This window comes from Talpa europaea (genome assembly GCF_964194135.1).
Source record: "Talpa europaea genome assembly, chromosome: 10".
Lineage (NCBI taxonomy): Eukaryota > Metazoa > Chordata > Mammalia > Eulipotyphla > Talpidae > Talpa > Talpa europaea.
Genome location: NC_140077.1, coordinates 6,454,283 through 6,526,371, shown reverse-complemented (window position 1 = coordinate 6,526,371; position 72,089 = coordinate 6,454,283). Strand labels below are relative to the sequence as shown.

Sequence of the window (72,089 nt, the reverse complement as noted above, 5' to 3'; positions counted from 1 at the left end):
CCCCAGGACCTTTAACTTAAAACTAATGGTATGTCAAGGAAAAGCATCGGAAGCAAAATAAAAGAAAACCATTAAATGTCTTATTAAATGTTATTTAAGTTCATTAATTATGTATTATTAATTATCATTTATTAATTATTTATCATTACTAAAGGACATTATTCATTGTTAAGAACTAGGACATATTATACCCAAGTGGTTCCAAGGCCAACTTGGCAGGGAAGCACCTCAGCTTTCTTGCCATCAATTGGTGCTAGAAATGTTTGCGAGCTCCCGGAGGGCCAAAAGGCTCTCGCAACAGAAAGGGATTTGAATTGTGCCCACAGGTGACCTTGGTGGCAGTTGTCTTAGAAGTTCAAGGGGGATTCTCCAGGCCATTAGGAGGCTCTTTGTCCTGGTTCACACAGATGCAAAGCTTCATCCACTTCCTTGGCTTCTATTTGTCTTGCAGATCAGTGGCCCCCAGGAAAATCCTGTAAGGAAAGGGCTCCATAGCTTTGAAAGGAATTGAAAATCACTAGCTCATGCCCAGCTCCAGCCTGCTACAGAGCCTTGCTGACGAAGTACTCTCTCGGCAACCGAAAGAGTTTGAAATAGCAAACATTTTGATGAATGACTAGGTAAGATCTGGACTGAGGTCCATGCTATCATGCTGGTTTCTTTTGTTCTGGTGTCTGGCACCCCTTCTGAGCCCCGGAGAGCTGAACAGGGTGAAGGCTCCAGCTCAAGGACAAGGGTGTGCTCTCCTTGCCTGAGGTTCTTCATCCTCTCCCACTCAGCCTCACAGGGGGGAACCCAGGCCAGCATCATAGCCCCAAGGTACTATCAGATTCTCAAGTCCACATTCCATGCAGGTCTGCACAATGTAAGCTAAGCCTAGCTAACTTAAAAATAGACACGCTGCTTTTATGGCCACCATAAACTAGGATTCAGTGGATGGAGACCTTAACCATTACTCTGCTTGCTCCATCTTTTTCTCAATCCATGAAACAGTGAAGGATGGTTTCAGAGAAATGTTAATAAGCATATGCATCTGATGTATATTGCAAAATGTTTGCTTTATGGTGATGGAAGAAAATTACTTTGGACCAGATCCTATAAAACAAGGAATTTTGGGTGTCTATCAGGATGGATTGATGCATAAAGGTGAAACCTCCAACCTTTCAGAAGCAAGCACCTATGCAGAAATCAGAAAAAAATCTACCCATTACTGAACATGTAGCATGAGCCAGAGCTTCTGTAAATAGCATCTGTAATTCTCAAAACAACTCTCTTTTAATTATTCTCAGTTTACAGATAGGAAACTGAGACTCAGTGAGCTTAGTGTCTAAACCACTGAGCTTCTAAATACAGATCTGCCTGACCTGTTCTCGTCCTGCTTCCTGCACTACAATTCTGTTTACACACCTCCAGGGACAGGGAACTCACTGCCTCTGTGGCAACACAGCTGTGCACTGGACAGCACTGCCAAATCAGAAGCGCTTTGTATAGAAATGAAATTTGCTTCCTGTCGCTTCCACGCCGAGAGCCTGCATCTGCCCTTTGCAGGCACACAGAGTCGACTTGTAACAGGGTGGTCCCCAGGAAAGGCTCCCTGTCCTATAACAGACTGAGCTCTGCTTCCATGTGCCAACACTTTGAGGTACCTGTGGAAGAACCTGGAGCCGGTCTCCTCTCTTCCAGATGATGGATGCACCCTGGGCAGATGAGGTAGGGTTTGGACGTCACACTCCTAGGGTTCAAATCCCTGCTCTGCCACATACTGCTGTGTGCATTGGGATGAATTTCTCAAATGTTCTTATCCTCAGGATCACTCATAAAATGGGTGTTTCTGAGAGTCCATGGGACAATCTCTGGAAACACCTGGGACTGTGTCTTGTACACACCAGACATTTAATAAATGGCAGTCCTAATCACTACTCACAGCATTCAGCTGATTAGCTCTCTGACTGTTTCTCCTCCTGGTTCTTTCTTGTGGATGTAGGTGCCTCTGGAAGTTAGAGGTTGGAAAAGAATGAAAACTCCAGGTCAAGCCCGAATGGCTCATGGGAGAATAATCATTGCCTTTATTTTGAAGGTGATGCCTTTATGAATGTAGCTTAGGCAGTATTGGTTTGGGAAGTAGCCACATTATCTGGGAGATCATGATGAGCTTGGAGTTAATGCAGACCCCTAGGTCTCGTTCAGCTTGCCCTCATGACCTCCTATGGGTCCCAGGAGTTGAAATCTGAAAGAGGTTTGCAGGAATTGATCAATGTTACAGCTGAGTGGTGAGTAAACAGGGGTTGGTTAAAATACACTGACTTCTCTTGTATATATTCAAAATGATTTAATAATTTAAATTCTCTATGATTTAAAAACGTATAAAGGTTTTCAAGATTTCTAGGCCTTAATCTGACACACAGGGGAAAATCAAGTACAGTTTATTGAATGGATGAAGAGGTAGATGGATTTAGTGTTAACAGATGCAAAAATGAAGATTCCAGAATATTCAGGAATGTTCCTAGGTCTCATAGCCTCTCAGGATTAGGACATAAGTCTTCAAACTTGGGGAAGTAATCTGGCATTTTTTCCTTTTTTGACTCAACCCCATGCTAGAGGCACTGCCTGCCTCTTCTCATTTAATCTTCACAACCAGTTTAGATTGATCAAAGCAAGGCCAGATGTCACACAACAATTAATGCTGGGGCTCAGTGCTAAGCCTGCTGGGCCAGACTCCATATTTGACCACTCTCTGTGTCAAAGGGTAGTTTTAAATGTAAAACTATCTACATTGTCCTAATTATAATAGTTAACACTTAACAAGTACTTAACATGTTTGGATACTCTCCTAAATGCTTCACAAGTATCAGCTCACCTATTTCTCTCAGCCACATTGTAAAACAAAAAAACCAAGGCAGAGAAAATCAAATGCTTTGTCAAGATCACATGGTTAAATAAGGACTGAGATAAGAACTGATCCAGCACCAGAGCCCTTGTACTTAGCACCCTGTCCTCATTCTTGTTTATGGACCTAGAATCTACAAATATCCATTTCATCTGGCATCTTCCAAAACTGCTTTGTCTTCCCCTTCCCTTGTATGCCTCTTTCCCTAGGGGCTTGCCCCCTGTTTTCTATCATAAATGATTGTTTGTTTCATTTTAAATGATGTCAAGGAAAATTGGTTGGATGATCAAATTTTCAGAGGAATCAGGTTGCTGGGTGTCAAACACATTTATTATGCAACAAAGATACCAACTCTGGTTTGTTTTCTTAATTCTTAGTTCTCAGACCTCGAAAATGAATCCACGAGAAGAAAATGTGTTGCATTTAAGGTGGATAAAATTGTTGTTTGTATTGATTCTAATAAGATAGCCAGCTGAGAACATCTTTAAATACCTGGTCCCAGAGATCAAGTTTCAATTAACTAGATTTTGGTTCCTTTCTTTCCTGGAAGATTTTCTCAACTGATTTCTATTGATGATATGAGGATCAATAGATAAATGCGCTTCTAAGTAAGGAATGATGCCTCTTTAGGCTGGAAGATTCAATTATTTAAGAGAATAAAATATTTTCATTGCCTCTATCATCAATAGCAGTGGTTCTCAACAAGGATGACTTTGCCCTGGTGGGGGGCATTGGACAATACCTGGAAACATATTTTGGTTGTGACAATTAGGAAGGAGTGTTCTACTGGCATCTAGTGGAGAGAGACCAGGACTGTTGTGAAACTTCCTGCCGTTTTTAGGACAGCCTGCCAGAGAAAGCTCTGCCTCAAACTGTCAGGTCCTGAGATCAAGCAACTCCAATCTGCAAAACCAAAGGGACACAAGAAGTAACTGGGAAAAGGACTATTGATCTTGCCATTCAGAAACTGGTGTATAATAATTGTTCAATCTTGGTGCCCACCATCCTATCACGAATGAGTTTAGGTAAATTACAATGGACTGTAATTTAAAGACTAGACCTTCAACAGAATTATCAATAGCCAATGGGAACCTTCCGAGCCCCACTTCTTATTGAAATTGTTGACCCACACACAACCATACCATGTTTCTAAGATGCAGATAGCTTGATTCCTTGATTTCTTAAAGACAAATGGAAAACATTTTTTTAAAGGATAACATGGAAATGTGGTCTTGTCATTAATATCACAATGATGGGAAGAGACTTGACTGTTAATCCTGAGAACAAGGAGCTCCCCCCTCCACAGCCTCCCAGTACTAATGAGCTATGGGACAGGCATTGAAGTCTCCTGCTTCAGTTTCCCCAATCTTTTTTTTTTTTTAAATCTTTTTTTTTAAAGATTTATTTATTTATTTGTACAAGCACTGGATACAGTCAGAAGTGCGGGAGGGTGAGAGAATTCACCAGAGCCAGAGCGGGGAGCAGAGCAGGCAGAAGGACCGAAGTACACTGCTGAGGGGAGCAGCGGGCGGCAGGAGAGGTCTGCGCGCCATGTGGGACCCTCCTCTGGTGGCCGGGGAGCAGCCGGGGATCGAACCAGGGCTGCAGAGGCTGCCGGGCAGCTACAGGCAGCTTCGCAACCCAGCGCTCAACTGCTGCGCCACTGGGGAGGCCCAGTTTCCCCAATTTTAATGAAAATAATGGGAAAATGTCTAAGATATTTAGGAAAATGTCTAAGATATATAGCAAATAGAACATACTGGGCCCCATCGAGTATAAAATGCTTTCCTATGGAAGGTTTTACAAGGAGATCCATTATTTTTTTTTAATTTTTAAAAAAGATTTATGCATACAAGAGCTGGGGTGCAGGCCAGAGGTGTGGGGAGTGAGAGGATTCACCAGAGACAGAGTGGGGAACAAAACGGGCAGATTGACCAAAGCACACCACTGAGGGGAGCAGCGGGTGAGTCAGGAGAGGTCTGCTGCGCCATGTGGGTTGCTCCCTGGTAGGCCAGGAATCGAACTCATGTTGCAGTGGCTGCAGATTGCCTCATAGGTTGTGTCTTAACCCTTGTGCCACCAGAGAGGCCCCGAGATCCATTATTATTATTGAAATTAGACACCTCAAACTACCATGAGAAATTGCCCAATAATACTGAAATTCTTAATAACAACTCCGAAAATAGTTATGCCCCAGTCAATTCAATCCAAGATTTAGTCATTTTTTTCCTAATCAAACACAATTATGTGAATTAAATGCTCCTAATAACATCCTGAAATTAGATTACGGCATTGCACCTGGAGCTTTCTCTATTACCAACAGAACAGCATCTTCTGGAGAAGCAGAAATGGTTGGGTGAGTTCTGAAATGAGGCTGGAAAGAATGAAAATCAATATGAGAAAAAGAAAAATGTATGTAACATCTCCCAATTAAGTAAAACCAAAGAGAAGAAAAAAGACATAGGTCAAGATCTGGGGTACACTTCCCTAATGGTTTTCCTGACATTAGACACACTTTTCATGTTTCAAAAGGAGAGCAATGTGAGTTTGCTAGAATGAAGGCTGAACTGAATAATTAGAGTGAACACAGTGTTTTAAAGTATAAGGCAAGTACAGTGTCTCAAAGAACATTTTTGATTAAATAATTTGATTTTTTCTCTGACTTCCATGGAAGCAAGATTAGCTAGAACTTCATCCCTCTGTGAAAGTAAACAATTAGTTAATTAAAATTAATAAATTAATAAATTAGTTAATTAAAGTTAATAAAAGATAGTTTAGGTTTGTCTAGAGGCAGATTGATGATAGACAATAGAAGATAAATGATAGGTGGGTGGGTGGGTGGGTGGGTGGGTGGATGGATGGATGGGTGGATGGATGGATGGATGGGTGGGTGGGTGTTTCAGAAGCAAAGGACCTATGAATTTGTAAGGAGATGCACTTTAATAACTGAATACAATAGTGTCCAAAACTGATTTTTTGTACTGAGTAAAATGAAATTTAGGAGGAAATTGCTGTAATGCAAATTAATTTTCTCAAAGTACACATCTGATTTACTCCCTGCATCATAACAAAATTCAAAAGCCAGCATAGGCTCCTTGGAAAGCAGAGATTGAGAGACCCCACCCCCCCGCAACCCCTTTCCCCACCAGTCACCTACCACTCAATAGCTGCTTTCCTATGGAATGCCCACATTTGAGCTAGTGGCTGCGCTGGGTCCTGCATCTCCTCTCTCTCATGACCGCAGTGTCTTTGCGTTGGATGTCTTTACCCGCCCTAGACAGAGGACCCTAGACTCTGACGCCCTTGGGTTTCTGTCCTAATGGTGCTCCCTCCAGGCTGGGTGACTTTGGACATGTGGCTTAACCTCTCTGTGCTTCAATTTCCTCATCGGTACCACACCTCCTTCATATCATGAGGGTTCAATAAATCATTTGTCAAATAAGCACAGTAACCTGTCATCTTATTAAGCACTTGAGAATATGAGCTAACTTGGAGGGAGCCTAAAAGATCACTGTGTAGAGGCTGAGAACCTGAGGATGAGCTTTTCCCAGGTTACATCATTGGGCATCAAATGACCGGGCTTTACTCATCTCCTTTGTTGTCCCTCTCCATGTGTCCACAGCCCCCTCCGTGCTCAGGTTCCCCATCAATCTTTGGTGGATGGCTGACTCCATCTTGCCTGACACTTTTGGTGCTAATACTAAATGAAGCTTTAGTGTTAGTATGAGCCAGAAAGGCTGGATGTTTTAAGCATCCCTGAGTGCCACAGGGGCCAGTGGATGAGTCTGAGGTTGGACAGCAGCCCTGGCTTCCACTCCAGCCCTGCCTGAGTCCTCTCAGAAGTGTGCTTGCTCTCAGGAAGCCAGGTCCCCAGCCATCCCCATTCAGCCACCTAGCATCTTCCCCCCAAACTAAACAGATGTGTTTGGCCTCTTAACTCTCATAGAAATAAAATATTACAAATCCATTTCTCTCATTTCTTTCCTGCCTTCCTTCCTTAAAGATACTGAAATATCTCCTTAAACATCCTGAGCCTGATGGCAGCTGCCCCATGAATGCGTCCTGCCATTCCCACCGTGGTAGGTGCACTACTGTTCTGTGTTTTTAAAATTTAGATAATTTTGCTCTTTGCTTTTTTCATTCAACATCATGCCTTAGAAATGTACCCATTTTGGTGCTTCTGCTTAATTCCGAGACCTCAGATTATTTATCATCCCTCCGTTGCTGGGCAGTTTCACGAAGCCTATTGCTATGATGTAATAGGGCTGCAGCGAACACCTGAGTTTTTCTGGAAGAGAATGTACCCAAAATGCCAAGTTGCTCTCAGGGCTGGTCACTTCTACCAGTAGGCACTGATACAGGGCACCCACCCATGTCTCTATCTCCACCAACATGTGGCTCAAACAACTTATTAATTGCCCTGAACTTATTAATGGCCCTGAACTGAGAATTGCCCTGAACTGATGGGCGTCATGGTGACTCATTCTATTTCATCTTGGTCTGCTTATTGAGAGGAGAGGTTAAGAATATTTGCCTATATTTGTTGACCATGAAGATGTCCTTCTCTGGGGAATTACCTAATCATCTGCCCTCAACCCTCAACTGTCTATGGGATTTGCCTTTTTGAATAGGGTTTCTTTAAATTTCTTTAGATAGGGGTTCTTTATATATTTTGGTTACAGAAATTTTGTCCATTACATAACTTGCAAAATCTGTTCTTTTCTTATTCTCATGACAATTGGTCTTAACATTTCTTCCCTCTTGTCAAAATCTGTGCAAACTTTTTTAGGAATTTTATAAGACTTTTATAACATGAGATAATAAAGGTGATATAACTTCTTTACAGTAACAAATCTTTCCAACTTTATAGCTTTCAATACTTTTTTTGTTCAAGTTTGTTTTATCTGCAAAGATGAAATTTAGATTTCAAAATATGTTTTCTAGTGAATAGTAGTGGGGACATAATAATGGCATTAGTTTTTTAAGTTGACCTGTCAAGCAACATTATAGAACTATCTTGTTTATTCTAGTAGCTTCTCTGTTGGTCCACTTGGAATTTTTGTGTCAACACAACTTTTGTCTGCATTATGGCCATTTGGTTTCTGCCTTTATGCCTCTTAAATATTTCTTTTTTCCTTTCTTTTCTGTACTGCCTTGAAACCTTTTATGAAATGTTAATGAGAAGCCACATGGGATTTATTCCTGACTTCAAACAAATATATGTAACATGCCACTCATCAGGGCTGGTATTTCTGGATGTAGGCAGACTCTACCAGGTAAATAGTCTTCTTCTTCCTAGATTTCTGCCTTTATTTTTTATTTTTTTTAAAGTTTGTTTGTTTGTTTGTTTGTTTGTTTATTTATTAAAACAAGCACTAGGTATAGTCAGAATCGTGAGAGGGTGAGAGAATTCACCAGAGCCAGAGCGGGGAGCAGAGCAGGCAGAAGGGCTGAAGTACACTGCTGAGGGGAGCAGCGGGCGGCAGGAGAGGTCTGCGCGCCCTGTGGGACCCTCCTCCGGTGGCTGGGGAGCAGCCGGGGATCGAACCGGCGCTGCAGAGGCTGCGGGCAGCTTCGCAACCCAGCGCTCAACCGCTGCGCCACCGTAGATTTCTGCCTTTAAAAATATATAAATAAATGTTGAATTTTGGAAAAAAGATTTTTTTACATTTGGGAAGCAGGTGGTGACATACTGAGAGACCAGACTCTGGACTCAGCACCTGGACAACAAATTTTACTCTATATACTTGTCTAGAGGCTGACTGCAAGTTTTGATTTCTGAAGTAACTGTTCATTTATTTGGCCACACGTGCATTAGTTGTGATTGCCGTATCATGCAAGAATTTGCATGAGAATGACGTGCTAAATCTTGATGGTTTCGTTGTGGTTTCTCTAGCTGGACCAGGCACAGTCTTCATGTTTTGGGTATTCTGAACTCAGTGACTGTGAGGGAAGCAGAAAAGAAGGCCTTATAGGTGGGCTTTGTTTAGTTATTTTCTTAGTGCTTTTCTGGGCTGCCTCCCAAACGCAGTGAGACGGGGGACTGGACTTGCCCTGTTATGTCCCTGGACCACAGACACAGAATTCCTTGGGCCCAGCTCTGCACCGCGAGTAATTACCCCGCGCTATCTCCTTGCCCCATGTCCAAGCTGGCTGAAGCCACAAGAAGTTGAGAGGAGAGCCACAGCAGCCGAGAGAAGCACTCACGTGCCCTGCCTCTACCTCCCCTACCTCTTCCCCACCCCCCATCAAAACTGGGGACTCCACCTAACAACCTGCTTTCCCCAGAGTGTTCTTTCATCAGTCATCAGAAAAATCCATGGATCAGAGATTCCGGGAGGGAATCACAACTTTTTCTTCATCTTTCCTCTTTTCCTCTCCTCCCTTCCCCTTTACACCCCCCGTCATGCCACCAATGCCCATGTCCTAATTCCTAGAACCTGTTGCTTTCCATGGTAAAGGCGATGTTGCACATGTGATTAAAGGGGCGCAGGAAGTATCAGAGTTGGAGAAGATGATGTGACACCGTGAGCCACAGGGTACAAGCATGCAGCTCGATAAACAGGGAAAGCCGAGGAAACAGATTCTCAGGTGCCTCTGGAAAGAGCACAACCCCATGGGTACCTTGGCTTCTGTGCAATGATGCCATTTCGAATCACCAACTTGCAGAACTTGAAGAGAATTTCTGTTTTAACCACTGAATCTGTGGTCACTTGCAGCAGCCAGAGGGATCTGAGCACCACACACCACAGCTGGTGAGACCCAAGCTCAGAATGAGGACTTGGGCGTGGGGGACATTAGCACAGCCAGTGCCACGAGGGACGGTCGAAGCCGCGGGAGTGGACAGCGGGCCCAGCCCCAGGTGCCTGCACGGCCTCGGTGACGGCTGGAGGGAGCCACAGCACGTGAGCAGGGGCCTCAAAAGCAAGACGGGGCGAGAGCTAGCGGGAGCGTTGAGTCCCTGCCATGGTCCACAAAGCACTGACAAGTGTCAAGAAACGGGTTTCCCTCCCCAACTCTGGGCTTTCGTTTCTCCTTTTCTTGGATGTTCAGGGACAAGCGACAATGGCCGCTGTCAGCAGAACTTTAACAGCAAAATGCCCAAATCCATGGAGACAGAAAGTAGATTCACATTGCCAGGCTGTGAAGGGGGGACGTGGGGGACGAGAGAAGGGGCTGCTGATGGGCGCAGGGTGTCCTGGGGGAGGTGGAAACGCGCGGGAGTGAGTGGCGAAGGCTGCACAACCCTGAATACAGTAAAACGCACTGAATTGTATACTGTAAAGCAGTGGGTTTTATGGCAAGAGAATTAGATCTCATAAAAATAGATAGAGCCATCAATCCTTCAGAGCCTGGGAGGCTTTTCCTCGATTCAGCAGAGCCACAGGGCAGACGGCCGCGGCCTCTAAGTCCACTTGGAAGATGTGGGCGCCCTTGGCCATCCCTGCCCCTGGCCCTCCTCAGGGTTCCCTCTGCGACTCTTAAGATCGCGCTTGAAGAAGAACCAAGGGAAGGTGCTGGGCAGGAGGGGGCACACCCCTGGAGCGCCTTGCAGTCAGGGGAGTGCTTCTGTGGGTCACCCCAACACCGGCCAGGCCCTTAGGTCACCTTCCAACTGCAGGTGGCGGTGGCTAATTATAAAGGGAGCTGCTGGGTTTCCAGACAGAAAAGGTGCAGCGCCACCTTCACACTGCTGAGCGCTCACGGAGGAGGAGCAGCTGGTCCGGGATGAACCCCTCTGAAGACCCACTCCGCAGCCTGGCCTCCAGGACCCACAGAAAAGGACAAGTGGGTACCTCTTCAAGCTTCTCTAGTCATAATGTCATGTTACTGCAGTAAAACAATCAAAAAGCTAAAAGTAAAATAAGATATTGAGACCATATGGCTGGTGTTCCTCGAACCCTGAGGCTGAGTTCTCACACTTCTACCAGGCTCTAAGTGCCTCCGGTTTTCCTTCCATGAAATAGGTTTCTTAGTAGCCAAAGAGAAATTTGGATGATGTTTTAATGAAAACCAGAGAGACTATCTTTTAGGACTGGGTCACTGGCCATGTGGAAAGTGGCTTGTGTTTCTGGAAGTGGAGGGAAAACCTATTCTGGACAAAGTATTTGGACTTCCTGAAAATCTGGTACTCTACCCAATAGTTTCTTGAAAATAGCATGATCAGCAGACTGTACACAAGAAAATATGCTTTTTCAACCACCGTACCTTACCTGAGCTGCAAGTCCTCTGTGACCTCGAGAAGGGAGAATGCTTACTTAGCCAGAGCAGTTGCTGTCATTTGTCCAGATCATACCTTTTTCTGAAATTATTTCTCAGCGCTTGACATTTTTACCTACCTGTGGTAGTGGCTTTTATGAACGAGAGTCTATTTCGATTTCTCTATTAGCTGGATCAGTAATCGAAAGACTTGCTTGAAGGGGATTAAGTCAAGATCATGTCAAATAACCCAGAGGTCCCTTGGGAGGCGTTTGCTTCAACTTCTAAGCCTCACTGGTAAACAGCAGCACCACTGATAGCGCGGCAGGGGAATCCTGCCGACCACGCCACTTCTGCTCCTCGTGGTGGATTTCCCACTCCAAGTTCAGATTTTCAGGAAGTGCAAATACTTTGTCCAGAATAGGTTTTCCCTCCACTTCCACGGAGATACATCCCAGGTGGAGCCTGGCATCCAGCTGTACTGCAAAGCAGACATGCTTCGAACATCATTTAGACATAACCCCCCAAACACAGCCGCTCGTTGTCTTCAGTTCATGGGAAAATTGAGGGGTCATCCCAGCACCTTGGAAGTAGCAGCAGAAGCTTTGGGGACTCCAGGCCATGGTGGCTCACTTCAACAATCAGACACTGAGGTTCTCCCATCCACGAAGAAGGGGGTATCAGTTAGGGGTGCCCCCAGATACTCCCCGTTGCACTTCAGCATCTGATAGCTTCCTCCTCTTACCACTCTCTCAGACTCCTCATTTTCCAGAGAAACCCCTCCTCCACAGTCCAGCCCATCCTGCCTTTGTCCGCCTACATTTGACCCACACCCCACTCTTCTCTTCTCTGTACCTCTCCTGTCCATCCCCATCAATTAGTGTCTGCGACACGTCAAGAGTCAAAGAAATGACATTCATCAAAGAACCTGGGAATTCCAGATGCATCTGTCACCAGCCAGCCTTTGAAGTTCCTGAGAAGTGTATACAGCAGAAAATGACCAAGTATTTGACACTTTCTGTTACTGTTTTGGTATTGTCCCCAGTGAAGGTGACCAAGTGTTTTGGACTAAGAAGACTGAGGAATTTTCAGGAACATGGAACTTTCAGGACAGTCTTAGATAAATGGAGCAAATTATTCACTGTTACAGATTTAATTACGTCATCCCCAAATTTATATCTTGATGCCCTAACTCCCGACATATCAGAATGTGACCTTATTTGCAAATAGGGCCATTGTAATTAGTTAATTAGGAACTAGATGGTGACATCCTGGACTAGGAGGGGTTCCTAGTCCAGCATGACTGGTGTCCTTATAAAAAAAGGAATTTTGGAGATAGGACTGCAGGGACAGTAGGACACCTGAAGAGGAAAGTTGAGACTAGGCTGATGCTGCGGAAGCCAAGGAGAGATGAGACTGGCTGCAAACCACCAGAAGCTGAGAGGAGCCTGGGCCAGATGCTCCCCTGTGGCCTCATAAGAAACCAACCCTGCTGACGTCTTGGTCTTTGACAGAAGTCTGTGCTCACAGAACAGTCATGCAAGGGAAGGGGTGGGGTGCAATTTGAGGATAGTGAAGCCACAGACTTGGATCAAGTTCACTCAGAGCTTCCCCAGGCTCTGAGAGTTGGAGGTGTTTGAGGACTGCAGGGATAGTAGACATCCACACCCTGTGCCTGTGCCATGTGCCAAGATTGGATTGTGGGTGGGGCTTTGGCAAAGATCTCTGTGCAAAACCTACCCAGGAAACCCTGAAGCCTCCTGCCTGCAAGGGCATTTCAATGTATTCATTGAATAAGGAATGTGAGCCAAAGACCAGAGGAACTTTGACAAATGTTCTAGACTCTTGTACCTTCAAGGCCTGGGCACATCTCAGAGGAGGGGCAGGAAGACCCCATAAGACTGGTGGGTGGGAGTTCAGAGCAGATTAAATTTGATTTAGAAAAATAAAAACCCTGTGACATTTCTTAAGTGTGCAGAGTGGAGGAACAGTCATGCCCACTACACATTCCCTGATTCAAACAAGAGATACTCCTGCAGGCTGAGGTCCACCAGGCTGATGCCCCCAGCCCAGCCCTTCTCTCAGCAGCGCTGCCTTGTCTCAGGTGCCCTGCAGGTCCTAAGAAGAAACACTGCCCGTGACCCACCACAAAAGTCAATTTAGGAGCTTCTTGCAGTGCTGTGCTCTGAATCAGATGGCCAGGGTGACCTGGGGCAGGGGCTGAGGGAGATGAAAAGGAGGAAGAGGAACCGTGAAGAATGGGAGACAAGAAGAAAGTGGATTTGCAGACCAGCTTCTGGGGCCTCGCTAGCACTCCGGGAGGGCCCTCGACTCCATGGTTTGTGTTCTAGCTCTGCCACCTCCCGCCTCCACTCACCAACCAGGACATCTGCAAGTCTGGATGGCAGCCCCTCACACTGCCCTGTCACATGGGCCACTGCAGCCGGAAGGGAGTGTGTTTCAGCTGGGGAGAGGGGACTCAGCATCTGTGGCAAGGAAAAATGGAATGCAGTGACGGAGAAAACTCCATTACAGCTCTCTGCAGAGCCGGGCTCCTCCGTCTTCCTCTTCTGGGTGTCAGTGGGTGAGCCAGCGCCTCTGCCCTCACGCCAAAGGAGAAACCGCATGCATTTCCCTCTTTTAATTGCGGGAGTAAAGGGTGGGTGCAAAGCCTACCTCCCCTAACGTTCTACTCTGTCAGTATCACACCCTCCGGATGAGGTGGGGGGGCGGCGGGGGGGGGGAGGGGCTCACTTCTTTACACCAGGCTTCAGCCCTCATCACGTCTTTGCTTTCCTGAGGGTGTCCCTCTCCCTGCCACCAGGCACTCAGACCTTCCCACAGCCGAATTCTCTCCCGGCATCTCCCCCAACTCTTGAGCCTTCACTGGAGGCTTTGAGTTCAAAAGAGAAATCAAGGGGAACGTTTCTAAGAGTGACAGTGTTCTACTTTATTGCTGGCTCTGTGTCCATGTGCCCAGAGACAGAGCAGCGTGGTGGGGGTGCCCCCCCTCCCTGCTCTCATGCACGATGTGGGATACCCTGGTGAGTTGTAGTAGAGTGTGAGGTAGGTCACGGGCAATTGCTACTTCTAATTAAAATCTGTGAATAAATCTCTTTTCTAATAAAATAGAGTGCATCCGAGGTTATCCTGATAATAAGATGACTCTCCCTCACATTCTTTTTTGCTCTCTTGAGTGCAAGATAAAGGGGGTGAAGTGCAGACTGCTTACACACAACCCTCTCGCCCCATCAGTTCTTCTTGATTGGGGACCCACTTTCACTGATACCCCACTCAGAGATATGGGAGTTAGAGATGGCTATTGTGGTAAGACATTTTCTAGGTTTTTCTTGGAATCTAGTTATACTTGTGGGAGTTTTGAAGGGAACACCATCTGCCCTACCCACAACAGTCACTGGGCTTGGATCACCTAGGGTTGCAGATTCCTGCTGTATGAACCTGGTTTACTACCCGATATCACCCCTTCCCTCATGGGGCTGCCAAAATAATGTAAACAATGTAAGACCCCCTGCTTGCCAGTGCCCGTAGAACAAAGTTTCAAAAGCAGCAAGGACACTGCCAAGGCTTTTCAGCTGATTTTGACACCAGCAGGTGGACTAGATGCCAGTCCTGTGGAGGCCAGAGTGACCAGGAACAGCCTTTGGGATCTAACAGTTCTGGAGTTCCTGGAGGAAAAGGTACCCTCGAGTTGGTAGCATTTGCAGACATTACTCAGGCCTGGGCCCAGGGGCTGCAGGGCCCTTCACTGCTGCAGTGGCCTCTACCACGGGCACTGAACTTGGCAGTGGGTGCCGTTCATCCAGGGCTACTTGTCCAGGAATAATGGCTTCATCGCAGTGTTGTGATGTGCAGGACAGAATACCTTGTTGGCCACCTCCGCCCCCACCAGGGGACCATTGACAAGCCATTCATTCAGAGTCCCATGATACTTTTAAGGGCCCATGAACAAGTTCTAAATTCTCTTAAAATCCTAATTTAAATAATAAAAATAATGCACCTGGAATTACATTCTCTCATACCAGTGCAGTCATAATCTTTTACCTGCTTTTGTGAAGGCAAAGTACTGAGTGCTCACTGAAGCCAGCAGATGGCCCTGCCTTCTATCAGAGCGTGGACTTGGTCCTCGGAAGGGAAGAGTTTATTTCAGACAAAACAGTGATATGCAGCTCAGGAACTCTGAGGACCCTGGAGTTCAGGTGCCTAAGTGCCTATAGGACTGAGGGTTCCAGAGGGGGCAGAGGAGACAAGACTAGATAGAATAAAGTGAGTGATAGTAATACCTGCCTTCCTAGGTGATTGTAAGGGATTAAATGAGCTAAATGATATAAGCCAGTTAGAACACAGCAAACACCATGCAGTGTTAACTACCTTTACTATTATTTGCAACATCATCAGTTCTCAGATTTCTATAATTAGCTTCAGTTACTCACTTCCTCACCAGAGTGAGTCTTTAATTGACAGCAATTTTTGAATGTGCTTTAGCAATAGTCAGCTCCTTTTTCTGCATAAGATGACAATAAAGCAGTTCACAGATTTCTACAAATGACTGAAGTGATGATAGTAACAGCCCCATAATTGCTATAAATTTACTAGGAGAGAACTATAATCCCAGCCAGTCTTTCTCTCAACTCTAAGTTCCAGACATTCTCAGTTTTAAAGGGTTCCTACAACCAGAATCCAGGACCAAACAGAAGGGAATGTTCTAGATCAGGAATCTAAGTGACTCGATAAGGAGAACACAATCTGGCCCCGCATTTCTGCAGCTTCCTAGATATTCATGCCACCTCCACAAGAAAAGTGGCATTTTGTGATCCTCATTGACCCAGATTTTTTTTCCCTCACTCTGGTTCTCAGGCAAGAGAAAAAGGGCAGAACTGGGGTCTATACCCATCCTATGACATTAGCACTTACTTCTAGGACACACAGCTCCAGTATTTGCTAAGTTTTATAAAAACTTAAATGTTACTGTTGATGAAAAAAGAGAAAAAAATGACCAAATAAAGCATATTTTAGGGTGTTTGGAATAAAACACCTAGAAGAGGAATAAACCCCCCAACTTATGGTATTTTTTTTTTACAGAAGCACAAAGGGACTAAAATAATGTCCCTCGCCCCATAATAAGCAGTGGGCACCCTCACCAGGATTCTAAGAGTGAGACTGGGAGAACTTTTTTTTTCTTTTTAACCAGAATAGTTTCTTGCTTGCAATTCACATTATTGGGTTGTTGCAAAAATCATGACACATATTTGCTTGAAAAATAGAAAAAATACAGCATGACTTTTGTGACAACCCAGTAAATATAAATGTACTTAGCTATAGATTTTATAGTGGTTTTTAGATAATGGTAGCCTCAGTTTTTGACAGTAAAAGAATTTACCTACAAAATAGTCCAGGTTGCCAGTGTGCAGTAGGTAGACGAGTGTGGGTTTAGTATTTGGTTTTATTCCTCATGTGTCTTTTCAGATTAAAAAAAGTTGATACTAATTTTTATTTATCATAAATATTATCCATTTCATTTAGTCTGCCAAATTTATAAAATGTAAGTGTGTATGGTAATTATATTTTTAAAAAATACTTCCATTCCCATATTCATCTGTATTTATAATGTCATTTGTACTTTTTCTCTATTTTTTTAAAGATTTGCCAGAAGGTACCTATCCCTTGTTCTCAAGAAAAGAGTAGTTTGATTTAGTAATCACATTCTACTTTTCTATTTCTCTTCTAGGTAGGAGGAATACATATTTATTTCCAAACCCTAAAAAATGCTTAATATGGTCATTTTTTCTTTTTTCATCAACAATAACATTTAAGTGAAATAATCTGATTAAGATTAAAAACATGTTTTGACAGGCATAGAGATTAGTAGATAAGGATACAAGATGATCACGACTTGAATATATGCCCCAAGAGGTCTAGAGAAGGGAACAGGCGTAATTAAAAGATACTTTTAAATAGTGGGTCGCACAAAACCCAGCCAGCCCAGACCAGACCTATAGAAGACTTGTGATTGCCCATGAGATCCCGATCAGAGAAAGGTGGGCCCCAAACAGACAAGTGAGACCCCAGACCTGTATCAGAGAGTGAGCCAGAGTGGCCAGAGGCCTCACGTAGGGTTTGCCCAGATAGGTGAGGACCCTGACAAGTGAGTTGGGAGGAGACATGCACAAAGGGAGCCCCACCAAGAGCAGATGGTTCCAAAGCTAATACGGCCAGAAGGAAAAACCCAACAAATGACATCCTGAGTGTTCAAGTGAATACTGCAACACAGAAAGCAAACCTCCAGGATCCCGATTCACAGACATGGAAGCTACAATCTTCCTATTACATACAGAATTTAGAAAACCAATACTTATAACTTAAATATTACATGAACCCATGGCCAATTGCTGGTAGAAAGCAGCAGCCTCCAATCACAACCTCTGGCAAGGCTGCTGATTGACACCAGCAGCCTCCAGGATGAACCCAGGATGTATATTCAGGTCAAGCCCAGCAGCCTCTAGGCTGAGCCCAGAGACTGAGACAACCTCCAGGCTGAAGCCAGGGCATAGTGCTGGTAAACCTGGCAGACTCCAAGCTAAGGATGGGCCTGAGTGCTGTTAGACCCCTATAGCCTCCAGGCAGAACTCCTGGCAGGACTAACCATTGACCTTGGCAGCCTCTAGGCTGAGGCCTGTGGACAGAGTGATGGTTGAGCCCTGCCAGAAGCATCCAGGTTGAGGCTTGGGCTAGAGAGCTGGTCTACCTCTTTAGGCTCCAGGCAGAACCCCAGACCTGACTGCTGTGAATCCTGGCAGCCTCCAGGCTGAGTCTGTGCCAAGAGTGCTGCTTCAGCTCAGCAGCCTGCAGGCTTAGTCTGGGGCCAGATTGCTGGTCGACCCTGGCAGCCTCCAGGTTGAGGCAGGGCCAGAGTCCTAGTCGACCCCTGTAGTTCCCTGAAAAACTGTTGGCAGGATGGCAGTTTGACCCTGACAGCTTCCGGGCTGAGCCCATGGCTAAAATGCTGGTCAAACCTGGCAGCTTCCAGGCTGAGGCAGGGGCCAGAGGGCTGGTGGACCCCTATACCCTCCAGGAACAACCCCTGGCAGGGCTGCTGTCGACCATGGTAGCCTAAAAGGGTCAGAGTGCTGCTAGACCCCTATAGCCTCCAGGCAGAATACCAGGCAGGACTGCTGTCAATCCTGGTAGCCTCCAGGCTGAGGCAGGGGCCAGAATGCTGGATAACTTGGGCAGCCACAAGGCTGAGGCAGATCCTGAGTGATGGTCGACCCAGGCAGCCTCCAGGCTGAGGCAGGATGGAGTGCTTGCCCATCCTGGCAGTGTTCAGGCTGAGGAAGGGACAGAGTGCTGATCGACACAGGTAGTCTCCAGGCTGAGGCAGAATGGAGTGCGGGTCATCCCTGCCAGCATCCAGGCTGAGGCAGGGCCGGAGTGCCGGTCGACCACAGCAGCCTGCAGACTGAGGCTGGGTGTTGTGCTGGTTGCCCACAGCAGACTCCAGGATGAGGCATGGATGGAGTGCTGGTCAACCCCAGTAGCCTCCAGGCTGAGGCCATGAAGGAATGCTGGTTGATACCCTGGCAGTCTAAGGGTTAGGCATGGGACAGATTGTTCATTGACCCAGGCAGCCTTAAGCCTGAGCCAGGGTACTTACTGCAGGTCTACCCAGGAAGCCTCCAGGCTGAGACAGGAGAGAGTACTGATCACCCTGGCAATCAAGGGCCAGAGTGCTGGTAGACCCAGGCAACCTCTAGGCTGAGCCACGGGAGTAAGTGCTGATCAACTCAGGCAGCCTAATGCTGAGGAATGGGGCAGAGTGCTGGTCTACCCAGGCAACTCCAGGCTGTGGTGGGGAGGGAATGCTGTTCAACCTTGGTAGCCTCCAGGCCGAGGCTGGGGCCAGGGTGCTGGTTGATTGGCAGCTACCAGGCTGAGGCAGATCCGGAGTGCTGGTCGACCCAGGCAGCCTCCAGGCTGAGGTAGGGATGGAGTACTCTGACTAGAAGCCTCCAGGCTGAGGCAGGGCTCGAGTGCTGCTAGGTGAACCCCAGGAAGAAATGCAGTCAACCCAGGCAGCCTCCAGGATGGGGCAGGGCCAGAGTGCTTGTTTTTTTTTTTTTTAAGATTTATTTATTTATTTATACAAGCACTGGGTATAGTCAGAAGCATGGGAGGGTGAGAGAATTCACCAGAGTCAGAGTGGGGAGCAGAACAGGCAGACTGATGAAGTACACTGCTGAGGGGAGCAGCGGGCGGCAGGAGAAGTCTGCACGCCATGTGGGACCCTCACCCAGCAGCCGGGGATTGAAACGGCGTTGCAGAGGCTGCGGGCAGCTTCACAACCCAGTGCTCAACTGCTGCGCCACCAGGGAGGCCCCCAGAGTGTTTGTTGATCCTGGCAGCATCCAGGCTGATGGGGGCCAGATTGTAGGTTGACCCCCGCAGCCTCCAGGCTGAGCCAGGGGCCGGAGTGCCAGTTGACCCAGGTAATCTCCAGGCTGAGCCAGGGGAATGAGTGCTGATTGAATCAGGCAGCCTCAGGCTGAGGCATGGGCCAGAGTGCTGGTTTACCCAGGCAATCTCCAAGCTATGACTGGGGATGGAGTGCTGTTTGACCCTGGCAGCATCCAGGCTGAGGAGTGAGAGTACTGGTCAACCCCAACAACTTCCAAGCTGAGGCAGGGATTGGAGTGCTGGTCTACCAGGCTGAGGAAGGGATGGAGTGCTGGTTGACCCCAGCAGCCTCCAGGTTGAGGCGGGACAGAGTGCTGATCGACCCAGGCAGCCTCTAGGCTTAGGCAGGGACAGAGTGTGGTTGGCACAGGTAGCCTCCAGGTTGAGGTGGGGATGGAGTGCTAGTAGACCCGGGAAGCTGCAAGATGAGGCAGTATGGAGTGCTGGCCTACCCAGGCAGCCTCCATGCTGAGGGTGGGGCCTGTGTGCTGGTGGACCCTGGTAGTCTCAGGCTTAGGCACAGGACAGAGTACAGGTCGATCTAGGCAGCCTCCAGGCTGACGCAGGACAGATTGCTGGTCAACCCCGGCAGTGTCCAGGCTGAGGCATGGGTGGATTGACGTTTGACACTTGAAGCCTCCAGGCTGAGGCTGGGGCCAGAATGCTGGTTGACACTGGCAGCCACCAGGCTCAGTCAGGTCAGGAGTGCTGTTCCACCCAGGCGATCTCCAGGCTGAGGCAGGGACGGAGAGCTGGTTGAACCAGGCAGCCTCTACACTGAGGCAATCGGAGTTCTGGTCAACTCCAGCAGTGTCCAGGCTGAGACACGGTCTACTGTGTTGGTCATCCCCAGCAGCCTCCAGGGTGAGGCTGTGGCCAGAGTGCTGATGGATTCTGGCAGCCTCCAGTCCTAATCAGTGTCAGTCCTGCTTGTCGAATGGTCACCTTCCAACTGAGAGTGAAATTAGCTTATAGAATCACAATTAACTTCAAATTTAAGAGTATTTTGGAGAAAGCTGTTTTATAAGAGTGACAAGGTGGACACAAGGACTCTTGATGACAGAATTATCAGTATTTTGTTCCTTTTATTGACTAAGGAATTAACAATTGGGGGAGAAATGAACATTTGCAAAAATCATTCCAGGAAAGAAATCTTTGAATCAAGTGCTATAGTAAAGGCTATAAACAGGGTGCTTTGCACAGAGGGGTGGGGGTGCTATGGGGGTGGCTGAGATTGCCTTGACAGAGATCAGCAGAGGGGAAACTGTAAGATGAAGGCTGCCCTGACAAACAGGCAATCCGACAGGGGGCCTCAGAGCCAGTGCCGTTTTGTCATCAAGTATTTCCAAGACCAGTGAGAGAGAGTGTTATGCATATTTGGAAATTGTTTCTATTCCGGCCGTTCATCTCATTCACTCCTCAATTTCATCCAATTAATTCCATTAATCCCACGAGAGCAACTTGTGTCCCAGGCCTACAACTGTGCCTGGTAGTTGTCCTAGGTTAACTCACCAATGGCAAAAGCCTAGTGGGACTTTTATGGGGCAGCCCCGATATTGAACGGGTTGCCTGGCTGTGGGTCCTCACCCGCGCGCTTAAAAGGGACTTATTAATACAACACTGCAGGCACACACAAAAGGTTAATAAAAGGTTTATTTACAAGGGAAAAGGAAATAAGGAAAATGTACACCTCAGGGAGAAAATAGGGAAATAAAGTCTTTAATGCGTCCTACCCGATCCGCCGACCTGGAAACCCAAAGGCCCTCTCAGAGCTGGCCGGACGCTGCGAGCTGGCGGAGAGCCAAAATGGGGGACCCCCCCCCAAAGCCCACGTGTCTGGCTTTATACCCACCTGGCTGCTGAACCCCACCCTCAGGCCCCAGCCACCTTCCCTTGGGTGGGGATGGGATTTGGAGTTCCCAGTGTCTTTGGCTTTGGCCTGGGTGGGGGTGGAGTCCACAAAGCCTGCATGGGATTAGCTTTAGGACAGCCTTTTCCCCCTAACAGGACTTTCAGTTCTTGCTTTTCACCCTTCGCTGCAAGGGCGCAGAGGTCTACCCAGGGCCCATGTGGAGAAACTAGGACCGCAGCGACTCCCTCCAGGGCTGAGCTCCAGCCTGAGCGCAGAGGCGGAACCTTAAGGCGATGGAGCGCGCGAGTGGCGGAACCTGAAGGAGGCGGCATCCGGAGTGGTGGAACCTGGGATCCGGCGGAACCAGAGAGCGGCGCCCCCGGGGCTGCCCGGACTCAGTTAGCAGCGGAAGCGCAGTCGCCGCCTTCCTGGTTCCGGGTCGGTCCCGAGGGCCGGGGTGGGCCGCCGCGATGCTGCCCTACACCGTGAACTTCAAGGTGTCGGCGCGCACCCTCACCGGGGCGCTCAACGCCCACAACAAGGCGGCGGTGGACTGGTGAGGGCGCGGGCTCGCGGCCCCGGGAGTGTGTCCGGGGACGGGCAGAGAACGGGCTTTGCCCCCCGGTGTGGCCTCGCCGAGGCCGCCCCGCGCCGTGGAGTCTGTTTGGCGGCTTCGTGGCTGCTGTGAAATGAGGAAAAGCCCAAGTGGGGAGCCCCCCGCGCAAACATAGTCGCCCCCCGTCTCTGCTCCCTTCCCCACGTCTCCTCTTTCCCGGCCTCCTCGCCAGTTCTCGCCCCGGCCTTCCCGCCCGCGGCCTCCTCCCCAGCTGCTCTGTCCCCTCCGTCTCGTCCCTGGTTTATCTTTATTGATCCAGCAATTGCCAAACCCTGTGGCGGGCGCCTGTTTTCTCACCTGTGCCGCCTGTCACCTGTGTCTTCTCACTGTGAAACGACACTGCCGCTTTGCAGGTGAACCGCTGGTCACATAATAAGGCCAAGTTGCATGGCCGTGGCTGGGCAGGTGTGGAGAGTTCGAAACCCCCCGCCCGGCCTTTGCCGGGTGACCTGCTTGGAAGGACGGGGCGGCTGTGCCGAGCGGGAACACAGGCCCTTTGTGGACGCTCCGGATTCCAAGTGGAATAAGCACAGGTGTCAGTCCTGGAGTGGCTTTATAGATCCGCACTGCTGGGTGCTTATCTCTTAGAACTCTTTTTAATCCTAAGGGAAAATGAATTTCAACAAGCTAGACCTTAGACCTTTTATTTTAGTGGGACAGTGTATGATGCTGCCGTTGCACTTAAATAATTCTGTTAATGCTGATGTATATTATTTAGATTTATCAACTATTTAGGATGCCTCTTGGCAATAGAGAAGTTAAGTCTTGTTTTATTTTTTACTTAAATTTCAACATTCCTTTTTTGCTAGGGGCTGGCAAGGTTTAATTGCTTATGGATGTCATTCGCTGGTGGTAGTGATTGATTCCAATACCGCCCAAACGCTTCAAGTTTTAGAAAAACATAAAGCTGATGTTGTCAAGGTAAGTCAGATCCACGGACCTATAGCATATTGTTTATTCTCAAGTACTATCACTAGCTGTTCTCAAGTATTAATTATCACTAATTAAGTCCTGTATATAAATGTTGACTAGCTTTCACATACCTCTTTGGGATAGCCTAGCACTTCCATTTAAATGACTTAATATCAATCCAGGATGTGCTATTAAAATGCAAGTTCTTAGGTCATTTTAAAGCTGATGGAAAGCAGTAATCCTACCATTTACCTAATCTTACCACTCATTCATTCAGTAGTTTTGAGCACTTAGCGTTTGCTAAGGATGTAGTGGTGAAAGCCTTCCAGCAATTGATTGTCTAATGAAGAAGAATGAAAAGAAAACACATACTCAGAGTGTGATAGTGAGACGTCATGCTCTGCCGTAGGAAGACAAAGAAGCTACCTATCACCTAGCGGGGGCATCAGGGGAGGGTCACAGAAGTCTTTCCAATGTGGAGGTTGGTAAACTGTAGTTAGCCAAGTAGAAATTGGGGGAGGAGCACTGCAGGAAGAAGGAAGCATGTACTCAGAGGTAAGTAGTGTGCCCTGGAGTGGCCAAGGGGACTGGGGGGACACCCATGGAGAGTGAGGAGATTAACCTGTCCCAGAAGCTTTACGATTACACAGCAATTTAGATTTTTAAGTAGGAGATTAATGTGATCGTACTTGCATTTTAGAGAAACTCACGCCAGCAGCGGGGCTGGATCTATTGGAGAAAGGCAAAATGAGGCAGAGGGACTATATAGGAGACTTAGGCAGTAGTTCTGGTAGGACTTTCTAAGGGCCTAAGATAAAGTTGAGGCCTGAAGAAGTCATTCAGGTATTTAGGAACTGCTGAAGAGGTAAACTTAATAGCCTTTACAGTTGTCGATTTCAGGGTGAATCAGAAAATAGAATGACCCCATGGTGGTTTCTGTTTGAGTAACTGCGTGAGTGTTGGTGGGATAAGGTGAGTGTTGAAGTCAGTGAGCATAAATTTTCAATATGCTGAGTCTGAGATGCCTGGAACAGTTGAATAATAGTGATCTGAAATTTTAGGAGAGGGGTTAGGATTGGAGAAGGAGATTTTGCTTTTTGTTTTCTTTTTTTTGATAACAGTTTCATTGAAATAGACCAAAACATTCACCTATTTAAAAGATACAGTTTCATGGCTTTGAGAATATTCAGTTATAGCCATCACCACAGTCTTTATCACCCTCAAAGCCAAAGGAAACCCTGTACCCATTAGCACCTGTTCCCCATTCTCTTCATCTCTGGGGAACCACTAATCTGCTTTCTGTCTTTGTGGATTTGCCTGTTCTGTACATTTTAATGTCAGTGAAATCATATACTAGGTTCCCTTTTGGGCTTGCCTTTTGCGTGGCATAGTGTTTCCCAATCCTTCCATGTTGAGGCATATTCCTTTCCATGGCTGAATAATTTTCTACTATATGAATGTTCCATATTTATATATTTATGAACATTTGGTATTTCCAACTTTTTAGGTACCATGAATAATAGTGCTGTGCATATTCATGCACAAGCTTGTATGTGAACCTTTGTTTTCATTTCTCTTGGGTATATGCAGGAATAGAATTGCTAACTTACGTGGAAACTCTGTGTTTAACTTTTTGAGGAACTGCCAGACTTGAAGCTGCATTATTTACACTCACATTAGCAGTGCGTGAGAATTCCAGTTTCACCACACCCTCTCCCATGCTTGTTATTGTCTGTCCTTTTGATGGTAGCATTTCGGTGGCTATGAAGTGGTTCTCGTTGTGGCTAAGGATGTTGAGCATCTTTTCATGTGCTTATTGGCCACCATTTGTGTATCTTCGAGAAATATCTGTTTAGTCTTTCACTCATTTAAAATGATTTGTCTTCTCATTATTGAGTTGTAAGGAGTTCTTTACACAGGTCTCTTTGCAGATATATGGTTGGCAGTTTTCTCTCCATGTGTGGATTGTGTTTTACTCTCTTGATAGTGTCTTAATGAAGCAGAAACATTTTAGTTTTGACGTAGTCCAATTTTGGTTGCTGTATCCAGGAAGCCATTGTTTTTTTTCAAAGTCAATATTTACACCTGTTTTCTCCTAAAATTTTTATTGTTTTCCAATTAGATTCTTAATCTATTTTGTGTTAGTTTTCCCCTACTTTTATTGAGAAATAATTGACATGGTGTTAACTTTCAAAAAAGAGAAAGATTTATTTATACGTATAAGAACTGGGGTACAGACCAGAGGTGTGTGTGTGGGGTGGGGAAGGGGTGAGAGGATTCACCAGAGGCAGAGTGGGGAGCAGAATAGGCGATTTGACTGAAATACACTGCTGAGGGGAGCAGCGGGTGAGAGAGGAGAGGTCTGCTGCACCATGTGGGTTGCTTTCTGGCTGGCCGGGGATCTAATTTGTGCTACAGTGGCTGGGGATAGCTTGATAGCGCTGTCTTTAACTCCTGTGCCACCAGGGAGGCCCTATTTTGGAGTTTTTAATCTGAATTTCTCAAAATATTAGGACTCTGTGTTTCTCATTTTAAATGTAGGAACATTGTGATGTTTAAAAAAATACTTCAACTGCAATTTTAAAAAAAGTGTTTGACTTTCAAGATGGAAACCAGTTTCCTGTTTATTCTCATATATACTTTTGTAACATAACTGTAGAATGTAGTATGGGTTGTGGCAGATGTTTTGTGAAAATTATGTTTGGTTTCATCCAGTGCAAATATTTACTTGATTTCTTCTTGATACCAGGTTAAATGGGCCAGGGAAAATTATCACCATAACATTGGCTCACCATATTCCTTGCGCTTAGCTTCCGCTGATGTCAATGGAAAGATCATCGTATGGGATGTAGCAGCAGGAGTAGCTCAGTGTGAGATCCAAGAGCATGCCAGACCTATTCAGGGTGAGAAAGTCTGCTGAGTATTTGTGTTGATACACTTACGCATGAAGTGGGGTTTTTCCATTCATTTAATTTCAACCCTTTCCTGCTAACTATTAAATGTTTAGCCTGTCCTACTGATCTGAATCTAGCTTTCTTTTCCTTGTCAGTACACTTGTGGGTTTATTTCCTCAAATCTCAGTTGATTTCTTCTTGGGTTAAATGTGTTAATTTTCAACCTCAGCCTAAGTCAAGCATGATGGGGAAAATAAAGCTGCTACCAACAGTCTTGTTATGGGCGCAACTGCTGTTCTGAATTAACTTTCAGTGCTTACTTTCTCTTCATGGCGATGATCAAAACCTTATTCTTATTTGCATTTAGAACATTTGTTTGTTTGTTTATGTTACTGACCTAAACCAATACAGCATTCTTTAGACTCAAGGCTTTGACTGAATGGCTTTCTGTGCTGAATGAATTGTTTAAATCACTATTTAAAAAATACTTGTTTAATACTTACTATGTGCTGGATAACAAACTAGATTGTTCTGTTGATCGTTGTCAAAAAATCAAGAGACTCAGCAAACTCCTAGATGACTTTGTTGATCACATAGATGGTCTTTAACAGCAAGTGTGAAGTAATGATTGGCGCAAATTGCCTTGTGTTTTCTTTGAAGTAATATTTCAGATTACTTGAAAATTTTGACCTTGAGATCTTCATGTTCAGACAGCTCATTTTTATAAAATATCAGCCTTTTTATCTGCAATCTTGACACATATACGCACAACATTGAAGTGAGGGGCAGAATTACTATTTGAAGGATTATGTAAAAAAGATAAACTGGACATTAAGGGTACATTAGCCACGTGTTTTGAAGTGAATGATTTCTGAATTTTGCCTTTATTTCTCTGGTCTTTACAGATGTGCAGTGGTTGTGGAATCAAGATGCTTCACGAGATCTGCTGCTCGCCATCCACCCACCAAATTATATCGTGCTCTGGAATGCAGATACTGGCACCAAGCTGTGGAAGAAGAGCTATGCAGATAACATTCTTTCTTTTTCTTTTGACCCTTTTGATCCCTCACATTTAACCTGTGAGTGATAGTTTCTTGTGGAAAATTCGTTATAATGTTGGAATTCTGTATACTCTACTAAATTCTACATACACCAATTATTTTAAATCCTATATACATAAATTGTACTGTCTTCTGTATATGTAAGATAGACATAACACATCATACTAGAACACATCTGTAATCTTAAAACGACTAGGCAAAGTCGAGATGCACATCAAGTCCATGCTATCTGCAGATGCTAAGTCATAGCCCCATGTCATGTCCAAGTACTTCAACAGTTAGCATTTAAATCTGTTGGCTGCCCCTTCACTGTGTTGAATTTGTGAGTAGAATTTTATTAGCCCGGGAGGGAGACAGAGTTGCTATGCTGTTGTAATGCAGATATAATTAAATTTGTTTTTCTAGGAAGCTTTGAGAAGCTGAGTCAAGGCTTTCATGTAGGCTGTGGCCTTTCTTTTTAAAGAATCACTATGATTCATGGCATGCATTTTGAGCGCCATAAACAGATGCATATGGGGAACAGAATAAGCCCATAGGTATTTTTCCTTGCAGAAGTAGTTTTTGCCAGTGCATTTTTGACAGTTTATAGAGCCATTGATCTATTAGATGTGTATTTACATAGGGTTTTTTTGTGTTAATTATTTAGGAAATTTTTTTATTATCCAGCAGATGTTTCTTGAGCTTTTACTACATGTCAGACACATTCTGAGAACCTGGAATATATCAGTGAACTAAGACAAGGGTTCCTGCCTCCCTCGTGTTTGCATTCTAGTGAGAGGGAGTCAGATCATAAGCTGTGGATGTAATTAATCAATTTTAGTATAGAGAGATAATAAGTGGTATAATAAAGTAAAATGTGATAATGGGAATGGGTGGAGGGAGCAGCAGGTAGTTGTATTGAGATATTTACAGTCTCCAGTCCTGACACACACACAGGCAACACTGAAGTGGGGGCTTTATTTTGATATTTGATCAAAAACTTAAAAGGACAAATTAGCAACAGTAAAGAATATTTTCCTGGATTTGAGTGCCTCGCAATTCTAATGTGTCACCACCAATTTATGAGGGGTGTGTGTGTGTGAAAGGAGGAAGAAAAGGGCAGACAAGTAAAAATGAAAAAGGAAACCTGTCTGTATAAACTTCCGCAATACTACGAGTTCAGGCTTTGTGTAGATGAGCCTGTGTGAATAAACGTGCATCTGCACATGCGCTGATTTGCTATGAGATGCAGTGCTGGGGGAGCACAGAACAGCTGGTGGGGCTGGTAGCTTCAGGGAGGGAGGGCATGGCAAAAGGAGGGGAGGGGTGGGATCTTGAAGGGTGAGTTTTGTAATCTGAAGAACAGGAGATAGGGTTTCCGCCTCACTCATCGACCCCCTGTAGTTTGGTTGATGGAAGCATAATATTTTTGGGTGTCAGTTGGCCTGACATCTTTGACTTATTCATGTTCAGGTAATCACAGCTGTTGAATACTTCTAGAGTTGTCACATCTTTTGAATTCTTGTTTCCTGTGCGTAAGCCTCACTGGAGAACCAGAGTAGACAAGATTTTTCTGCTCAGATATCCCTATCCTAGCCCCAGTTTTGAGGGAGACTCATTTTTCAGTCACAAACAGGCCTAATTTGTATTGCTCAATGAGGTGCTGCCTCCTGGAATATTTGGCTTCCTGTATACTTAGGAAGCCACTGTTGCATTTATTTTTTGTTCTAGATATAAAGAGAAAAGAATAGTTTTTATGTTAAACACAAGTTCAATCTGATGCTCACCAAGAGAAAGGAAATATAGTTGGACTGAAAAGCTTGTGATAATCATAAGAAAATCAGTGTCTTCAAATATTTGAAATGAGCTAAGTGTGACATGCAGCGTCATACATGGGGTTTTCTTTTCTGTAATTCTTACATTCTGAAGTCTTTGGATTTTGAAGTTCCTGAATCTAATGAGGAAAGATTTTTAATGAAAGTTTGTGCACTGAATTTATGTGGAAGAACAAATATTTGTTCTTTCTACCAATAACCTTCTGGTATCTTTTTAATATAAAACATTAATTCAGAATGCTCAGCTTGGAGGCCTCTGATGAATTGTAATGGACCACCTGTTTCACTTCAGTGTGGAGAATGTCCCCACCCTGTTATGAGTACATAACACTGCCAGCTCTGTATTATTAAAATGTTCATTACTTTGCTCTCAAAATTGTATTGGAATGAAATTCTCTGCTAAACTTGATTAAATTTTAATCAGCGTTTACTTTTTTTCCCAATCTAGTACTCACCAGTGAGGGTATTGTGTTCATCTCAGACTTCTCTCCATCTAAGCCTCCCTCAGGCCCTGGGAAAAAAGTTTACATATCCAGCCCACACTCTAGCCCAGCTCATAACAAACTGGCTGCAGCCACAGGTGCCAAGAAGGCTCTGAATAAAGTAAAAATCTTACTCACGCAAGAGAAGCCTAGGTAAGTTACAAGTGTACCTGATATAAGTCATCTGTTTATCATTTGTTTGGAGGTGTAGAGGATTGACTTTCCTTATCTGAACCCTTCATGCGTCTAATTTCACTTCTAAATTTATTAGAGCAATTTCATTCTTTTAGTCTTTTCCCCTAGGAGGAGGAGATTCAGCCTCAACATGGTTTCTTTGTTTTTCACTAATAGTGCTAATCCCCTCCTCCCAACCCCATTGACTTCTAAAATATGATGCAATACTTCTAAAGATGAGGCTGTTAAGTACATTTAAAGTTGGGGGAGAAAGCTGGATCATTTTAAATACGTTTTCCTGCCTTACATGTTGTGCACTTTCATTAGCCAGTAAAATGTGCAGGTAAGATGTTTCACACATGGTTAAGGGCCTGAGTCTAGGAGGAGCTGTAGCTCTGTGACCCTGAGAAAATTGATTCCTTTTGCTTAAATTTCACTTTCCCAACAAAGGATTGTAAAGGTTTTCATATAGTTTTAAGAATTAGAACTTAAGGACTTAGCATAGTGACTGATGCTTAGAAAGTATTCATTTGGTAGATGCTAGCTATTAGTGTTTATTTCAGAATGTACAGCAGATTGAAATTTTAAGTAACCTATTTCGTGCATTAGAAATAGATTTCTTTTACCTAGAGCTTTATTATATTTTTATTGCTTTAATGGTGTTTTTTGCATGTATTTATAAAGTCTCTTTAATATGCTATAAAGTTATTCTGTGATTAGAATAATCTTTTTGTGGGTAATTACCTGGAAAACTGTATTGTAAAGAATAAATTGTACAGATAATTCTAAATTGATATGTAGATATGAATTTTATGTATTAAACCATAGCTGGGTTGTCTAATTTATCCCTCATCACCACCACCCCCCCTGCCCATGAAATAATATAAAGTAGCTTCTTAAATATTTTCAGGGAACTTCCTATTTATTTTTCATTGATTCTGTGTCATAAATAGGTGTTTTTGGTAATCTCACTAGTTTTGTAAGTTGTGATTTATGTTTATTTTCTTCCTTGTGAATGATGTGTTCATATGTTCACTTTGAATATTAGGGAAATACATTTTATATCCCTTAAATGGAATGATTGTGGGTTCTTCCCCATACATTGTTACATATAACTTCACTAGAATCCTGGGAAGTAGTATTGAGTCCCCCATTCTTGAAATCTGTTGGTAAAGTCACTCAACAAGGAATTGGCAGAGCCAGGATTGAAATTTAATCCACACCTTTTTTCTAATCTGACTTTATTTTAAATTGCAAAACCTCTTAAAATTGCGGTATAGGACCTCTCTGGTGGCGCAGGGGGTTGAGACGCAGCCTGTGAGGCTTTCCGCAGCCACTGCAGCACGAGTTCGATCCCTGGCCAGGAAACTACACACATGGTACAGTGGACCTCTCCTGTCTTGCCTGTTGTTTCTGTCAGCAGTGTGTTTCGGTTGGTCTGCCTGTTCTGTTCCCCACTCTGTCTCTGGTGGGTCCTCTCACCCCCCCCCCACCCCCACCTCTGGCCTATGCCCCAGTTCTTGTGTGCATAAATAAATAAATCTTCAAAAAAAATGCCATGTAAAAAGAAAATAGTATACATTATGTCTGTTCCTATTGAAATATATTTAATGTTAAGATGTGATTATTAAATCACACTTTATAAGCAACACTCACAAATTAGTAAAATGATTTTTTTAAAAGGTTTATTTATTCATGCATACAGGAACCGGGGTACAGGTCAGATGTGCGGGAGGGTGAGAGGATTCACCAGAGACAGGATGGGGAGCAGAACAGGCAGACTGACTTAAATACACTGCTGAGGGGAGCAGCGAGTGAGACAAGAGAGGTCTGCCGCACCACGTGGATATCTCCCCGGCTGGCCGGGATCAAACCCGCACTGCAGAGGCTGTGGACAGCTTCACAGCGCTGCTCTCAACTGCCTGTGGGAGGCCACTAAAATTATTTTTAATACTCTTTGAAGAGTCTTTTGTAATCCTGATAGTTTCTTTTATTTACTAAATTAAATATCCCAGTTTATTGCAAAGACAGATTTAAGACAGCATAAAAGTGAATGAAGGCAGAGTAGAGGAAGTGCCGTGCCTGAGGCCCACAGGTCGTCCCCACCCAGTGGCTGTAGTGGTGGTGGTGGCAGTCTGTATAGTGGTCAAATTAAAAAATCCCAAATTACTGTCTTATGAATGCCAGTGGCGGCTTCTACTTTAAATTTTTCAGAATTTTAGACACACATCTCTATCCAGCCTGTACAGTATTATTGCTATAATTTGGATTTTGACTGAAGGCCAGGTCTAAGTTTTGGGTGCTAGCTCAGGTTGGTCATTTCAGGAAATAGTTCTACATTCTCATTAACAATTATTAGGTGGAAAGTGCAAAAGTTAATCCTTTACTAGCTTTTTCTGATGTAAGTATCTCCATGCCTAAAGTAAATGTTTCCTTTTTTTTCAGTGCTGAGTTCATTACTCTGAATGATTGCCTTCAGTTGGCTTATCTGCCTTCCAAAAGAAATCACATGCTGTTACTCTATCCTCGGGAGATTTTAATCCTTGACCTTGAGGTGAATCAGACAGTGGGTGTGATTGCAATAGAACGAACAGGAATTCCATTTTTGCAGGTATGGACAATTTGTAAATTATACCCCTTAAAGTTGATTATGAAAGTTACATAGCGAGAAGCTACATACTCTTGCGAAAGTCCTCAGTTCTGCTTTCTCTTTTGTATTTATTTAAAGATTAACAATGTTGTTTTATGCCTTATTTTTCTGCACTGTTGTGCTGATTTATCCCAGAAATTCTGCTTTATCTGGAGATATTTACTGAACTATTTAAGTGACATGTATAAAGAGAAATTTTTTAGTATTATGAATGGGTTTTTAAAATACTAATTTAGCTGTAAAGCTTGGCAACAGCTTGTATATTTTGTTTTTTTGCCTGTATTCTCTAAAGCTGAGTTTATGAGTTTCACGGTATATACTTTATTGTTCTATTGTAATTTTAAAAGTAAATGCATCTCTCTTTAAAGGTAATACCCTGCTTTCAACGTGATGGTTTATTTTGCCTACATGAAAACGGTTGTATAACCTTACGTGTTCGGAGATCTTATAATAATATTTTCACCACTTCAACTGAGGAACCAGGTGAGTCTATATCTTGCAATAATGTTAATTATATTTTTCTTCACAATTATTTTCTGAAGCTTCATGTTGCAAATACCAGCCAAAGCAAGGAATTAATGAGAATCCTTGCCTTAAGAAAGTGGAATATGATAGTGTACCTCCTACTTACAACAGAGAAAGTAATACCTTGTAACTCATTGTGTCCATGATCCAATAGATGTTCCTTCTGTGAATTTTTCTAGCACAGGTCCAACCTTGTGTATATATCATTATTATATCCCCTTCACTTGTCTGCTCTGGTAATTTCCATTATAAAGTGACAAGTTTAAGACTGAAAATGACCTCATTTTCAGTCTTATCATGGAGAATAAAAATTATGTTTTTGTGAAATGATGTACTAAGCAAAGGTGAATGTGACCACTGCAGTTATGATTGTCTTTCTCAACTGCTTATTATTTAATCATGCATCATTGATCTTTTTCCAAAACATTTTATTTCTTTTAAAAAATATTTTAAAGCAAGTGATCTTTGATCAGTTGTTTTGAAAATTAAACTTTGTGTAGATCATCTTTAAGTGCATTATCTTTATAATTATACTGTGAAAAAATTATAATTATAAAAGGGGAAGCTATGCTTGACTAACTCTGCGATAGTGAAGGAATATTATCCTTTTTAGTTGAGGTTTTTACTTAAATGAAAAGGTTTTATTTTGAGGTTTTATTTAATTGATATGGTTGTGTTCTGAATTTTTAAAAGAAAACAATATTATGTTAAGACCCAGATCCCGTCCAGGAACTTAACTATGATTTACGAAGCCAGTGTGATGCAATCCGCGTGACAAAAACCGTCCGTCCCTTCAGCATGGTGTGTTGTCCTGTCAACGAGAATGCGGCTGCCCTCATAGTGAGTGATGGCAGAGTCATGATATGGGAACTGAAGTCTGCTGCTTGTCACCGAAATTCACGGAACAGGTAAATAAGTCAAGAAGGATTGGGGTTTTCTGATCTTTCTTTTTATTTAAAATTACCACAATCATATAATGATAGAGACTTTTTCTGTGAAAATATTTTTAAAATGATACTTAAAACTTTACACTACTAGGGGGCTATGTAAACCTGCTAGAGATATTTCACTTATAGATAAAATTAATAAATACTGTAAAAATAGGCAGAATGTCAGTCCTGAGCTGAAATTACTGATATGCAGTGAAGATCTTAACGTGAAACCCTCTGTCATCTGTCTCTGCAGTAGCTCTGGTGTGTCACCTTTGTACTCACCAGTGTCTTTCTGTGGGATTCCTGTTGGAGCGCTGCAGAATAAACTTCCAGATCTCTCCTTAGATAACATGATCGGTAAGCTTTTGTTGTTTCTCTACTTCTCATGTGAGGGATTGGTTTTGAAGGGCCAAATCTAAGTAGAATCATTGATGGGCAATTATAATCAAAGTTAATACTTAAGAAAACTAAACTGTAGAATCATTCTCTCCTAAATGGGAGAAGCATAAAATATAATTAAGCACTAAAAGTCCCTAAAGTAGCCTAGATTTTTTTCCAGTTATTGGAATTAGACTGTTCATTCATGAGAGACTCTGATTCAAATGAAAGATGCCAGACACTGGGCATCTGGGTTCTAGATGAAGCCCTTGCTGGAGCTACCACACCCCCTCTCAGCTTTCACATGCCCACCCTCAGATCAGAATTGAATAACTGCATCTTTCTGCAACTCCTAATTCTAAATTCAACTCAAGCACTGCTTTCCTTAATCTCTCAAGCCTGATTTCAGTCTTATTTTGTGGTCCCTAATAGTTGTCATCTGTGTTGTAGTTGAGTTATTTATTTACCTGTTTCCTCCAGTCAGTTGTTAAGGTCCATAAGAGTGGGATAGTATTTGATTCAACCTTGTATTCCTAGCACTCAGCAGAGGGCCTTGTACATTCCAGGTGTGCATGTTTTGTGTTTTTTTTAATAAGCTTTATTTTTTTTATTTATACAAGAGCTGGGGTACAGGCCAGAGGCGCGGGAGGACGAGAGGATTCACCAGAGACAGAGTGGGGAGCAGAACAGGCAGAGAGACCGAAAGCACTACTGAGGGGAGCAGCGGGCGCCACAGAAGAGGTCTGCCACGCCATGTGGGTATCTCCCTGGCTGGCCCGGAATCAAACTCGCGCTACACAGGCTGCAGACAGCTTCATAGCGCTGCACTCAACCCGCTGTGCCACCGGGGAGGCCCCTTTTTTTTGTTTTTGGTGAAAGTTTTTTAAAATTGAAGTGACATTGGTTTATAGCTCCGTGTATGTTATAGGACTGTAGGTTCACACCTTCTCAAATGTTAGTTGTCATTCCATTTCCACCACCAAAGTACCACTAACCCTCCGCCACATTCCACTGGACCTCCTTTGCTCATCCCTGTTTCCCACTCTGGTATCCTCAATTTGGGGGTCAGAATTCAAGGGTTTGTTTCGTCTGGTCTCTTTGTGTCTTTACATTCCACGTGAGTGAAATTATTTGGTATTTTTCTCCTGATTTATTTCTGTTTTGTGTAATCCCATCATGCTCCATCCATGTTGTCCCATATCACAAGGTTTTATCTTTTTATAGCTGAGTAGTATTCCATTGTATGTATATGTATTTGTGTGTGCGTGTTTATGTGCGTACACATGCATGCACCTGTGCATGCACACACATACCCTACATCTTTATCCTCTTATCTGTCAGTGGGAACTTAGGTTGTTTGCTTATTTTGGCAGTGTCCAAAGGACACTGCACGAGTTTACATTCCTACCAATGGTGTGTAAAGGTTCCTTTTTTCTACGCTTGACATTTGTTGTTTCTGGTCTTTTAGATATATAGGCCATGCTCCTAGGTGTGAGGTGATATCTCACTGTGGTTTTGATTTGCATTTCCCTAAAGTGATGGTATGCCTGTTGGCCGTCTCTGTGTCTGCATTAGAGAAATGTCTCTTCGTATCGTCTGCCCATGTTTTGATTGGGTTATTGTGTTTGTTGTTGTGTGACATCTTTATATATCTTGGATATTAAACTCTTGTCAGATGTACAATGTGCAAATATTTTCTCCCATTCAGCAGTATGCCTTTTTTGTATTGATAGATTCTTTTGATGTGCAAAGCTTTTTAAATTGATGTAGTCACCTTTGTTTATTTTTGCCTTTGTTTCTTTTGCTGTTAGGATCAAAACCCCAAACATCTCTAATGAAAGCCACTGTCAGGGAGTGTATTGCCCAGGTTTTTTTCTATGTAATCTATGGTTTCAGGTTTTACATCCAACTCTTTAATATATTTTGAATTACTTTTTGTAAATGATGTGAGATAGTGGTCTAGTTTCATTTGCAGTTTTCCTAATATCCAGTTTTCCCAGTATTATTTATTGAAGAGACTTTCCTTTATCCTTTGTATGCTCTTGGCTCCTTTGCTGTAGATTAGCAGTTCATATATGTGTGGGTTTATTTCTTGGCCCTCAATTCTATTGCAGTGATCTATGTGTCTCTTTTTATTCCACTGCACAATGTTTTGACAACTGCCACTTTGCGGTATAGTTTGAATTGCAGGAGTGTGTTATCTCTGTTCTTTTTTACTCAGGATGCTTTGACAATTCAGGTTTTTTTGTGGTTCCATGCAACTTTTTGTAATACTTGTTCTACTTCCTTGAAGAATGCCATTGGAATTTTGATAAGGATTGCATTGAATCTGTATATCGTTTTGGATAAGATGACCACTTAATGTTTATTCTTTTAATCCATGAGTACAGAATATCTTTCCATTACTTTGTGTTGTTTCCTATTTCTTTTAACAATTTCTTAAAGTTTTCATTGTACAGATCTTTCTAGCATGCAGTATTTAATTGAAGGAATTAAGGAACTGAACAACATTAGAAAAAAATAATTTTAATCTTTTGACATACATTTTCTTAGTTTGGGATTCTTCAAACAACTATTTATTTGCAGATAAAATATTATTTCCAAGTTTTTTTATTGGGCCAGTATATATTAAAGAAAGAATGAGGATTTGTGAGTTTGAATATTATACACCTAGAATTACAAGACTTTGTAAATAGGCCAAAAAAATTGGAATTATATTAAGTAATTTTGACATCTAATTCTTTGAAAATTGTGATGTAGTTTATAAAGGACTTTCTATATTATTTTACTTCCATACTGTAATTGAAAATAGATATTATTTAGTAGTTTCTTGTTTAAATGTTAGGTATGACATTTATTGTATGCTTAGTACTGTTAGTATAGTGATAAATGCTCTAGATAGTATAGCAACCCTGCAGGCAATATTGTTTCCATTTTTCATATGTGGGAATTGAGAACCAGGGAGATTTTAAAGAATTGCCCCAAACCACATAGCTAATAGGAGAAGAATCAAAATGTGACCCAGACAACCAGTCTAGAACTTGCTCCTTGGCCATGGCCTCAGTTCTTTCTGTTCCACAATGATCTTAGGCAAGACCTGAGCTCTCCAGGCCTTTTTTTTTTTTTTTTAAGATTGATTTATTTATACAAGAACTGGGGTACAGGCCAGAGATATGGGAGGTGAGAGGATTCACCAAAGACAGAGCGGGGAACAGAACAGACAGACTGACCGATATACACTGCTGAGGGGAGCAGCAGGCACGACAGGAGAGGTCTGCTGCACCATGTGGATATCTCCCTGGCCGTCCAGATTGAACCTGCACTGCAGAGGCTGCAGATAGCCTCACAGCACTGTGCCTAGCCACCTGCGCCACTAGGTTTCCTCACGATTTCTACCAGTGGTAAAATCTTTTTGTTCCTTGACACATATTTGAATTTCTTTCTCTTCATCTCCAGACATAAAGCTATATGAGGAAGTTTAGACACTTGTTTACAATATTCATTTTATCAGTAACACAATTTTCTGAGTTAATTGACCTTGTCTGCACTTGATATAAAATATTAAAGTGAAAAGAATCATAAACATTTATACCCAGAACTAATCCATTCAGGCGAAACTCATAGAACGCTTGAAATTTTATGCTGTGTAGGTACCTAAATGATATAAATTACATTTTTTTAGGAGGCAAAAACATACAGATTGTATAGCAATTCTTGACAATACAATTGATTTAAAAATACTAAATAAGTAAAGCTTTGTTACTTGAAAACATTTTAATTAAAACTTTTAATTAAACTTTTAATTTGAAATTCACTGCATACTTAGTGATAATTGAAAACAGTTCAGTTAAATACAGAGGTTTGATTTATATTCATTGTGTAAGAGCTGCTGCTTATTAAGGCCTGATCTGCCCTCCCTTGTGAATTGCCTCTTGTGGAAGATGCTTGAAGAAAAATGTGGCAGTTCCTCAGAGTCAACTTCAGCCTACCAAGGATAGGTAGACATGGGCCTAACTGTTGAACTTCCCTTTCCTTTAGACCCCATCTTTTGTTACTAAAAACTGATATTAATTGTATGGCTGATCCTAAGGGATCAATTTATTTGGATTAAATTGATGACCATCTTTTTTGTGCGTATCTTATGGATTTTAAAATATTGTAACGATGACCTCACAACTTCAAAGGTTATAATCAGAGTTCCATCACACACTCCTAGTAATTATTTATACTTTTCATATTTACAGTATAAATGTGTGTGTATGTACATATAACTCTACACTCACAAATGGGCTCTATTATGTCATATATGTTATGTAGTCATAAACTATAATGTATACTTTTCTATTTTTTACATAGGTATGTAATAATGAAGTTTAAATTTTGTAGTTAACATAGTAAGGACAGTTCTTATTAGACACCTAAATGAGGTCTCTGAGCCTGCTGATTGTGATTACCAGTTTGATGTGTACTTTTTAAAGTACATCAGACTGAAAGGTGACCTTCAGAAAGGCAGTGCGAGGGGAGTAGGCAGTGGCATTCCTCTCTGCTGCCACTGCTCCACACCCGGGGCTCTTGAATCGCCTTTCTTTAGTTACCTAATACCAAGACCTTTAGCTGAAATAGTGTTTTTTAGACGTCAGAGGTCCCTGATTCCTGGACACCAATACTTGGGAGTAATCTCTCCCTGGAGATGTTGGGGGATGATGTTTAAGCGCCGTAGCCGAGGACAGGGCGTTGCGTAGCCGCATGCTCGTTGTGCTCCGTTGCACCGCATGGACTTTAAGAGCATTTCTTCTAGTCCCAAATCTGTCTCCCATGAGTTTTTTTAGATTTTTAAGATCAGCATACATTATAATGAAGGTATTTTTATTATTTGAAATTAGGGCAAAGTGCAGTTGCTGGGGAAGAACAGCCCAAAGGTTCCATTCTGCAGGAAGTGCACCTCAAATTCCTGCTAACAGGACTGCTTTCGGGGCTGCCCTCACCACAGTTTGCTATCCGCATGTGCCCACCGTTGACCACAAAAAACATCAAGATGTATCAGCCACTGCTTGCTGTTGGTGAGTGTGGGGCCTCTTTTACATCTGATAAGACGTTTATACTTGCTTTTTGTTAGGAAATCCTGTATTCTCTTTGAGAACGCTTTCAAGGGAGAAAGAGGCTAAATGTTCATGAGAACACTGATTTTGAAAGGTTTCTCTTTTTTTTTTTTTTTTGTCCTTTCAATACACCCATCTCTTTATTTATTTATTTTTAATCACATGATAACTCATTCACCTGACACCACCCGACAGAGGCCTTGCTACTGTGGGTATGTTTCTGGAGTGGCAGAAGGCGAGCTCCTGCGGGACACTGGGTCTGCACACTCTGTCTCTTCTGGGGCCATCCAGGCTCTTTCTATGTGTGTCATTTTGTATTGGGTTTTTGTTAACTAATAATGTAGTTACAGTCAATCATGTAATAACAACACTGTTCTTTTTGCTAAGAATTGAATATTAAACATTGCTTAAAGGGACTGTGGTCTCTAAATTAAGATTTGCCTTTTGGATTAAAATTGCATATTTTTATGTTGTGGATAGAAAAATTGGTCTGAGTTTCAACTTGCCACATTAATTTCATAGTACCATGAATCTGATTTCCTTGACAGAGGAACCAGTATTTTACTATTAAAAATATAAGGTTAAATTGTATTTCACTAAACTTGAAAAACAATATATTTGTTGAAAGGTTGAAGTTGTCAACCTTTTTTCTTAAGATGCTATTGGTTGGCTTCTAGCTTTTTTCCCCTAGGTCTGTAAACATGATTTCCATTTCTTTTTTCCCTAAAATGAAAATCTGATGACATTTATGTTGTGGTTATGGTCTTAGTTTAAAGACTGACTTCTCAGTATCCTAAGAATTCATTGAGTCTGACTACTTGGCAGTATTTTTATTTTCTCATTTTCCCTATTACTACTACCTTGTGAAAGTGATTTGAATGATAAAGTTAAGTAGTCTGTGCACGTGTCCAGATTTTATAAGTACAGGTAAATGTTTAAATTTTGCTTTAGAAACTTCTGATTCATAGTAAACCTCTTACAGAAATTGGAATTAGGATTTGCCAGTGTATATTATACGTACAGGTATGTACAGTGTCGAGGTATCTAATTTGTCAATTTCTTAGAGAAAACTATGTCGTGGGATAGCTGAATATTAAGAGCAAAGTCTGGGTCTGAGATGTCTAGTGTAGAATAAGCCACACTATACTGGCATAGAATGAATAGTCATTTATTGAATTTAGTATAATGAAGTAAAAGCAAGGAAATATAAAATAGTATGAGAATTATATTTATAATAAGAAATACAAAGTTTTGCAGAGTGATTAGGGAAGAGCAGCAGAGTTCCACCATGGGACTCTGTGTCTCTCTAGAACATTAGACTGAACATCATCAAAGCTTGCAAAATGTAGAATAATTTGATTATTATGAAGATTTGTTAATTGAAAAAAGTTTAGTTTTGAGGACTGGTTGTAATAAACACTCCAAATCTCAAAAAGCATAAACTCCCATGTAGAAAAAAGCTTGGGAAAATGCTTCCTCAAATTTTATGGGTATTGAGTTAGATCTTGAAGTCATTCTATGCAAGTTTATCCCTGGATTTAGGTAAGATTTCAGAGCATATGAGAGTTAGCTCTTTTTTCATGAGAGAGATGACAGTGAAATTGATTTTTTTTTTACTATGTAGCTTTAGTTCCTTTTATAAAAGGAGACTGTAATTAGGATTTGCCAGTGTATATTATACGTACATGTATGTATAATGCCGAGGTATCTAATTTGTCAATTTCTTAGAGAAAACTGCGTCTTGGGATAGCTGGATATTAAGTAATAGATGTAATAGAATTAAATTTTTAAGAAAAGATTTTTGTTGGAAAACTCTGGAACTCCATCCAGAGATGGTGCTCAAGAGGTTGCTGAAATACTCTCTGTGGCGTCATCTTCCAGGCACCAGCAACGGCTCTGTGTTGGTGTACCATCTCACCAGTGGGCTGCTGCACAAGGAGCTCAGCATCCACTCGTGTGAAGTCAAGTGAGTTTGCCTTTGTGACGTTACAATTGAACGTACGTAATACCTGAGAAAAGACCTGGTAGGCTTTTCTGTGCAGTATAGAATTTTTTCCTTATCTTTATTGCTGCCTCTTATTTTTTTTTTACCTAACGTCCAGAGTGTTTTCTCACTGGAAGTTCATTGTAGTCCCCTATTTAGGTTTATATAGTTTGATTTCCTCTTCTATAAAGATCTGTACAATCATGTTCATTATTAATCAGTCCCATTTATTTCTTTGTTTAAACACCATTAGAAAGGACCACAGCCTATAACATTTAGTTTTTTACTCTGAGACCTAATCTGTTCAGGTGTGCTGTCTTCTCAGAGAGCTCTGAGGGGAAGGCTGAAGTTATCAAAGATTCCTCTTGCCTTGTCCTAAGAGGCATATATGTCTCTCCAGAGCATTATTTTGCTGATTGCTTGACTGTTTCCCTTTGTAGCCCAGCAGCAGCAAGGGATTGTAAAGTTATATGTGTATTTTTTGATGTCCTTTTTTTATCCTCTAGAGGTTGTGTAACTGTAGGTCCCATGTGTATGTTAAAATTCTTAATGAACCCTCTGTGAACACGTTATGAGAATTTTCTGAGTGGGGAAGAGTTATTAGCTTTTAAAGATTCACAACTACTGATTGTGATGGAAATTGTAAAAGTTTGCATCACCTTATTCTTTCCGGTGACTGTTTATCTTGACCTTATGCTGTGCACTGCACTGTCTCCCTAAGGGCTTTCACATATAGTGATGTCTTCAGAAACATTAGACTTTCGGGGTGCAGTGCTACCGGTATATGTTTAGATCCTTTTGGGCCGTTCATCTTCTTTCTCTTCCTACAGTTGTCCCTGTTGCCACGGCTGTCTTTTCTCTGTCTGTCTGTGTTCTTCTGACATTGTCTTACCCTTGTCTTTTCATGTGTGCTGTTTCCTTCATGGCTGACACCCGCCAGTCAAAACTCCATTTCCTCAGTATTTGCTCTAAGTATTATGTTAAATATTAAGAGTTTGCATCTTTCATTTCATTGAGTCTCTGCTACAACTCTACTAATTTCCGGTTTACAGAAGAAGAAACAGAGTATTTTAATCTGAGAAAAGAGTAGAGGGAATTCAATCTGGGCCTTCCAGGTTTTAGAACTTGGCTCTTATTCTGACAGTGCATGTGCTAGATCTTCAGCTCAAAAATGCACATAGATTAGTAGGAAATATTTTGACAATAAAAGTATTGATTGAACTAAGTCATGCTAAGATTTTAGTACATACTTCTGGAAATCAAGCATATTTTCATTTTAATCAGAGCACTTAAATCTTTAATAAAGACACAATCACTGGCTTATTGGTGAGCTTTTCATTTTGTGTGAGAGTTATTACCCCGGATTAGTTTATCAGTGTATCAGTAAATCCATGACCTACATCTGCTGCGACAGTAGTGTTACTGAGTAACACTGAAATTACTTGAGATGTCAGACTGGTTTTGTGGATGATCACACAATTGTGCTCCATTTTTTAATACAAATTTTCCCTCTTAATTGCTATTTCGAAGATAATTCACATTTTTATCCAGAGATGGTGCTCAGGAGGTTGCTTAAATCATGCTGTCTTTGCATTTCAGTTATAGCAATTGCATTAAATTAAAAGTCATGAAAATTTCACAGATGTTATAAAAATTGCTGAATTTATTAGCAAGCCCAATACATGCTGTCATTCATATGCAAATTAAGGGCCAACTTTTGAAAGGTGTTTTTCTACCTTGTACTAAATGTGTCCTTTAAAACCACTTAATGCTGGGCCTCTCCTGGTGGCACAGCGGTTGAGTGCTGGGCTGCGAAGCTGCCCGCAGCCTTTGCGGCGCGGGTTCGATCCCCGGCCACCAGCGAGGGTCTCACATGGCGCACAGACCTCTCCTGCCGCTCCCGCTGCTCCTCTCAGCAGTGTATTTCTTCGTCAGTCTGCCTGTTCTGTTCCTCGCTCTGGCTCTGGTGAATTCTCTCACCCTCCCGCACTTGTGACTGTACCCTGGTTCTTGTATAAATAAATAAATCTTAAAAAAAAAAAAAATAAAACCACCTACTTTTCAATACCAGAATTTTAGAAATACATGTGGCCAGGGCCTGCCTAAGTGCAGGTAGTTGTAACTGTTTTTTAAAACTATGATGTTTTAACCAGATGTACTTTATAAATATGTATGGTACACCCTTTTTATGCCTGTAAACAGACAAAACCTTTGAGGCTTACGTTCAGTGAAAGACGCTAGAAGTAAACAAAGGTGGAGTAGTACATGTAGATTTTCTTAAATTATTCGTTTGTGCCTTTGTGCAGCGTGCCAAATTTATAATAGAACAGCCCAATACCACTTTCATTGTCAGAAATTATTGTATCATAGTTTATGTAGATATTAGAACCTTTACTCAGCATTGCTTTGAGTAAAATGAGTGATTGTGGAAAATAAAATACACTCTATTTTGCCTGTCTCTAAATTTGCAGAAGTTGGTTTCATATAACTGTAGAACTTCAAGGTCTTTCAGAAAGTGTGTCCTCCCTTCTCCACCCGCCCCCGCCAGCTCACCAGTGTTGAGAAGTAGCCTCTATAGCATCCTCTGTGAACCCCAACAGGCTGCACTTAGGAATTGGTAGGACTCAGAGCCTCAAGTACCTGCAAGTTATAGTTGTTTGTAGTTAGGAAGCCTATAAAACAAACCTAGGGGGCATCAGATATGAGCTACTCTCTACAAGTGTCTTATAGAGCTCAGCATACAGTTAAGTGTAGACAGTAGTTTTCCTGGGAGCAGTGTGGTGCTCAGCTGTTTGACAAGAGTTCTATGCTTTTCATTTGAGACATAATCCCCTCCTCATCAAATCCACTTTGAAGCCCAACTTGATTTTTATTTCTTAGTAGAAATGGGATATATGAACTGCTGCTCAATCCACTCAAAGGCAAAATACTCATAGTGCTAGATAGAAACAAGCAGTCACCCATGTTCTGTGTTGTCCTGAACACTGGACCCTTTGTCAGCAGTGGAGAGAGCCTGTTTCTGGCTATGTCTGACACTGATAAACAAGAGGAGAAATGCTAAGTATTCCCTGTACATTCATTTAATGAGACTGTACTTAGTTCTTACATGGTTCCTCCCTTCAAAGTACAGTCCACTGTGGTATTTCTTAGCCACTTGCAGTCTTCTCCAGTTGCTCAGACTTTCAGGCAAAACTCTACTTGCCCTTTGGGTCTCCTCTTTAATGGTTCTCCAGGAAGCCCTGTCTGGTCTCTGCGATCAAATTCCATGTGACTTCACAAGCTCCCGTTGAACTTTGCACTGCTTGCTGTCATATAGGTGATGCAGAATCACTTGTTTTGCTATCTCGTTTCTGTTGAATTGGAAAGCTCCAGGACAGCTCACAGCTGTAGTTGCAGTGCCCAGTATGGTGATAGCATGTATTATGTACTTACATATGTTTTTAAAATAATGGACGCAGAAAGGGAGGGCTAGAAGTCTCAGTGTCCAGGGGTGTGTTACTGTGCTGGAAGGTGATAGTTCAGATTGTCGTCAACAAGACTTGGGCACTGTGTCTTAAGCTCTCTTTGGGCAGACAGATTTGATTAAGCCCCAAATGATTCTTTTCTCCTAAAGTTAACGAGTATTATTTACATCTTAGGTGAAAGAGAAAAAAGAGACAAAGGAATTTTTCTGGTGAATAATTAACCAAATTATATTGCGTTCAGTACAGGTGTGGTTTCGGTTTATTAAGTGGGAGGGTCCCATGAAGGGAACAGGGCTTGAGTCAGGTTTTTTTATTTTTAAGATTTATTTATTTATGCACACAAGTACTGGGGTGTAAGCCAGAGGTGCATGAGGTTCGGGGGTGAGAGGATTCATCAGAGAGAGTGGGGAGCAGAACAGGCAGATCTACTGAAATACACTGCTGAGGGGAGCTGCGGGGAGACAGGAGAGGTCTGCTGCGCCATATGGGTCAGCTCCCTGGCCGGCTGGGGATCGAACTCATGCTGCAGTGGCTGGCTATAGCTTGATAGCGCTGTGTCTTTAACCCCTGCGCCACCTGGGAAGCTCCTTGAGTCAGCTTTTGAAATGACAGTAACAGTAAAGATGATAATTGCTGATGTAGGAAGCCATCATATCTTCTTGCAAAGGGGAACGGTGCTCACAGCAGTATTTGATGATAAATCTGGCCAGAGCATTCAGATTGGGGTAGAATTAGATAAACTAGATCAGGGGTCAGCATACATTGTCTGTAAAGGACCAGATACTAAATATTTTAGACTTTGCAAACCCTAACAGTTCTGTCACAACGGCTCACCTCTGCCATTGTTGCATGAAAGCAGTGGGGATGGTATGTTGTGAATAAGGTCCCAGAAATGCTGGTGAGCCGAGTTTTACACTCCCCTCCCAGCCGGCCTCTGTTACCTTGTGGGCGATGCAGGTACCGCATTTCTCACTTCTGTGATTCTGCCGTGTCCACTGTGCTTTGTCTCTTCTTCTGTTCCTTGAAGCCAGGATCTTGAGCATTCTCCAGTTTTGTTGGTGAGGAAATCGGAGATTCCCTGTGATCAGTCCTCCATGAAAGAGACTCCAGGGCATTTGCTTATTTTCTTGTCATGCATGTTTTTTTGTTGAGGTTTTTTTTTTGTGTGTGTGTGTGTGTGTGTGTGTGTGCTTTTTCCTGTAGTTAATGTACCATTTGGAACTTTCACCCACTTCCAAACCTAAGCACTCAGGTCAGATTCTTTGCTGCAGGGGTTTCTGCTTTGTAACCAACTAGGAACTGAGAAAATCTGACAAGTTTCTAAGTGCATCCAACTTTAAGCATTCTTCTCAGAATCTTTCTGTATTACTGTTTTTAAGTCATAGAGTTCAGAGAAACTACCATGATGTGGCTCTCTGCCTCTCCAGACTTGAATGCCCTTATGAGTCCCCATGACTAGACTGTCTTGTGGTTACATTTGCAGATAAAGCTTTACTTAGAAATATTTTCACTTGTGTTGGAAATGTTTGGTAATATGATCTCATAGGAGATCATACTAATATTTCTTAATTAACTTGTATAATAAAATTTCGGTTTTAGGAAAACAGTTTTATCAAATAAAAGTTTCAAACAGAAAGGATGTTAGTTAGTGTTTGTTTAATTTCTCATTATAGGGGTATTGAATGGACAAGTTTGACTGGGTTTCTTTCTTTTGCTACCTCAACACCAAACAACTTGGGATTAGTGAGAAATGAACTTCAGCTGGTTGATCTTCCAACAGGTTTGTATATTTAGACTTCAGCTATTCAAAGTGGTCTGTCATTGATCAAAGGTGTTGCTATTTATAAAACATTTTAACAGTAGACAATTTTTTTTTTTTGTGGGACCCTTACCAGTGGCCAGGGAATGAACCGGCACTGCGAGGCTGCAGGCAGCCTCGCAGCCCAGCGCTCAACTACTGCGCCACCAGGGGAGGCCCAGTAGACATTTGTTTTAACATAGAGGCATTAAGATTTTAGAGATTGATATTTCTAAATGTCTAAAATGAAATTATTTGAAAGAAGCCAGAGAAGAAATTCAAGAAACTATTTTACAAAAGAGGTGTTTTTTTCTGGTATTGGTCTTTAATGTATAAGACTTTCGAGGATACCTTTTGTACCTACTTTATTAGTACAGCTTAGAAACAGATGGAAGAATGAACAGGAAAGTAGAGGATGGTGCTGATTACATTGTATTGGTTTGGCTTCATGTTTCTCAGATTGTTTATGCGCTGCTTTCACTTTCTCTTTAATGTTTGCAATTAAAGGTAGAAGTATTGCCTTTCGTGGAGACCGAGGCAATGATGAATCGCCCATCGAAATGATCAAAGTATCTCACTTGAAGTAAGTGTCAGCCTGAAAAAAAAACTGTGGTGTTACCACAGTGAATCTCAAAGTTTTTTTTTTAAGAACGTGAAAATATGTTAGAATGTATATAGAATTAATTAGTGATAGCAAGTAGTGATATGCAGCCCTGTTAAAGAATACAATCTGATCACACAATTAATTCTTCATTTCGGAAAAGTGAGGTGATTTGCATGTGAATCCAGGCTGTGGTTCTGCTAGGCTTAATGGGCTGCTTAAGCCACCATGCTGGCTGTGCAGTTTGGCCTTTTCAGTACAAAGTCCATTTGGCCCAATCAATCAGTTACCTGAACTTCAAGAATGCAAAGTGCTGACCTTGCAAGGTTCTTGTCAAGTTAAAGAAGAACAGGAGGCTTGACCCCTGGAGCAGTGAGTATACCTCGCGCTGTAGACCCACATGGAACTTTGCGTCCCAGAGACTGATCAGTGGAACGCCTTGCTGATAAGATCAGAACCACCAGTGAGGGTCAGAAGCTTGATTTCCATCTTCAAACAAGGGCCATAAAATTAATCTGAATCCTTTTTGGGGCTCATCTCCCCAAAAAGCCTAGATAACTTAAGCATACACTTGCTTCCTTCTAACTTTTTTCTCTTTGTTCTCTTGTTTTGAGTAATTGACTATAAAATTATTCAGTCAATAAAAATGCCAGGTTTTGCCTTCTCGGCGCATCCTGCCACAACAGCTTGTTCCATGACTCCTGTTTCTTTGACAGTGTGGTGTTGCCTGACGCAACACAAGGCGTTTTATCAGATGTGTAAACCGGTAACCCCGCTTGGTTCCGCTTTAAGTGGAACTGATGCGAATGCCCGTGGTCCACTAAGGAAATGTTATTTGTCATCTGATGAAATTCTTAAGCACTTCCACCTCAGCATGGACTTACTGGGTAAAAGTACTCACTTTCTTTATTATTTAAACCCAGTAAGTTTTTTGGTTTTTTGTTCCAAGTGAAAATACATGTAAAGCAGAATTATTAAAAATAGAAAACAATGATAACCAAAAGAACAAAGAAAGGAGTATGTTTTCTAAAATAGTTTTCAAAATTGCTTCAGCTTTTCTAGGATATTTGTGATTGTTTTAGAACCATCTTGTCCATTTTACCAAAAAGGCTATCTGGGATTTTGATTGGATGCCTGAAATCCATACATCAGTGTGGGGAAGAGCGACATTTTAGCAGGTTTTGTGATTCATGAACATGGTGTATCTTTTCACTTACTTAGCTCTTCTTTAATTTCATTCAGTAATATTTTATAGTTTTTACACATCATTTGTTATTTTTTCCCTTTGATGCTATTGTAAACGGTTTGTTTTTCATTTCAATTTCTTATTTATTGTCTATTGGAATAGTTAATTTTGCAATTGTCTGTTTAAAATGTGTCATCTGAATTTTCAGATTACTGAGCTTTTTATTTATACTTTATGATGAAAATCTTGCACAAAGGGGCTTATATAGTAATTTTGTTTATTTTAGGCAGTATTTGGCAGTTGTATTCAAAGATAAGCCCCTGGAGTTATGGGATATTAGGACTTGTACCATCCTTAGAGAAATGTCAAAAAACTTCCCTGCAGTAACTGCTTTGGTAAGTCACATTTAAGATTGGCCATTTTTCTTTAATTTGAATTGAAATCATTACTGCCATGTGTTTTCTTGTTAAAAAATGAATATTCAGAGAAGATGATCTAAATAAATGAAGATAACTGTTTTCTTGGCTGGTTTAATATTGCATTAGCACAATTCCTGTTACAATTTCAGTTAGGCGTTTTGAGGGACATGATAAACGTATTCAGAAAACATTTATGAAGGAATAAAGATCATAATAGATCACTAAAGATCACTCCTTGAAAACAGGATTGTGATGTGGGTGGGGGTCCATCCTACTTGATACAGCGCATATTAGAGAACATGGAAATGAAAGCAATGTTGTATTGGTCCAAGAACAGAAAGTAAACCAACACAGCAAAGAGCTCATTAACAAGCCTGTGAATATTTGGAAACTCAATAGCACATAAATCCATGTGGTTAGTAGGCAATTTTGGGAAAGCTCACATTATGGAGAAAAATACTAATCTCAGCCTAATGCCATAATTAGAGGTGAGTGGCACAGGATTAAAGACCTAACTGTGAAAAAAGACAGTTATAAAATTTAATATAATCAAATATAGAAGATTTTTGTGTTCTGAGGACAGCAGAAGACATCAGATGCTCAAACCGAAAGGCAGACTAATCAATGAATTTGATTACACCAAGACTGATGCTTACTGTTCAATGAAGGACCCCAATGGCAAAGTCAAGTACAGAAGGCAAGTTCAAAAAATAAATTTTCCAGTGTCTAGAGCCAACAAGGGACTAACTAATCCAGATTGGTATTCTAGAAACTCCTACAAATAAATAAGCAATGAAGAGACAGGAACCCCAATGGAAAGCATAAAGTATATGAGCAGTTGATGAAAGCCAATGAGGATAGGAAGAGATGCTCAGTTCATTAGTTTTTAATGAAATAACCATGATACACCTTTTAGACTAACACAATTGGAAAGCCAGATAACATCAGATATGAGTAGAATACAGGCTGTAGAAATCCTGTCTACTGCTGGTGAAGTTGTAGGCTGGGACGGCTGTCTGCAGAGCCCAGAGGTCTTCTGTGTTCCATCTGTTCAGCTCCTGGTCGTGAAGGAACTTCTGTGAGGGTATCGACTGCAGCACTGTCTGTCATGATGAGAGTTTGGAGGTAGTCTGGGTGTCCTTTGCTGAGCAAACAGACTAGTGGAAACTTGGTGGCTGTGTTGTGAACAAGTTACACAGCATGTAGAAATAGCAGCAACGGGACTTATATACATGATGCTGAGGGAAAAGAGTTAGAAACGGGATGATATAATATTTATGTAAATTACAAATACGTGCCTTCAAGACAACTTCATGTTAGGAATTTGTACATATGAGCGGATTAGATTAAATGCATTAGAATAGGTGGGAATGTAAAGAATAAATAAATAAAACAAGGTTTGGGGTTGACCTTTGGATATTAATGGACCATGACTGGAAGGGCATGATCACCTCACTCTGTTTACCTGAGTGGGTAGAGGGTAGGCGATACCATCATTGAATTTATTATTTTCATTTTGTCAAAAAAAAGCATCAGAAGGTTAGCCCTTTAGGAAGTTTGCCATTACGCTCTGTTACCTTAACTTCTAATTAAAGATTAGAGGAGATAGAGGTACATTACTAAAATCTTCCACCTTAAGCACTAATTAAAATGCATTCATTTGGTCTTTCCATAAATAGATAAAATGGGAGAACAGTTTGTGAATCCACGTGTAGTAATTTGTGATGTGGCAGTGGGGAATATACCTTCTGTTGTGGAAGGATTCTTTGACAGAAAGAAACCAGGCGCTGGTAGGTTTGTCTGTATTTGCTTCACAGGAGTGGTCACCATCTCACAACCTGAAGAGCCTGAGGAAGAAGCAGCTGGCCACCCGAGAAGCCATGGCACGCCAGACCGTGGTCTCAGATACCGAGCTGAGTGTTGTGGAGTCCTCTGTGATCAGGTGCTCCTTACTGCTGCTGTCATTTGTGACTCTGTGTCGTGGTTGGGAACTCACTAGTGTCATCCAAAGGCATCTTCAGTCTCCAGTTGCACTCTCCTTTTAGAGCTTAGTTTACCAAACAGAGCACATACCATGATTACCTAAGCGTGCATTTGATCCCTGCTGCTTCTCGCAGTCAGGCCCGTGGAGGTGGTAGCCACGCGTCAGCATTGGGCTCCCCTCACTGTCCTGTTCGCTGCATTTCAGCTTCAGAAATTCAAGTGAGCAAACCTTGAACAGCTGGATTATACTGTTACGCATACCAAAGAAAATGTATGGGAGTTCTAAATTTATGTACCTCTGTACACCCATCCCCACCAATTTTACAAATAAGAACTTCAGAGAGAATGGCGGGTCAGTATAAGGCCTCTCTTCTGCCAAGGAGTGTTCTCAGTAAAGCAGCTAAGAGGTGTTTGTATTTGTCTGTGGAGTCTGGGTCTCTGCATAAATGTTACCTCGTAGTAGGAGGTTTTGGAGAGTAATTTGTGTTTTCCTATTAGTGGACAAAGACTAGTTTCAGCTTTTTTATCTTTTCACTGGTTCTGGACCTACTGCTAATGCATCTATCATGAGGCAAGTTAATCAAGTATGGGTGTCACTCACGGGGAAGGAAATAACTTTGTTATTTTATTTTTTCCTATCCCAAAGCTTGTTGCAGGAGGCAGAAAGTAAATCTGAGCTCAGTCAGAACATCTCTGCACGGGAGCATTTTGTGTTCACTGATAACGACGGCCAAGTTTATCATCTCACTGTCGAAGGAAACTCCGTGAAAGACAGTGCTCGGATTCCCCCCGATGTGAGTCCAGCCCTTGGCCAATCTTCGCTAAGCGTGAAGTGTGGTTAAGTAGAACTCTATTGCAGAAAAGTTTAATGTAAATACTACTACTTACAGAAATATTACCATTGATTAGACTTGTTTCTCACTGTTGGAGAATATAGCATTATGACCTTTTTCGTTAAATGTGCACTTGTGTGCTGCTTATTTTTATCCCCAGGACAATCCATGAGGAATTATTTCTGTTTCACTTATGACAAAGCTTAGGGAGAGTCAGTAACTATCCCAGGGTGGCAGCGCCCCCATGGCAGAGCAGTGTCACAAACTCAGGTCTGCCTGTCTGACTAGTATCTCTCCTCTTCTATTTTAGGCACGACCTTAAAGGATTTCACTTACAACCTTGTGTTATTTTTGGATAGTAGTAAGCAGGTTGTATGTGTGATGATAGTGTTACTGGTATTTACTAACATCTATCTTCCTCCTGCCTGAGGGTTTGTAGCTAATCATTTGTATTCAGTGTGTATCTTACAGGTTGTATTTAATAATGGATTAATAAAATGTTTTTGTTAACTAATACTTAAAATGGTTTAGTGGTGGCATGAGATGATGATACATGTTTAAATTACCATCTGCAACTGGGATATTTTCATCAAATATCAGCCCCATACAAGTGGCTCAGGGTCTCTCATGACCTACAGTCAGGGTGCTGGCTGCGCCAGAAGGTCCAGGCTCTACCACAAGACTGCAAATTAGTGCTGGCTCTGTGGAGAGGCCTCATTTCTCACATATGCTTCTCCATGAGGCTGGCTGAGTGTCTTCATGACACAGCAGCTGACTTCCCCCGAGAGCAGGTGATCCCAGAGAGAGCACGTAGGAGGCTGAGCAAGGGGCATGAATACCAAAAGGCAGGATCGGTGTGGACCTCTTAGAGTCTTGCTCCCACATCTCCCATATTAGCAGCTCTAGGAGAACTGAGGGCATCCAGACCTCCTTCACTCCTGCAAACAGAAACTAACATGCCACATGCTTTTCGGACTATAATTTCATCTTTATTACTATTATGTGCAGAACAAATCACATCTGAGATGCTGATATTTATTCTGGACTGTCTCTAATATTGCTCCAAATTTTCAGTAGTTTGAAAGGATGAAAATAATAATGCAAATGTGGAAATTTGATATTTGGAATTTGTAATAGGAAAAGTCACCTAACTTAAGTGTGTGGAAAGAAGCTATTGTTGAAGAGTGCAGACATAGGGTTTCAGGGCGTCTAGGTGTTTTGTGGAAGATCACAGTTTGTTTTCCTAGTAATACACGCAGCTCCTCACTGAGGGCCCCAGAGAAGACCCTACCTCAGTTCTCTAGTGCTTCTGGCCAACAACTCAGGCTGTTTTCTCATCGCGTCACATTTGAGATTAGAATGTAGATAGAATCCAGTATGTTTGAGATGCCAGTATCATCCCCACCCCCAACAAATAACGTACAGTTTTGGAGCATTAAACACATGAGTTTTTCTGCTTTATCGGTGCTTCTTTTAGGTGATAATTGTGCCACGCAGCTTTTAAGGTCCTATCTCTTTTCGTGATGGCCTGTATTTGGGGGTAGGGGGTGTTTTGCCTGTCAGATCCTGTCTTCCACAGCCAGATGCAGCTTTCCCTAAAAAGGCGAACCAGCTTGATACGGATCCAGCCCCCAGTGGAATTAGTACACATTTTAGAATGGATTATTTTTAGGGAAGGAAATGTGCTGCACCTCCCCCTGCAGTGACCTTTAGGGCTAATGGCTTTCGCCACGGTCCCTAGGTCCGACTGGGCAAGGAACCAGCGTGCAGGGGGAGAACAGCAAAATTCCGAAATGTGCCCCAAATCACACTATATATATAATACACAAGGAATGGGCTTTTGGTTTGTTTTTTCCATTCTATAATTGAAAGATTTCCAGTGATGATAATGTAGACTTTAGGCAAAGGTTTCTTTTAATCCAATATTTACCTTACCCTCTTCCTGAATGTAAAGTATTGAATGCCATTTTGAATTGAAACTTTCCCTGGATTTTGGTCCCCAAACTATAGAGTATATAAAAATGGTAAGCAGAAGAAGAAAGCTTGGCATAGTGAGGCTACGTCTGCGAGGACAGTTGCTGCACTGCTTTTGTGAGAACACTACGAGTGCGAGAGCGGATGAGTAGCTACGCTGCCAGCGACTGGCTGCTCACTCTTGTCTTTTGCATGTAGGCACAGAATCAGTGCCCGGCAGTAATAGTTTGAGCTTTAATCTTACGTGGGCTCTCTTGGTGTTAATCGGGGCCAAGTCCCCTGAAAGCACCTTGCACTCTTTGTGTGCCTTGCATCCCATCAACAAGCCTGGCTTATTCGTGCATTGCATTAATCCATCACTTGAATTCTAAGCTGGCACTGCTGGACTCATTTAAATGTCAATATCCTAATTTTTAGACCCCAGAAAGCAAGTTTTCAAGATTAAAAAGTAAATGTCAAGGAAAATTCTCAATTAAACCTCCTGTTATTGTGCTTAGGAGGCAGAAATGAGATCTGCATCATATCCAGCATTCTATTTACTTAACTGAATTCACTTAAACATTGGTTTTCAGTCCATTTTTTCTTTGTTTTTTGGCTGCCATTAGGATTTCTGCATTATTTGGGGTGTGGCCAGCCTATTGGTTCGGGAGATACTTGGAACTTCCCTACTCCTCAGTGGATACCTTGAGAGCTAAACATGAGGATTTTTATATTCTACAAAAATAAGAACAAGATTTCTCTTAATAAGTAGAGATGATGTTGATCAATAATGTTATTTAGCAGTTAACGTGTATTGGCTCTTTATTACGTGGCAGGCATTGTTTTCAGGCCTTCGCCTTATACATGTATTATGACTACAAGGAATGCCTCGGGTTTATGAACTTGCCCCATTTTATTGATGTACGTTTTTCTAAGACACAGAAAGGTGAAGTAAATGTGCCCCAATTCACACAACAAATTCTGTGATGAAGCTGGATTGTGCCCAGGCAGCGGATGGCAGAGCCTCAGCTTGCTCTCTCTCTGCATCTCTACAGCTGCAGGCTCTCTTCCTTCCACTAGTGGGTTCTTACTATTTTGGTATTTCTGTGTGTAACTTTGCAAAGCTTTCTGTGAATTCATACACATTGAGATGCCTTTGGATGGAAACAGTATCTCTTCCCCTTCATTATTTCAGAAGGTATCTGAAACTCTGGAGCCTCTTTTTCAGTAGAAAGATGACTACACAATTGTGAAACAGCTTTGAGTTTCTCTTGGAATAGATCTATTTGTCCTTTTGCCGTGAGAAAGAAGATGGAGATGAGCTGGAAAGGGTTTCCTTTCCTTCTCTTTTTATCTTTTATCTTGTTTCATCTGAGGTATTCCTTCTGCAAGACAGCCTTCACTATAAATCTAATTCACTATAAATCTAATAACTTAGTGTTCACCAAATTGAAATCTTTTTCATTTCATAGTTGAAGCTGATACGCCTGGTAACACTTTTAGTGTCCAGTTAGTGTTTAGGGGAATTTATACTGAAGCAAAACCATTTATATTTATTTACCATTCATTAAAGTGTCATTTCATCACTATTACCAAGTACAAATATGTTTCTGTTATAATGTTACAGTGAAATTTCTGATGGTTGTTGCCATTGTTTTCTAGGGAAGCATGGGTAGTATTACCTGCATCGCTTGGAAAGGTGATACACTAGTTCTTGGAGATGTGGATGGAAATTTAAATTTTTGGGATTTGAAAGGCAGAGTGTCCAGGTATGAACAAGAATACAGCCTTGTTAGTAGATTTAAAAAAAAAACAAAAACAACAACTAATCTCTTGATGTGGTTTCCCTAGGGGTTTGTAACTTGGCCTGCAGATTCAGTAAGCATAGCCAATTATAGCTTGCACCCCTGGGTCTCTTGCCTTTGAATTTGGGAGAAAGGACCAGAGCTAGGCTCTGGGTCATCCATAATCCTTCTCTGCAGTTGTTCCATGCAGAGAAGTGCTAAGACATTATTCCAGCTGTTGTCAACGGGCAGGCCCTTCTGTTAGATGTAGCCCCTATCCTAGAAAGTAAGGCAGTTATGCCATCATGAGACCTTGTCAAAAGAAGAACAAGAAAGGGAGTTTTCTGGTGAAAAGATGGTGCTGTGCACCATATTGGTGTTTTGGTTTTTGTTTGCTCTGTATGTCCTCAGAGGGATACCTACTCATCGAAGTTGGGTGAGGAAGATTCGTTTTGCCCCTGGTAAAGGAAACCAGAAGTTAATAGCAATGTACAATGATGGTGCTGAAGTGTGGGACTCTAAAGAGGTAGGTAGGCCCAGCTCCATGAGCATCAGCTGCATGTGGGGCTTCTGGTCAGAGAAACTTTTTCTCCCCCTGATTTCGGAGTGAAAACTACATAATGGGTTTATCATACTTCCTAAAGCAAGTTTCTTCGTTTGAATCTTTTAGTTTCACAGTATTTCTGTCTGAAAGGTGTGATAACTCTATGGGGTTGTTTTCCTTATGTTACTTGAGAAATAGTCTGCCTTTAAAAGGCAGTCTGTGTGTGGGAGATAAATTGCCAGACTGTTCAGTTTTAAAGTTGCACTGGTCCTTTGCCACATCACTGCCCATTTAATCCAGAATGATAAACATCTTCCTTTTCTTTCTGAAAGTGACAACCAAATTCACTCTTGAAGGTTCAGATGGTGAGTAGTTTAAGAAGTGGAAGAAACGTGACCTTTCGTATACTGGATGTGGACTGGTGTACGTCAGATAAGGTGATCTTGGCCTCAGATGATGGGTGTGTCAGAGTCCTCGATATGTCTATGAAGTCTACATGTTTCAGGATGGATGAGCAGGAGCTGACCGGTAGGAATTCTAATGAAAGGGTGCTTTGAACCTGTCTTTATTTTGCACCATCTTCTCTCATCTAGGGAAAGAGCACTTCTATTTCATTTCAGTCTTGCTCTCTGAGCATCTGAGTTTAAGAAAATACATTAGCTTAAAGCTTGAATGTTGTTACCACTGAGATGCTAGACTCCCTGTGACTGCAGCTGTCAATCATTTCCCCAACTCCAATTTGCCAAGTCCCCCTTCTCTGACCCTTTCCTGAGTGCTTCGTCAAAAGGCCAAGGATATTTCCATTCATGACAAAGCCATTGAGCAGAGGGGCGATCCCTAGTGACGGTCTAAGCAGCTACGTTAATTCAATAACCTCAGGACAGCGAAGGCGTCCGGTGGCAGGACACAGGTGACAGGATTCTTAGTGTTTTTAAATAATGAGCTTAAGACAGTGAATCATTGTACTGAATGTTTTATTTAAGTAGTGTTTTTGTAGCACACAGGAGACTTACATTTTTAGAAGGGAAAGAAAAATATATTTAATTTCACCAAAAATGAAACAACTTTCCAGAGTAGTATCATACTCATTTGCACTGGCTAAAAAGAAATTTGGTTCATTCATTCCTTAACTCAGTACATATTTACTAAAGTTCCTACTATGTGACTGTCGTGAGTCACATGACATATCCTTAGCTGATGAAAAAAAAGATTTGAACATAGAGAATCTCCTCACTCTTAGCCTGTATGTCAAGATGATCAATTACGCCCAAACGTCTGCATTGTCCTCTGCTGGCTTCTTTGTAAACTCTATGTTGAAGTTCCAAGGTACTATAAAATTATATGTCATTAAAATAAAAATAAAAATAATAAAATATTTCATTAAAACAATTTTTGTCTAGAGCCCGTGTGGTGCCCCTATCTTCTTGTCCCAAGGGCCTCCCTCGCCTTGAAAGCTTTCTTACTGCACCAGCCTTGGGATGGCCGGTACTCCTTGGACATCTCTAATGTGTAAGTTTTTTCCGTTTTTGTTCTTCTTTCTTGATTTTCTTGGGGAAATAAAGGATACCCATGAAAATCACCACTGGCTTGTCTTCCTGGCCCTAACAGAACTGGAACTTAAAAGCAAACTGGGACAGACAGCAAGCAGGATCTAACAGAATGCCTGTGCGCCGCCGCCCCCCGCCCCCCCCCCCCATGGCCGTTGTGGAAGTTCAAGTCTGCAGGGGGCTGGGAGCTGCGGGCATCTGACTCCCGGGTGGCTGTGCTGTCATTTCACAGTCAACATGGGGCGTGGCAGAGTGAGTGTGAAGAGGGCCAGTTAAGGCAGGAGGATTTTGGGTCCAGGCTCAATTCCTTTTAAAAGCAGCATGAATGGGTCTGCTTCAGAGGATTTTAGGTTTTGTAAACTCAACGTCTGCCTCACTGCAAAAAAAAAAAATAGTCACAGACACTGATTTGTGGTTATTAAGCTCACAGATGTTATTGAAACTACACCATTAGAGCTCATATGGTAAGGGTGGAGGCGAGTAACAGTGAGGTGACTGTTGTGCAAGAACGATCTCCTTAGAGAAGGAGACAGCTGTGCACAGGGCAGAACTAATGGAGTCCTTTCTCATCCTAAGTGCTCTTATGGAGATAAAATCAAGCCTCAAAGGGCAGCTTCTTGAGTAGAATGTTGCTGTTTGGCCTATAACCCGGTTTTTGACCAAGGAATACAAAAGTTATTTCTATCTTAACACAGCTTTTTTTCTGGTGTAGAAAGAAGTACTTGTAAGTGAAAAGATGATAAACTCAGTTGAAATCTTTTCTGTACAGTGATTATCCAGAAAATGAAGAAATAAAGAATCTCCTTCAAGAGCAGTTGAATTCACTGTCCAAGTAAGCACTTCAACTACGTTTTATTGGAAGATAAAAATATAAGAGAAAGAAAAATAGAATAACTTAGGCTTTTTAAAATTAAGGTAAGTTGTGTTTTAGAAACTTTGTGGCTCAAGGAGAGACCATTCTTGTTCACCAAGGTTTTTCCTTTAGCATCTTTGTTTTATAGAGCAAGCAGCTGTTTAGAAATTACAGGGCAGGGACAGAGCCTCTATCTTCAGCAGCTTTCGGAGTGTCGGGTTGCTCTGGTCTCCTGTTGGGCCAGAGTGGAGGCTGTGGTGCGAAGTCCTTGTAGCTCAGCCTGCCTCCCCTCCAGAACCTCTGTGAAGCCTCACCTTGAGGATTCCTCCATGTCAGCTTCCCGCTTCTAAAAATGTTCTCCGTGTCAGAGATTGTGTTTGCACAACTTTGGCTAAGAAATGAGCATACTCCCTAGAGCCTAAAGCATTTAAAAGTGTATTCTGGGAATAATATTGTAAAGGAAGTAAAAAATATATTTATAGGTTCATAAGGAGTTCTTGGTAAGGTATAACACCTTTTTTTTTGCAATCTAGTCTGTCACTTCTAACTATAATTAATAAATGAACCATAATAGGAGGTTTTATTGATGTCAAGATCCAAATAATTGCTTTATTGTTTTCTCAATCCACAGGTTAACATTTCTGTTTAAATGCAAACGTATAGATTTAAACACTATCTTCCCTTTCCTTTCATGTTTTAGATACAGCAATTTATTAAAAAAAAAAGGTCTTTCTTCCTTAAATTTTTTTTTGGAGATCGTTTCAAAAATAAATTAATGCATCTCTCTTCCACATACACTGATGCTGACAATTAGCAAAACATTTTATCAGCAGTGATGTGCTTGTTCCAGTAGTTAGGCAGATGTTCAGGGTTTTAAAAATGTGAGTTGAACTATCACAAGAATGTACCCCAGCATCAGAGTCTTACATGGGCATGACTGCCCAGCAGCTCTGCCCAACTGTTGTGAGTTCAGGGTCATGACAAAGTAACTTTTGAGTGGAATTTTCCATTTCAAGAATGCATTGATTTATCCCCGTTTTATTATTTGATTAAAAAAAATTGTCTTGCCTTTTTCTGAATTCCTGTCTGCAGTGATATAAAGAAACTCTTGCTCGATCCAGAATTCACTCTTTTGCAGAGGTGCCTGCTTGTTTCAAGGTAAGGCTGCTAGAAATTTTCTGTACAAGAGACAGGAGTTTAGGTTAACTCATTTCTATTACAAGGGTGTTTCATTAAGACCAGATGCTTTTAAATTTAAGAAAAAATGTAAGAAAAAATGTATCAGTTCATCCTTTAGATTTGACTTAGTTTTGAAAGTAGTTATATAATTAAAAAAAAAGTATTTTAGACCTAGATCTATGCCTTCTCTGTAGACATCTCCGTATAGTTTTTAAAATATGAGCTATAAGGGTATGTCCTTGAATGTTACAGAGTTATATTTACAAGCAGTAACCTGTACTGCTCCACTATATAGTAGTCACTTATAAAAAAAAATTCCTTCTATTCCCCAGTGAACAAATTACAGATTTTTCCCTTATCTTGTCAGTTATCCCCAAGAATCTTCTTCCTTAGTGTGAAGCAGTGAAAGGCATGCTGAGAGTGACCTTGTTAGAACCGAGGTGCTGCTCATACCGCAGGGGAGGGAGAGGTGGCGTCCCGTGGCCGTCCGCAGTCAGGCCCGTGTGTACTTGAGATGGGGCTGGAGAACTCACTGCTTCTCCTCTTTTACTCATATGGTGAAAGTGTCCCAAATGGGTCTTCTGCGTGCAGCCCGGGGCTCCCAGCACGTGACCCCCCATGGGCAGCCACTCAGGCCGCCAGTCTGCCATGTCCGGTCAGCGGACGCTGCGGTTTCCTCCTCAGGCTTTACGGCGACGAGTCCGAGCTCCACTTCTGGACGGTGGCGGCCCACTACCTGCACAGCCTGGGCCCAGGGCGGCCAGCCGGCACACCCGCCGTCGCGGGACCCGCTCCTCAGGACGGCGCGGGCGACCCCCTCGACATGTGCTATGACTTACTCTGCGAGAATGCCTACTTCCAGGTATGGAATCCTCAAAGCTGTCATCTTGGTTACTTATGTCTCTGCAGGGTCTCAAATTCGGGAAACTTTCTAAGTTAAGGTTCACATCATAGAAATGAGTCTCTGTATGTTTACAGATAAAGACCTTACTGAGGACCTGAAAATCTTACAAACACTGAATTTTTTTAATACACCTCCAACTTTTATTAAATCCTTTAATTTTTTGTCTTAAAACTATTGACAAGATTATTTTAATTCTCTCGCATTATTACTTTAACAAACATTTCTTTCACTGGCTTTGAAGTTGCTATTCTACAGATAAGAAGGAGGCTTCATGATTCTGTAGCCTATAGTTCTTCCACAAGGAGGCTTGCTTTTATACAGCTTTGTTCAAGGGCCAGTTTCTGTGAGTGGGTAGACTTGCTTACAAGCAGTAACACATGTCGACATTTTCTCTTTCAGTTCCTGTTCCATTGTTGGATTTCAATAAAGTTGATTATCATGTAATAACCTCAGAAGTCAAAGTAATGTTGACTGAAATTATTAGGTAGAGAAAAATTGAAATAGTTCATCAGTCTTATAATTTATGAGTATCAGGATTCCTTTTTGTTTTCTTTATAGAAATTTCAGTTGGAAAGGGTTAATTTACAGGAAGTAAAAAGGTCAACCTATGATCATACAAGGAAATGCACAGACCAGCTGCTTCTCTTGGGTCAAGTAAGTCAATTTCTGCAACTTTCCATGTTTCATGCAGGCTCACACACACCATAGTGTGTGTGACACACTTTATAGTGCCTCCCTGTAAGTATAATTAATGTAAATGTAAGTTTAGGCTTTGTCACAAAGTAGCAACAACAGAAGCAAAAAATATCTGATTAACAAACTGATTTTGATTCCATGTCAAGTGAGATCTAATTATTTAGTTTTGTTTTTGTGTTTCTGAAATGATTGTTGTACAGCTAGAACAAGCAGTTCCTTGACCACTTCTACAAACCAACTGTGCAGTGCTCTAAGGGTGCGATTCTTGTATCTGCAAACCAAGTGCTCACGATTAAAAGAGCTTATGTTGGGGGAAATGGTTTCATACTAGAAGTGTTCTTCCTCTTATTAGACAGACAGAGCTGTGCAGCTGCTGTTGGAAACAAGTGCAGAGAACCAGCATTATTACTGCGATTCACTAAAAGCCTGTTTGGTCACGACAGTCACCTCGTCAGGCCCCTCCCAGAGCACCATTAAGCTGGTAGCAACAAACATGATCGCCAATGGCAAGCTGGCAGGTAAGACATGCTTCATGGGCGCACCTGTCAGTGTTCTGGAAAATCAGACCTGACCCCAGCAAAGTATTTCATTATTGGACTCCACCTTTCTCTTTTATATAAAGTAGATTATAGAGAAGTAGATTGTTACTAGCTATTTATAAGATGACCATTTAACTCAGTCCTCTAAGCCAGAATTCTGAGTGACAGACGCGATTAACAATTGCCTAAGAGGCATACAGTGGGCAAACTGAAATGAAGTGATGCAAACCAGTGAGTGAGAATGCTTTACTGTTCGTTTTCTGGACTCTCTTTGTGCTTCCTACCCTGGTCACTGAGTGGTAGCATTGTAAAACTCCATTTTAATCCTTTAAAATTTCAATAATGTCTTCAATAGGTGTAGGATGCACAGGACTAAGTGAAATCAAATGGTGATTTTACGTTATAGCAACTTGACAGAGCAAGCTGCTGTGTCACTTTAGGGGGCTGCTGTTTTGTCTTCCAGAGGGCGTTCAGTTGCTCTGCCTGATAGACAAAGCCGCAGACGCCTGCCGCTACCTGCAGACGTATGGCGAGTGGAACCGGGCAGCGTGGCTTGCCAAAGTAGGTGATTCAGTCCTGAAGTTCTGACACATGGTTTAGATGCTTTTGTATTGGCTGCAAAGCTGCTTTGCAGATAATTTATTGCAGCTTTCACATACCTACTCTTTTCAAAGTATATTTCTTCTTACTGAAAAATGGCGGTTGTATCAGTAACAATTAAGTGAAAGCAGCTGCCTCTGCTCCCTGCTCAGGTGTGAGCCCAGGTCTACAGCCCAGGGTGTTGCCAGGCCCCATGGCCCATCGATGGGGCCTTAGACTGCGAGATGTAGTAAGGTAAGCAGCAGGGCAGGGTGCTAAGTGCTAGGTGCTCACCTAGTATTTGTTTTGTAAGAACAGGTCCCAGTTTTGTTGAATGATGTTTTTCTTTTATATGGAACAGGGTGTCTTTGTTTACTTAACACGGGCATCCTTCTCAGGTCCGCTTAAATTCCGAGGAGTGCGCTGATGTTCTGAAGCGGTGGGTTGACCACCTTTGCTCTCCACAAGTCAACCAGAAGTCAAAGGCCCTCCTGGTGCTCCTCTCCCTGGGCTGCTTTTCCAGCGTGGCTGAGACGCTTCACAGGTACGCTGGGGCCGGTCAGGCTCGCTGCCAAGGTCCATCACTCCGTGTTTTCTGAGGCTCTGCGGGTCGATGGTGGTCCTTCAAGCCTGCAGGAGAAGGAAAAGCATGTGAGATGAGGGTTTATTTGAAGAAGCCAAAGGGAGTGGAAGGTTCCTGTCCTACCAACATGCTAGTCAGATCTGATGGGTATCTGTTTAAAAACATTAGGAAAGAAGTCTTCCGAGTATGGGGACAGTTCAGCTCTGGGTAGAGCAGCTGAGACTGACAAAGGCCAGGGAGTGGGCGGAGGGGACGGAGCGTGTGGAGAAGTGGAGCTGCCCCCTCTGGGCCTCTCGAGGCCTCACAGCGTCACTCATTGTGGAACTTTTTATTTATTTAAACGTGAGGGGCAGGTTGAAGCGAGCATGACTGAGGTCCTTGTCAGACCGGGCAGTGGGCACACAGATACTTGCTCGCTTCTGTGGATTTCTGTGGATTTCATCCACTTCAGTCTTTTTTAAAGTGATAATGACAAAGAGCTTGGGGTAGAGGACCTGGGTGCTCTTCCCTCCTTTCCTCTAGAAACCAGGGCTTAGAAGGGTGCTGCGTGGCTTTGGTGTGGCTCAGTTTTCCAGGGAGACGTGTGCTTCACAGAGACGCACGCTCTGGAGGCGCCTTCCCTGGCTGCCTCGTCACAGTGGCCTGACTCACTGTGTTCTGTCGAGCAGCATGAGATACTTTGATCGAGCCGCCTTGTTCGTGGAAGCCTGTCTCAAGTACGGCACGATCGAAGTCAGTGAGGACACGGATATCCTTTGCTGGGACAATTACACTGAGGGGGAAGCAGGTGACATGAGTGGGTGTTTTAGGACTCCTTTTCGTTGTGCCTGAGCAGGAACTCCATTCTATGCAGGACATTCCACGTTCTGAGTCACCAAAGCCAGAAAGAGGGAGGAAGAGAAGGGCACAGATTGGGAGGAAGGCCGTGGTGCCACAGCTCCCTGAGAGGGCTAGGCTGGCGGGGGCAGGCACGGGTATTTATAAGGTTTTGGGTGGTCTTGCAAGAGAATATAAGAGCAATAACTTAGGAGAGGTGTGGAAGCCTGCTGTTTCAACGTAGTATTCAAAACTGCATTCTATGGAATAAGATTCATACATATAGCATATATTTTATTAATAAATAATAAGTAAAAAAGGAAGACTCCCTGTTACCCACCATGATATTCGAATGTAGAATAAGACACAGGGCTTCAAATGGACGATGTGTCCTGTGTTGTACACCTGGACCAGAGAATTGTGTTCCTTCTAGAATCACCTGATAGTGTTTTCTTGGAGAAGAATGGCCTTGAGAATAAGCTCTCAGCTCCTTGTGTTAGCAGAACTCTCCTTGTTCTCACAATTTTTCTTGAATTATTTAATTCAGATATTCAATTTTCTGTAAAAGATATTCAAAATCCTTTATCTAGTAATCAGTAAAGTTGACCCCGGTTCTGAGGAGCCGTTTTGATTATCAGCAGCAGCGGGACAGAGCTCTCCCAGAGCCCAGACCTGGCCTTCTGCTTAGGGACAGACTCGTGAGTGGAACCCCTCACTGCAGCCGACTGCCCGAAAGCGCCCCTGCCTCGACTGCTGGTGGTGAGCTTGGAGTGCGCAGGGCCAGCCTCTCAGCCACAAAGTCTCTCCTGTCCTCTGCCCAGTCTGTGGTCATGCTTGTGAATGTGGAGAATCGGGGAGGTTAGGTCCAAATCCTCATTCCAGCTGCACAGGAAGATTCCCCCACTGCTCAGATGAAGCTTTGGGCCCAGCTGCTGGGGAGCGTAGCAGGGGCTTCAGACTGAGACCTTCTTGCCTGGGGGTGTCTTCACCACCCCTTTGCCCTTCTTTTCCTTAACTGGGATTTACAGAAGCTCATCGCGGCTATATATGCAGATTATGCCCGGAGCTTGCGGAATCTCGGGTTTAAACAGGGCGCTGTTATTTTTGCTTCAAAAGCTGGAGCAGCGGGCAGAGACTTACTGAATGAACTGGAATCCCCCAAGCCCGAAGAGGCGTGACGGTCACGGAAGCCAGGGACTCACCTCGCCAGCAGGGCGGCCCGGAGTTGGTCCAGGCGCCTTCAGGTCAGGGGCGCAGTCCTGACTGAGGAGGGTGCTGCGCTCGCAGGGCCTCGGGAGCGGCTTCCCCGCAGGGCATGAGCACCTACGATGCTCGGAGGGAGCTCTGGGTCCCGTGTTTAGCTCAGAAAAACGTGACCACTTCAGAGTTTGAAAATGTCTAACTCCCCTCTCCCTTTTCAGTGTCTTGAGAAATTTTGGCCTGAAGATCTAGGCAGAACTGTGAACATCTCCCCCCTTCCCCCCCCCCCAAAAGGTTTCTACTCGAGTCCAAATCCTCATTCACTCTGCACAGGAGGCTCCCCACTGCTCAGATCTGGTCATGTGACAAGACCAGAAGAATTCTGGGAGCGCATCAGCGGATACACTACAGGGCTGCTGCACCTAATACCTGCGCTAGGTTCCCCCGGCCGGGGCGCGAACTCTAGGCCTGTGCATTAACCACACTGAGCCTTACGGCCCTGCGCCACCGGGGGAGGCCGCTAACCTGGAGTGGTTCAGGCTGCCTATTGAGCTTGCAGCTGACGCAAGAGGAGAAAGATGGGCAGGACCTGAAACAAGGTCTTCAAGCCCACCGGTACCTAATCAGCTAAACGGACCCATGAGTGCATTTCACTGACCCGCCACTCCCACTTTCAGGCTACTTAGGGCCGTAGATCACAGCACCGGGCGCATAACGCTTTCCAAATACTTGCTGAGGCCTAGTTTGGGAAATACAGTCTCCACGTCCCGTGAAGTATTTTCCATGAGTCCGAGACACCTCTTTGAATTGCCATAACTTGAAATTGGCAAACATGAACTTTCCTTGAATGTACACACAATGACGGGGGGGGGGGGGGGGGGGAGTGTAGAGACCAAAGGGAGGGAGCCCCGTGACCTATACTGGACCTATAACCCTACAGAATACACAGGTGTAGTCCAAGGAGACCAATAAAAATTTAATATTAAAAAATGAAAATTGTGATTTCCTGATTAAAAATTCAAAAAAACCCATTGTTCTTCCTGAATACAACTTTAAAGTTCTTCTTTCTTCCATGATTACAAGACTTACATGGGACCAAATTTAGCTAACACAGTCAAAGCCCATCCAGGGCTTTTTATGATTGATAAAAGCATCTCTTCCACTTCGCTGCACCGACTCAGTGACTTCCCTGTGGCTAGCAGGGTGGGGGGAGGGGAGGCCCACGACATGATGTTGATGATCACAACGTGATGTCCTGGTAGAATGAGTGTTAATACCAAGGTTTTTTACATTATATTTTATATACATTTTACTTCATTCTCGCCACCACCACGTCACCCGTGCACCAGCACCACAGCCCCTTGCGTGACACCGTATTCCCTGCCGCTCCCTGCACAATACCGCTGATTCACACTTGCCTGTTAATTTTGATTACAATCACTTTTCCCTCCTGGTCCCTTCTATGGTTCCCTACATACCTCCCATAACTGAAACCACCGAGATTTTTCATGAAACTACTAAAAATAGAGCTTCCACATGACCCGCCAATTCCACTACTACAGATCTACCCAAAGGACACAAAACCATTAATTCATAAAGGATACCTGAACCCCTATGTTTCCTGCAGCACTGTTTACACTAGGAAATGTAGGGAGACGACCCAAATGCCCAAAAACACATGACTGTGGTATCCACACACAATAGAATACTACTCAGCAATCAACACACAAACACATGCCACCCGCAGCAACATGGAAGGAGTTGAAACATTCTCAGAGAAGGTTTTATCTTAAGGAAAAAAATGGGACCCTTTTAGGTCATCCTAGGGTAGTATTTCTTGAGATACAAACATTTGACCCCCCAACTCCCACCCATGGGGAGCTGGAGGAGGGGCAGCTTTTCATCCGGGGCTTCGGAAGCCTCTGTGGGAATGGATAGGTTTGTGTTCTTCCTGGGACCTGGAATGAAAGGCTGGCAGGACGCTTCTGAAGCCCCGTGCTGGCTGGATCCTCTGTGCATTTACAGTAGCGGAACCTCCTGGGTCCTAGTACTCTGAAAGTACTGCTCATGTTTTTTAAAACTTGCAATTCAAGAGACTACATTGCATTTTTTATTGACTAGATGTAAAGATGTTCGTGAAAATCTATAGTGAAAGAAGTTTGGGAGACCTGTTCTCAACTCTGTTGTGCCCGTGTTAGATAGTTACTCAGGAATCAAGCAAGGCTGAGGTAATGTAAACGGCCAGGATGACCTACCAGCGCATTCGTTGTCTTCTTACTGCAAAGAAAGAACTTTTGAGTCACTGGTTTGGGCAGTTGCTAAATCTCGCACTTTCAGGCTCACAGGGAAATGAAGCTTTATGTTTTGTTCCACTGTGTGGAGCCTTTTGATATTTTAACCTCTGTGATCCATTACAGTAACCTCCTTTTTGAAGTCCTCTCTCTTTGTGCTTTAATTTTGTCTTTGTGTTCTTCCAGTAATGGAAATACAACGTGACTATTATACATTACTGAGAATGTAAATGTCTTTAACTTAAAAAAAATATGAATAAAACGGAAATCCCAGTCAGGCCTCCGCATTCTCTGTGTTCTCTGCATAAGGCCAGGTGCTGTGCGGGCTCCTCAGGGGTCAGTCCAGCTGTCCCCTTGGTCCCCAAGGTCCAAGCCACTCTGCTGAATCCAGAGAAGCAGGCTTGGGGGTCTTGGGGCTACAGCACACAGCAGGAATAACGATAGTTAAATAAATGAAGACCAATTCATGGCTTTTACTATTCCAGACTCCTATTCTCTCTGGTTCTCTGTTCTGCCTGCTTCTAGCTTACGGTGCTTGATTGCACTTTAGCAATGAAAGAATCCCTCCGTTTCTTCTCTCCTGTCAGGGCTTTTCTACTCATTTCATCATGAGCTAGGACCTTACATTTGCCCTAAATTGTAACATAAATTAGTACTTTTATCAGTTTCTGGACTGTGACGTGAACCTTCGAGCAATCTCATTAGCTCATTGTCTTTGGGCTTATGTCCTTTTGTTGCAAAATCTTTTAATTCGATGTTTATCTCACTCCCCACCCCCATACACAGCAATTGCTATTTTATGTAGTCACTAGCCACTGAGACTTAACCCACATGAGCAGACATCTCTCGCCCTCAGGTTATTTTTAATGGGTAGTCCCAAGTAGGAAATGACTTTCTTTGAGCCCGTTTAAGATACTTCACTATCTTTCAGTTGCTGTTATTTCTATGGAGAAGTCAGTTGTCAATCTTATTGATACTCATTTGGAGTATCCCTGATAAGTTTTTATTATCAGTCATTCTATATTAAAAAAAAAAAAAACAAACATATTATTTGAAAGTTTGGACTTGTACCGCTATTCCACCAGAGAGGATTTACAAGGTTATCTTAATGCAGTTGGGAATTGAGATGATTCAAAGCTGGGTTTTGAGATTTGCTGCTATTTTGAGAGCATTGAGAGCCTCTTGGGTACCCTATCACACTCTCTACTGCAAGCTCCCCAACATTCTGAGCCTCTCAAGCGCCACTTTTAAACCACAGAAGAAACACCATGAGGAAAGGAAATATGTGAGTTATAGGAATCCCAGAAGGTGAAGAGAGACACAAGGGAACTGAGAAACTATTCAAGAAATTTCCAAATGTGAAGAAGGAAATGAAAATAGACATACAGGGAGCCAGAAGAACACCAAATTGCCATAACAAAAGGAAAACTACATGTAATAGTCAAGAGTCCAAGAGTCCAGGATAAAGAAAAAATAATGAAGCTGACAGGGGGAGAATAACCTATAAAGGAAAAGCGATTAGGCCGACATCAGACATCTGAGGGAACACTAAGGGCAAGGAATGGAGTAACATATTCAAAAAACTGCCAAGACAAAAAATGCCAGCCAAGAATACTTTATCCTACAAAGCTCTCCTCCTCCTATGAGGGAAAAATAAGGACCTTCACAAACAAATGAAACCTTCAGAAATTCACTACTACTAAGCCCTCACTTTAAGAACATTACAAGACTTAAAAACTAAACCAAACAGAGGAGTGAACAGGAAGAATTGAACAAGGTACTGAACAGAACCACAAAATGATGGGGGGGGGTGGCGGAAATGGCCATTGCAGACTCCCATGTATCAGTAGTCACCCCAAATGTAAATTAACCAAACTTACCAATAAAAAGCCAGGACACTATATAATGACCAGGGAACAACATAGCAGGAAGACAGAACAGTCATTAATATCTACTCACCAAATGAAGGAGCTAAATACATTAGACAATTACTATTGTCTCTAAAACAGACATGAGAGAAAATACTTACGTAGTAAGAAACTTCAACACCTCACTCTCACCCATGGACAGATCACCGAGACAAAAAATAAACAAGGACACAATAACCCTAAATAAAGATCAAGACCACATGGGCCTAACAGGCATCTATAAGACACTACGCTCCCCCACCCCCCAAAAAATACGCATTTTTCTCAGGTGCACACAGATCATTCTCGAGGATAGACCATGTTCTGGGCCACAAGACAACAAATATGTGAAAACCAGAATCATACCAGCTATCTTCTGACTGTGAAGACATCAAAGTAGAAATCAACTACGAAAAGGAAGCAAGGAACCCCTGTCCCATCATTACAAGGAGTCTAAAGAACACACCACTGAAAGACCACTGTATTACTGAGGAGGCCAAGTAAGAAATTTTAAAATACCTTGAGACTAATGACAAGGAGGACTCAACTTTCCAGAATGTATGGGCACAGCAAAAGCAGAAATGAAAGTATATAGCAGGACAGGCCCACATCAAGAAACAAGGAAGAACTCCCAAAACAACTTAATCTCCCATCTTGAAGAACCAAAACAACAACAACAACAACAAAAACCCCAAAGCCAGTAGCAGGAAATAAAAATTCAAGCAGAAATAAAACCAAAAGCTGGTTCTTTGAAAAAAAAATAGACAGACCTCTGGCCAGGCTCACAAAGAGAAAAAGGGAGGAAACTCAGACTCATAAGATCAAAAATGAATGAGGAGAATTTACGACAGCAGAAATTCAGAGGATAACCAGACTATTATGAACATTTAGATACAAACAAGTTCAACAATCTAGATGAGAGGGACAAATTCTTAGCCCTATACAATCATCCAAAGCTGAATAAAGAAAAAATAGAAAACCAAAACAATTACAAACAGCAAACTTGAAACAATAACTGAAACTCTTCCCCAAAACAAAAGCCCATGACCAGATGAATTACAAGTGGTTCTACCAAATGTTCAAAAGGGTGGGGAAAAAGTGTTCAAAGAGGAACTGGCACCTGGGCCTGCCTTGTGGTGCAAGGGGTTAAGTCTCAGCACTATGAATCTGTCAGCAGCTTCTGCAGCCTGAGTTCCATCCCCGGCCAGGGAGCTACCCACATGGTCCAGCAGACCTCGCCTGTCTCACCCGCTGCTCCCCTCAGCAGTGTGTTTCAGTACATTTGCCTGTTCTGCTCCCCACTCTGTGTCTGGTGAGTCCTCTCACCAACTCCTCCCCCCCCCCCCCCGCACCTCTTGCCTACAACCCAGTTCTTGTAATACATAAACAAATCAATCCTAAAAATGAGCTGGTGCTTATCCTACAAAAAACTGTCAAAAAATTAAGAAGGAATACTACCAAATACATTTCATACTAAGCCACCATTATTACACTTAATACCAAAACCAAACAAATACCACACACACACACACACACACACACACACACACACTCACTCTACAGGCCAAATCTCCCTAATGAACACAGATGCAAAAATCCTTAATAAAATCTTAGCAAACCGAATCCAACTATGCATCAAAGAATAATACGTCCTGACCAAGTGGAATTTATCCCAGGGACACAAGGATGGTTTAGCATCCAAAAATCAATTGTTATCCAACACATCAGCACAAAAGAAAAATAAAAACCATATGATCATATCAGTAGATGCTAAGAAAGCATTTGATGAAGTTCAACATCCACTTATGATGAAGGCCTTCAGAATACTCTGGGAATAGAGGGACATATCTGAACATAATAAAAGCCATCTACAGAGGATAAACCCACAGCTGACATCATTCTTAATGGTGAAACCCTGAGCCATCCCATTATGCTCTGGGACTAGACAAGAATGTCCACTTTCACCACTGCCTTTCAATATACTGCTGGAAGTCCTAGCTAGGGCAATTAGGCAAGACAAATAAGGAACCCAAACAGGGAATGAGGAAGTAAAACTATCATTATTTGTAGACAATGTATAGGGAGAACCCTAAAAATTCCATGGAAAAACTATTAAAATAATGCACCAGTTCAGTAAAGTATGCAAACAATCAGGCTGAAGAGGAAGAAATTAAGAAAACCATCCTATTTACAGTTGTACCAAAAAAAAAAAAATTAAATACCTGGTAATAAACCTAACAAAGGATGTAAAGACTATATAAAGAAAATTACAAAGCATTGTCAAAAGAAAAAGAGGAAGACACAAAGAAATAGAAAAATATTCCCTGCTCATGGATTGGAAGAATTAACATTGAAAAACAGCCATCCCACCAAAAGTAATTTACTGCTCAATGCAATTCCAATAAAAATCTCAATGGCATTCTTCAAAGAAATAGAATATTGCTGAAAATCATATGGAATCATCAAAAAAAAACCCTTGAATAGCCAAAGCTCTCCTAACTAAATGTAAGGAAAATGGAGGCATTATACTCCCAGACTTTATAGTACAAAGCCATAATAATAAAAACAACATGGTACTGGAACAAAAAAAGACACACAGACCAATGGAATCTTATTGAAAACCCAGAAATAAAGTCACACATATATGGTCCAAGTAATCTATGACAAGTGAGCAAAGACTATACACTGGAAAAAGAATAGTCTCTTCAATAAATGGTTCTGGAAAAACTGGGATAAAGTATTTGAATATAAAACCTGAATCCATAAAATACGTAGAAGAAAACACTCCATGGCATATACCTCGAAACATCTTAGAGGCTCACTTCCAGAAGCACAGTAAATGAAGGGAAAGATAAGCAGCTGGGACTACATCAAACTAAAAAGCCTCTGTGCAGCAAAAGAGACAGTAACCAGGCCTCCCTGGTGGCGCAAGGGGCCAAGACGTAGGACGATGAAGCTGTCCGCAGCCACTGCAGCACGAGTTCTATCCCTGGCCAGGAAGCTACCCATATGGCGCAGCAGACCTCTCCCAACTTGCCCACTGCTCCCCTCAGCAGTGTATTACAGTCAGTCTACCTGTTCTGTTCCCACTCTGTCTCTGGTGAGTCCTCTCACCCCCACACCTCTGGCCTGTACCCCAGGCCTATTTTTTTTTTTTAAATAAATTGTTAAAAAGAGAGGGAGAGAGACAGTAACCAAAACAGAGAGACACCCCACTGAAAGGGAGAAACTATTTGCATACTATACTACTGATAAGGGACTAATATCAAAAATCTACAAAGACCTTACACAACAAAAATAAACAACCCAGTTAAAAAATGGGCAGAAGAGCTACAAAGCAATTCTCCAAAGAAGAAATGCCATTGACCAACAGGTTTATGAAACAGTGTCCAATAGCACTATAATCAGGGAGATGCAAATCAAAACCACAATGAGACACCACCTTATGCTGGTGAGAATGGCCCACATTAAGAAAATAAAAACAAAAAAACTCCAACAA

The 72,089-nt window shown here is 42.5% G+C and overlaps 1 protein-coding gene across 1 annotated transcript; it reads left to right on the top strand.

Annotated features, from left to right (window-relative positions):
- Positions 1 to 21,880: 21,880 nt before the first annotated feature.
- WDR11 (WD repeat domain 11) lies at positions 21,881 to 64,370 on the top strand (the record flags this gene model as incomplete). The annotated part of the gene is made up of 29 exons (XM_084244540.1): positions 21,881 to 21,966; positions 22,836 to 22,947; positions 25,688 to 25,841; positions 26,738 to 26,911; positions 29,156 to 29,342; positions 31,809 to 31,974; positions 32,382 to 32,496; positions 33,251 to 33,446; positions 33,724 to 33,827; positions 38,732 to 38,908; positions 40,829 to 40,913; positions 46,069 to 46,179; positions 46,705 to 46,776; positions 48,267 to 48,375; positions 50,217 to 50,341; positions 51,029 to 51,176; positions 54,831 to 54,937; positions 55,364 to 55,478; positions 55,853 to 56,024; positions 56,897 to 57,005; positions 57,813 to 57,875; positions 58,989 to 59,054; positions 59,760 to 59,937; positions 60,538 to 60,633; positions 61,028 to 61,193; positions 61,678 to 61,775; positions 62,192 to 62,337; positions 63,045 to 63,126; positions 64,221 to 64,370. 29 exons carry the CDS (start codon positions 21,881 to 21,883, stop codon positions 64,368 to 64,370), a joined length of 3,669 nt encoding a protein of 1,222 aa, XP_084100666.1.
- Positions 64,371 to 72,089: the final 7,719 nt, after the last annotated feature.